This window comes from Adiantum capillus-veneris, chromosome 19 (assembly GCF_014529385.1).
Source record: "Adiantum capillus-veneris isolate H3 chromosome 19, ASM1452938v2, whole genome shotgun sequence".
Taxonomy (NCBI): domain Eukaryota; kingdom Viridiplantae; phylum Streptophyta; class Polypodiopsida; order Polypodiales; family Pteridaceae; genus Adiantum; species Adiantum capillus-veneris.
The window spans coordinates 76,505,614-76,577,702 of NC_140949.1; the positions used below are offsets into that span (position 1 = coordinate 76,505,614).

Below are 72,089 nucleotides of genomic sequence, written 5' to 3' on the forward strand. Positions count from 1 at the left end.
ACAAAAAAATGGAAAACTTCAAATGTCCAAAACGTGCATGCCAAAGTTTTGCATTTGAAATAGTCTTAGAATTTTAACTACATTTGAAAAATTCTACCACCACTTCTCATAAAACGAGAACTTATACAATCCACAACATAAAATGCTAGATGCAATAATTTCATCCACTGAAATTGAGATCATATACTATACATCTGTCATCCACAGATTTGACTACAAGTCCAAGTCTAGCACGTGCAGATACAGACAAAGGATTCTTCTTGATCCCAGGTACATACAATGCATCAAGAAGTGTGAAAGAACTGCCATTTGCAGCAGTAAATACAATATTTCCAACTCCCTAAACCAAATAAGAGGCATTGTTGGCACAAGTGACAGTATTCCCATGAGGGACAAACTCAAGAGAAGTAAACAAATCACGATGTGAGCTAATGTTCTTTGTAGCACCACAGTCAAAATACCACACATGTGAATTTGAAGCAACTAAAATGCATGCATCATGGAAAAATCCCACTTCGCATCTACATCAGTATTAAAATCTCCTTTCACAAAAGACTCTACAATAGCTACACTTGTATTGGACCCTGTAGTTGATCCAACCTCTTTCTTCTTAGACTCTTTTGCCTTTAATTTTGGACACTTCTTGATTAAGTGATCAATATTGGCAACGCATCTTCTTTTTGCCCTTATCACCAAAATTCCCAGATGAAGTGCTACCAGTAGAAGCATTGGGAACATAAGATTTTCCACTCGCAAAAGAACCATGAAAAGTGGCTACATTGGTGTTACCACCTTTTTTTTAGCAGCAATAACAACCTATTCAATTGCACGTTGTTTAGCGCTCTTTTTTCTAGAAAGTGACTCTTGCAACAAAAATGTGCATATTGCATCAAACTTGACAACTTTAGGATTTCCTTGGGTCATAAGTCTCCAAGTACTATCAAAAGTCTGGTAAGAATCTGGCAAAGCGTCAAGAACAGTCTACACAAGGGAACCGTCAAAAATGACTTTGCTTGCAAAATTAAGTTGTTCATTGATATCCTTGATACCAACAAGGAAAGTGTCCATCTCATCTTCATCATGCATAATCTTCGACTCTAGCTCTTTATGCAGCAATGCAATTTTAGCCTCATTGCGGCTTGCATAAAGACCATCCAGAATATCCCAAGCCTGTTTTGTAGATTTTTCTAAACGAATATGAGGAGTAATAGTGTGATTCACAGAAAACACAATCAATGCATTAGATTACGCATCTTTTACATCCCAACGAGCTTGCTCAGCCATAGCCAAAATAGCTCTGGTAGCAGCAATCTTGCCACCAACATCCTCAACATCGCCTGCATTCTCAAAACCAAGACGTACATCAATGCCATGCACAATATTCCAAATTCCCTTTGACACAAGGACGTGTTGCATCATATAAGCCCACATAGGGTAATTGTCCCCATCCAATCTACCCCCAGTAGCAAACATCTTGAACACATCTGTGTTGTTGTCAGCCATGGCAAATGTTGCACCTGATGTAAAAATTGCCCAAAAAGATGAGAAACGAAGCAACACGTGATATATAGCACAAACTATAGAAGATTGTAAGGGACTTGTTATGCAAAAAACGGCACAGGCAAAAATTTTGCACAAAATGATGAAATAGCATGTGCAGTACTACTTGTAGTGGAAACGGAGGCAGAAATGAGCCTGAATCAAAAATTTGAGCAGACTAATAACTCTACAAGCTATCTTGAAGTATAAGTCGACCTGTTGATGCTCGCCAAAGCTCACAGAAATTGGAGAAAGTGAGCAGGTGTGTGTTAGAGCTGCTGGCGACTAAGCCCAGGAGGACGTAACCTGCTCTGATACCAATTGTTGGAATTAGGGTTCCAGGGAAACACACACAGCTTAGAGAAGATGAAGGAAGCTCAAGGCCCACAATAGAGAGTGTATTACTTAGTGTGCAATGGAAAGATAGATAGCCCTAGAATGATGGGCGTATATACAATGCACGGCGGAAAAACCTCCTAGTGAGGGAAAAAATGCCAGTGGCTCAAAGAAAAACCTTGATGAGGAGTTTGCAAAACGTTATGTGAAGACTCTAATTGCAAGAAGGATGTAGGTAAAAAATAGGGCATCTACTAGTGATTTTGGACCCCATAGATCTAGAAGAAAAATAAATCACATGAAAATTTTGACTTATGACAGCTATGTGGCTTGTCATCTTGCACAAATGGTAAACATTTCACAAAATGTACCACTTTTTTGAGGATGCTATCTAGGAGATGCAAAGTGGGATCATACTTTGGATGATGAGATGACTGCCATTGATGCTAATCAAACAAGGGATTTGGCTCCATTGTGAAAAGGAAAGAGTATAATTGCTTGTAAATGGGTTTACAAGGAGAGACACAATTGCAAATGGCTCAATGAATCGATACAAAGCTAGATTAAGGGCTATGCACAAAATTATGACATTGTTTATGAGGAGACATTCAACCTCATGGATAAGATGGCTATCGTTTGTAACATTACTACCATGACTACTATAATGAAGGTTTGGATTTTTCATCAGATGAATGTGAAGATGGACTCTTGCATGGTGACTTGCAAGAAGAGGTGTATACAGAACAGCCATAGGGATATGCGAATGCAAGACATCCTGAATGTGTATCTAATTTGAAGAAAGCATTTTATGGGCTAAAGCAAACACCTAAAGCTTGGCATGAAAGAATTGCAGTGTATTTGATTATAATTGGGTTTCCTATGGCGGATGAATGGCTCAATGAATCGATACAAAGCTAGATTAAGGGCTATGCACAAAATTATGACATTGTTTATGAGGAGACATTCAACCTCATGGATAAGATGGCTATCGTTTGTAACATTACTACCATGACTACTATAATGAAGGTTTGGATTTTTCATCAGATGAATGTGAAGATGGACTCTTGCATGGTGACTTGCAAGAAGAGGTGTATACAGAACAGCCATAGGGATATGCGAATGCAAGACATCCTGAATGTGTATCTAATTTGAAGAAAGCATTTTATGGGCTAAAGTAAACACCTAAAGCTTGGCATGAAAGAATTGCAGTGTATTTGGTTATAATTGGGTTTCCTATGGCGGATGCCCATCACTCTTTTTGTGTCAGAACAGTAAGACAAGAACTATGATTGTATAATGCATCTATGTGGATGAATTTGCAATAGGCAAGGGTATATGGCCCTGCAAAAACACAAAAACATCACATACTAGAAAGGAAACCAATAAACATGCATACCTGGAGACTTGTGTGTACACACAATCAAGATACAATTCCACAAGAGAGACGATCGGAGAGAGGAAGATAGTGCCATGCATACCTCCACAAGTGGATTGCTATACATACATGCAAAGACAAAGATGGAAGTAGACTCAGGGAGAAGAATGACATGAAGCTGGGGGCAAAGGATACTCCCCCCACATGAGTCCCTCAATGAACCCATGTAAGCCTATTGATGACTATGAGAAGAGTTACAAGTGTTTGAAAAGAGAGATGTCTCCTTTATTAAGAGTAGAGGCGTATAGATCTTGAGAATGATCCAACAATATCTATCATTTCCACATGTCCATACAGTACATATATATTGGCCCACCACTACATAGTTGATTTTGATGAGGCAATCATGAGGGTAAATTTGATCATGTAAAGGATCTTTTAGCTCATAATTTTGACATGAGGGACCTTGGTACTTTCTCGGCATTGAAATAATATGCACAAAAGAGGACATGTGGCTATCACACAGGCAGTATGCATCAAACATATGATGTCAATATATGATAGAGGTAATTGTAAGACTATATCCAGGCCCTCATATTAGAATTTGAAGCTGAGAGGATAATATAGGCGAAGTGCTTGAGAATGAAACAATGCATAGGAAGATTCTGGGAAGCTTGATGTATTGACAATCTCACGATCAAATTTGAGACTCACATCTTGGTTGGAGAGCTAGTTTATGTTGCTTGGTAGGAAACCACATTTGGATGTAGTGAGATACACATTGCATGTTATTGAAATGGCTTATTAACTTTGAGAGTAGCGGAAATTAGAGATAATACTTTTGTCAAATTACTTTGTGAGCATAGAGGGTGAACTTAATTGATGGTAGCAACATAAACATAGTATTTAATTACCTTGGCATGTACAATACTTTTGCAAGAGAGAGAGTTTAGAGAACATGACAACAATTGATGAACGGTTTTACGTGGAGCCGGTCCCCCCTCCAATAGGCATTTGTATTATAGTTTCTCCCATCAAGACACTTGGTACAATACAACCTTTGGTGTTCCTTGTGACCTAGGTGATGCAATGAAGATGGAAATCTTCATGAATCAAGAGCATAATTTAAACTTTGCGGAAAGCATTAACTATCCCAAGCCTCAGTCGTCCCAAGGCCTCAAACATCTTCAAAGATCGACACAGCTAGCGGGGAATGAGGGTAGGGAGGACCAAGAAGAAACATTTCATAGGAGAAAGAATTAGTCCCTCGCTTATCATCACTCTTATTGCTAGCATACATAATAGCATAGTAATGAAGATGGAGAAGATCGCTAGCTTAAGCATTGAAGCATGGCTCTTGGTTGGATTTTCATTTCATAGCCAAGAGTGTTGGTGTAGGCTCTCAACTTCTCTACTTTCTTGGAGAAGGACATGGAGCTCTTGCACTTTGCACTTCACATTGTGTGTGTGTGTGTGTGTGTGTGTGTGGGGGGGGGGGGGGGGGGGGGGGGGGTGTAGAGTGTGCAGGTGATGGGGAAGGTAAGAAAGAAGATACACACACACACCAACACACATCGAGACACACACACACACACACACACAATCGTTACCCTGCAGCAGCCATTCAACGTGCTGCTCTCACTCTTCTTCTTCTTGAACTATTATCCAAAATATATTTACAACATAGTATAGTCAGTGTCTGGCCGCCCATAGCACAATGGACATATTCTTTAACATCATATTCTTTAACACTCCCCCTCAAGCTCAGAATGAGCTTGCATATAATGGATTCCCAATGCTTCACGAAAGTAGAAAAACTTCTCCTTTCCAAGAGCTTTTGTAAATATATCCGCAACTTGATCATTTGTCTTCACATACACCAAATCAATCTCACCTGCCAAAACGTTTTCTCTAATGAAGTGATAATGTACTTCAATGTGTTTAGTGCAAGCATGGTAAACTGGATTCTTTGCCAACATGATGCTGCTAATATTGTCACAATATATAATGACACTGTCAAGATTGTCAAAACCAAAGTCTACCATAAGTACTCTCAACCATGACTCTTCACCTGATGCCAAAGCTGCTCCACGATATTCAGCTTCTGTACTTGATAATGCTACAGTAATTGCTTCTTGCTACTCCAACTTATCATACCATTGCCAATGGAAAATGCATAACCACTTTTAGATCTTATATCCATAAAATCTCGTGCCCAATCTGCATCTGTGTAACCATAATGACAAAGCTTCCCATTATTTTCATTAAACATTCCATAACTGACAGTGGCTTTCACATATCTCATAATCCATCTCACTGCATCAAGATGACTTTTACATGGCTTTTGCATGAATTGACTCACAATACCCACTGCATAACTCAAATCTGGCCTTGTTATTGTCAAGTAAATAAGACTTCCAACCATCTTGTGATACATAGTGACATCCTCAATGTAATGTCCATCATCAATCAACTTCACATTTTGATCAAGAGGTGTATCAACCGGTTTGCGTGTTGTCATTCCATACTTCTCAAGCATATCCAACATGTATTGTCTTTGTATCATCCAAATTCCTAATAAAGTGTCGACAATTTCAATTCCCAAAAAACATCTCAACTCACCAAGGTCCCTCATGTTGAATTCTCTCAACAAACTCTTCTTGACATGCAAAATTTGATCATCATGACTTTCAGTGAGAATCAAGTCATCAACATAGATAACAATAACGACTATCTCTCCATCAACATGCTTCAAAAACAATGAGTGATCAGCGGTAGACTGTTTAAATCCAATCTTCTTCAAGAATCTGGTTATCTTTTCACACCAAGCTCTAGATGCTTGGTTCAAACCATACAATGCTTTCTTCAACTTACACACATAATATGGAAACTCTGGATGTTGATAACCCTCTGGATGTATCATATAAACTTCTTCTTCCAAGTCACCATTCAAGAATGCATTATCGACATCCATTTGCCGTAACTTCCAACCGAACATACTTGCCATTGCTATCACCAATCTGACTGTTGTCATCTTTGCAACTGGACTAAATGTCTCATCATAATCAAGACCTTTTGTTTGTGCATAACCTTTAGCAACAAGCCTCTCTTTGTATCTTTCCACACTACCATCTGACTTGCACTTGACTTTGTATACCCATTTTGAACCAATTGCTTCTTTCCACTTGGCAAGCAAACCAAATCCCAAGTGTCATTCTTCACAAGAGCATCCATCTCATCATCCATAGCTGACTCCCATTCTGATTTTCCAATTGCCTCTTGAAAACATGTAGGCTCTTTATGTTGCACACGTGAAACCATGTATGCATAATGTGTACGCATGTAACCGTTATACGTCAATCTTTCAACCCTCTCTGATCTTCTCAACTGTGGTGCACTCTTCTCTTCAACTCTTGCATATGGGGGTACATATTTCTCATTATTCTTACTACCAGGTGTCCTCAAATGTGGTAAACCATACTCTTCGTTGAGGTTTTCATCTCCAGAACTCTCCTCAACCACTTTCTTCTTGCCTTTCTCGTCTTGCTTCTTATCTCGCAAACGACCACTCCATGGGTTGACACTTGCTGTACTCTCCTCTGCCATATGTGGTCCTCAAATAGTTCTTGTTGATGGTCCTGGCTTATGAACAACATGAGGCACATTCTCTTGCTCTTCATACTCATCTTCTATCATCACTGGCTTTGGTTTATACCATGGTTCATGCTCACAAAATCTGACATCTCTACTGACATAAACTTGTCTTGTCATAGGATCATAGAACTTGTAACCTTTCTTTTCAATTGGATAGCCCAAGAATATACACTTCACTGCCTTTGGCTCCCTCTTCTTCCTTGCTTCATTTGGCACATGAACATAGCAAACATATCCAAAAACTTTCATGTAGGAAACTGTTGGCTTGATCCCATAAAGTCTCTCATAAGGTGAAATTTCATGAATGGCAGCTGTTGGTGTTCGATTCATAATGTGTACTGCTATATGAACTGCTTCAACCCAATATGTTAATGGCATATTCATCTCATTCATCATGGCTCTTGCAATCTCTGTTATAACTCTATTCTTTCTCTCAACAACTCCATTTTGTTGTGGTGTGTATCTGCAAGTAATCTGTCTTCTTATGCCTTGTTCACGTAAGTAATCATCAAAATTGTGTGACATGTACTCTCCCCCTCCATCTGTACGTAGGCATTTAATTTGACAACCATTCTCTTTCTCAACCATAACTTTGTTAAGTCCAAGAATACCTCAAATGCCTCTGACTTTGCCTTTAGAAAGTAAACCCATGTCATTCTGTTGTAATCATCTGTGAATGTGATAAAATATCGACAACATTCGGCGTAGCATGATCACAAGGTCCCCAAATATCTGAATGAACAATTTCCAAAGGACTTTGACTAATTCTCCCCCTCTTTGGAAATGGTAAACGAGATTGGTTTCCAAATTGACAAGCTTCACAAACATGATCAAAATTCAATCTGCCAAACTTTAGTAATCCATGTACAATTTGATTTGATTGCATATGCTTTAGTCTTCTAAAATTGACATGACCAATCCTCTTATGCCATAACTCTGCCCAATCATCTTGAGTGGCTGATTTTTTTGCATACATACTGCTGTGTAAACATGGATATCCAAATTCCAATGAGAACAAGCGACCTTTCTTTCTTCCATGTGTCAATATCTTGCCTGGTTTGCCTTTGTGAAACTCCTCTATGAAGCAGCCATAATGATTAAAACGGACTTGCAACCCTTGATCTGTCATTTGTCCAACTGATGCTAAATTCTTTGTGATTGAAGGCACGTATAGAACATCTCCAAATGTGTTGTATGTCCCGTCTTTTTCTAGCAATGGAATTAAACCAACATGCGTAATCCGATGCATAGTATCATCACCTGTAGCGACAAACTCATCCTCTTCTATCTTCTCTTTTCTGTCAAACCATTCACCATGATATGTCATATGATTTGTGGCACCACTACCTAGGCTCCACCATGCTTCCAACAACATGCTCCATAGGAAATAAATGTCCACTCGATCTATTGTCATATATATTTTGATCATAAGGATTATATCCAGCAAAGTTTCCTCCATGTCTACCATAACCTCGGCCTCTTCCACCACGATCACGATTTTGATTTAGCCTTGTGTAACATTCTCTTTCAAAGTGACCATAAATGCCACATCTGTTACAATATCCATCTCTTTGAGGATGTACAAATCGTCCACCTCCACGTCCATGAGGTCGGGCTCTCCCCCTACCTCTTTGGCTGTAATCATTGTAACTTTGACTTTGTTGGTTTTGCCATTGACCTCTTCCAGCATTGTTTCCACGACCATAGTTTCCTCTTCCACTTCTATTGTTTCCACGACCTCTAGAGGAAAAAACCTGATCTCTGGAATTGTTATTTGATGTAGAAGGACCTGACTTGCCTAACTTCACCTCTTCTTGAAAACTAAGGTTTACTAACTCTTTAAAATCAGGCATGTTGTTGGGGTATAGGCGCCTGTGCCTTGCCCGGCCGCCCAGAGTCTGGGCGCCCACTGACTTGTATACCTTATACATAGCATAAGTGTATAGGGGGCTGCTCACTCTTTGAGTCTCCCCACCCACATAGTGTGTGTCTCCTTCTCTCTCTCTCTCTCACTCTCAGTCTGTGGTGCTCCCCGATCCCCTTCAATTGGTATCAGAGCTATGGTGACCGCGGAGAGCACGACGGCTTTGAGAGCTTCGAGGCGATAGCTCGCTCGCTCTCGACGGTGGAGTTCGATCGCGAAGTTTCACGAAGAGCGATTTTAGCTTGAGGAGCATTGTCTTTGGAGCTTAGGAGCTTGGTGTGGTCAAGCTTGGTCGAGGAGGCGGTTGCAGCTTCCTTGGTGAGAGGAGCTTTTGAGCTCAGTGGAGCTCGTTAGAGAAGTGCTCGGCGGAGGAGAGCTTGACATTCGAGTGCTTGGATGCTGTTGTGGCAGAGCTCTTGTGTTGGAGCTTGCATTGAGAGGACATTGCATCACGCAGAGTGGAGCAGGAGCAGGTTCAAAACTGTGTGCAGCTCGTTTTTGCCATTTTTGGGCTCTAAAACGCAGTTTTTTGCGTAGCTCCGTCATACAGAGTCAGATCTACATGATCCAGGAGTTTAGGTCAGGGTTTTGGCACGCTCCGGACGCGATGGTGATGTCTATTTGCTGAAATTATGCTTTGAATTACAGCAGGTACAGCAGCAAGTTTATTTGTGCACTCTCGGGTCCCAAAAACACTGTTTTTGGCATAGCTTTCACACCCGGACTCGGATACATATGATCCAGGAGTCTACCTTGGGGTTTTGGCATGCTCCGGACACGCTCGTCATATCAGAATTTTAAAATTCTGAACGCTGAATTTTCTGCAGCAGCAGCAGTTGTTTATTGTGTCGAGGATTCCACACATGGTTTGCTCTCAGATGTGAGAGTGATATTTGCTGCAAGTTTCCTCACAGGTGGGAGGATACGATGTATGCCTTATGTGGTCTGATGCTCAGGGAGACTAATGTGATTGCATTTTGAGCTCGGCAATGTATGCCTCGAGCATGTTTTTTGGCAGTCACAGGTAGAGCAGATATTTGTGTACTAGATTTGCAGGTGTTTGCAATGATGTATGCAAAGTGTGGAGATTGGTGCATGCATTTGGAGTGCGGTTTGATGCGCTTTGGTTGCTCATGGTTTTGAGCGTGCAGTCAGTTTGGTTACTGGTTTTGTGGCCGTTTTACTAACGAAACTCTGGCGAAATTTTCCCAGGAGTTTTATGCGCATCATTTATGCGATCTAGGTAGAGATTGCGGGTTGCACTCAACATTTGCGTGCGGTGTTCTCTGCAGGTGGGAGATTTGTGCGTGTGTATGCATCGATACCACACATTGTGGGCTTGGTGATTAGCTCACAGATTGCAGTGTGATACTAGAGCAGGCGAGGCTTGTATTGACATTGCGAGAGCTCTATTTTGGAGTGTGTCTCACAGGTTTTACATTGTGTTTCTGGCCATATTGGTAGACAGTTTCCAGGTGTTGTTGGTGAGGTGGTTTTGCTTTCTAGTTTGCTACATTGTGCTCATGGCAGAGACAGGTGATCGATCAGATTGTGACCTCTCACAGATGCGCGTGTTTGATGGGTCAGACTTTGCGGCATGGAGAGAGTGTATGCTTGATGCATTGACACAGCGAGGGTTGCATCGACCATTGAGTGGTGATGTAGGTAGACCTTCAAACATGTCTGACGATCAGTGGCAGGAGCTAGAGGAGATGGCACTATCTACGCTCTCTTTACACCTTGCGGAATCTGTATATGCTCTTGTTATGTATGAGACTACTTCGAGAGCACTTTGGCGCAGATTACATGATATGTATGATAGATCTGAGTCATCACGGACTCGTGTGAGACATGTACATTCACGAGCACGCCGACAGATGACATGTTGGTATTGTGGTCATTCTGGACACGTTAGACGGCGCTGTTTTCGTCGTATGCGACATCGTAGGAGACATGGCAGTCTCAGAGATGTATGTAGTGATGCCATGGACTCAGTTGCTTTGACAGTTGAGGCACATGTAGTGTCGGAGTATACTAGTGACGGGGATGTCACTTTTACCTCGAGCTATGCACGAGATGCTATACATGTGGATAGTGCACTCCCTTCGCAGTGGTTGTTAGACGCAGATGCTATGTTTCATGTCACGCCGCATCGTGCATGGTTTTGTAGCTATTCTAGCGGGATGCTTGGCAGTGTACATTTGACCGATGGATCGGTGCATGCGATAGCAGGTGCAGGAGATGTGAGACTGTCATTACCGAGTGGTGCATCTTACTTGTTACGACATGTGCGCTATGTACCAGATTTGACAATGAGTTTGATCTCGATTGGTCAGCTAAGAGATTGTGGATGTCAGATTTCTCTACGAGAGCGAGATTTTGTGATGCATTTGGGTTCGCTAGTGATTGCGAGAGGTGCCAGGAGTGGTACACGTTACCCATTGCATGTGGATCACACGAGAGACGGTGTTGTCTCTGTGATCACGCAGCCAGGTAGAGAGCGAGAGAGCAGGCGAGTCTCTTTTGCTTGTGGGTTGCAGGATGCTTTGCATGGAGTGCAGAGCAGTGACCTTGTTGTGCAGGTTGCGTCTACGGATGCACAGTTAGAGCGGGACAGCTCTAGTGAGTCACAACAGGATGAGTCATCAGAGGTGATGACAGAGATGACTCACATGGATGTTGAGATGTCGACTATTGTGGAGTCATTTCTTGATATGCTTATGCCAGAGCTTGATGCAGATTCAGGACATATGGATACACTTGGTACACATGTGATATGTGGTGGGCACGAGGAGTCACTCCAGAGCTCGGAGTCAGAGTGCCATGGTCTCTATGATAGGGGACAGGATTGCCATGTGTTGAGTTCTGAGTTGGAGGTGACAGAGGTTGCCAGGGTTGCATCAACGTTCGGTGTCCTTATGTACGAGATGCTGATCTCGAGGCCCGACATAGCAGCTGCAGTGGGAGCATTTGCAGCAGGGTTGATCAGTCGTTCGATGACTGATCTCGGCATAGAGCATAGGGGAGGTTTGCAGGTATTGCGTACATACTTGCAGTACGTGTGCGGTACATCTGGTGGTGTATGGACTTACACAGGAGCAGGACAGCCGGATGCACACGATCACAGCCAGCCAGTGGGCATCGGTTGAGAGCGGTTTTCTCTCACCTTTTTTAGTCTTTAGACTAGGTTCCCTTGCTTAAAGGCACAGTCGCCTTTAAGTGGGAGGTTGTTGGGGTATAGGCGCCTGTGCCTTGCCCGGCCGCCCAGAGTCTGGGCGCCCACTGACTTGTATACCTTATACATAGCATAAGTGTATAAGGGGCTGCTCACTCTTTGAGTCTCCCCACCCACATAGTGTGTGTCTCCTTCTCTCTCTCTCTCTCACTCTCAGTCTGTGGTGCTCCCCGATCCCCTTCACATGTGTCCTCGAACAGATATAGATGTATCCAACGACTTGTATTCCGGTCCCAAACCATTCAATGTCACTGAAACTAAGTCATCATCTGGAACTTCAACATTAATGCTCACAAGATCTTCCTGTATTTGCTTTATCTCTGTCACATAATCTGATATGGATCTATTTCCTCGCCATACACAATGTAACCTTTGCCTCAAGTGAACTTTTCGTGGTTCTGTATTGGAGCTGTTCATTCTTGCTAGTATCTCCCATGCTTCCTTTGGAGATTGAGCCTTCTTCACATGTGGTATATAAAGAAGTCACTAATGCATAGTGAAATCCAATGCATCACTTTCCTTGAATTCTCGATCCACTTCTTGTAAGCTCTTACTCCTGCTTGCCATGTTTTATGTGCTTCAACATTCTCTCTGTTTGGTTCCAAACAAACCTCAGGACACTCTTGTTCACCTGTAATGTAATCCCATAAACCTTTGCCCATGATAAAGTTCTCCATCATGTAAGACCATATGTTGTAGTTCTCTCTGGTCAGCTTCTCTCCAACAATCTGTGTGACTTGAGTTGAACTTTTTGCCATCTTTACTCTCTCAATTTCTTCCAAAGGATTTTGACAAAATTTCGGCAGAGTTCTGTTTGTATTTGGACAATATCTTAGGTGACAATCTCAACCAAAGTGCTCATAAACACTGACAGAAAATCTCTCACTACCAAGGGAAAAATCCACTGACTCACTTTACCACAGACTGACTCAATACTATGCATAAATACTCTAAAACAATGTCCACATGGACCTGTATGCAAATGATATCCATACGCTGTACTATACCACATATCCATACATCCACCTTCTTCCCATAGTCGTATAAACGACATATGAGGTCTTTCGCGGGGCCAGTCGGGGGTTCGCTCCAGTACCTAATCCACCTTGCCAAGGTACCAAAGCTCCCAAGGCAAGGCTTCAAAAAACCTCACTCGACCCTCACAAAGGTTGCAGTTTTCTAAAATACATTAACCGCATATCCATACATAACCACAAAGTACTCAATCTGACAATATAACCGCCTCAACTTCTTTCCACAACTTTTCTTACATAGGCGGCTGTCCATAAGGGACCCACAACAACCAAACATAATCTTCGATAACGCAATGTCATGATGCAAAAGCTCTATGTCGCTCTCCAAAACCTGTGTAAATGCTGAATTCTTCACCTATAACCTGTAAATCTACTGCCGAGTGCAAAACTGGAAATCTCCTATGCTTGTGTAAGCTGGCTGTTTGCTGCAAAAAATTGTAGATTTTTAGCAAATCCGAGTATTTCAATGCGTTTGGAATGCCCAAAAACATAAAGATAGAATCCTGGATCACTGTATTCTGAGTTTGGGTGAGGGAGTTATGACCAAAAAAACTCTCTTTTTGGCTGTTTTCCAGAGCTGCGGAAATCTGTGTATTGACTGTAGCTTCTTAAACTGAGCTCTGATACCACTTTGTAGAGTGCGCAGGTGAACGGGAAGGTAGGAAAGAAGACTACACACACACACACACACACACACCAACACACATCGAGACACACACACACACACACACAATCGTTACCCTGCAGCCAGCCATTGAACGTGCTGCTCTCACTCTTTTTCTTCTTGAACTATTATCCAAAGTATAATTACAACATAGTATAGTCAGTGTCCGGTCGCCCATAGCACAATGGACATATTCTTTAACATCATATTCTTTAAGGGGGGGGGGCGAGGAGCCTGAGAGAACACCCCCCAAGAATGCCCCTAGCTTCCTTGGTCGACCCCCTCTTCTAGCATAAGCATGAAGCTCATTGGACCCCTGCAATTCTGACCGATCTCACAAGAAAGATGCGTATCAAGCAAGCATGCTAGCCTTGGGACAAGTGTCTCCCTTTCCCCTTTAAGAGAGAGGACTTGATATATGTAAAAACAACTAATTAAATTTACTAATTTATTATTGGACCCCTTGGGTGGCCAACCAATAGGCTTTAGGCACACCATGAGGGCAACATGAGGAGGAACTTGACAAGTGTCCCTTTTGCTTTCTTTGTACCAAGATTTCCTTGTGTGAATGTGTGTGTGTTCTCTCTCATCCCCCCTCTTGTAGGGCTCGCCCCCTCCTTGTATGGACATATGTTGACTTTTTCACACCTTACCCTCGAGTACCTTAGTCAGAAAGCATGACAAAGCACCTCAATCTTGGGTGGTGTTCCCCCCACAAGCACCTCAAGCACCTTAGTTAGCAAGCACGACAAGCACCTCAAGCACCTTAGTTATCAAGTACAACAAGCACCTCAAGCACCTTAGTCATCAAGCACGACAAGCATCTCAAGCACCTTAAGCTTGGACCGGGTTCCCACCTCAAGCTCAGCCCTAACTTACCTAAGGTCAAAGGACTTTTACACTAACCTTTGGAGGTATTTAATGAAGCTAACCCTAAGGTCTTTAAGCTCCATTTGCTCTTTGACATATCATCTCTCATTTGAGCCCCTTTACCATTGGCCCCGTGTCGACGAGATAGACCTAAAGCACATACTTATATTCTAACCCTTGTTCCTGTTTATTCTCCCACATTAAATGATCAGTGTAATATGAGAAAATAATGTGGGTTGGTTAGATATTAGTTTTTATGACATTACCTCCCTCTTGAAACCATAGTCGTCCTCGACTATGAGGTAGAAGAGATAAAGCCTTAGCCATTAGTCAATTTGCCTAGCAGGTAGAGGATCCCTTTTTACCCTACGACATCTTTCCAAGATGGATGACAAACCCCTTTGGTGCTTGGGAGACATAGCTTCCGCAAGCATGTCTGCTCGTTAATCCATTTCATTCTCCCAAAGTAGAGTGACAAGTTCTACTTGGTGTTTGAGAGACATCGTCATCACAAACATGATTCTAAGCATGCATACTACTTAAATTTGTGCACAATAAAAAGAGAATTAGTCTTATAAAACAAACGCATTGATCATTTAAAAGAAACTTGTACATTTGCTTACTCTAATGTAGCATTGTAAGAATTGACAAGGTTCATACTATCCTTAAGTTGTATTCCTTGCATCCATCTAGCATCTTCAAAAGGATAATTTTTTAACTTAATAAGATAACGTCGTATAATCTTACCATGTCGTAGTACCTTGTCTTCATGCCAAAGGATAGCTTTGGGTTGTAGCACCTCTTCTTGGTCTTCGATTTTGGGAGGGTCTACAATAATTGGTTCACTTGATGGCTCTCCTTTGTAGGGCTTAAGTAGGCTCACATGAAAAGCAGTGTGTATGAGCCAATGGTTGGGCAACTTGAGTTGATAAGCCATCTCATTGAAGGGCTTCAAGATTTAAAAAGGACCATAGTATCTTTTTGCTAGCTTAGCCTAATTCTGGCCCGTAGGATTTTTTCCCGTCGTTTGCTTCAACCGAGCCTTGGGAAACTGTGCACTCCTTGCCGTACTGTCAAAGCAAGGGCCTTGCCTAACACTGTGTGCGAGCCACAGACGGCTCCAAGCACACAACTAGCTTAACTAGTAAGCTCAAAAGAGGGCAATGGTGTGTCACTCACCGCTCTATGCTCCTGCAGTGGAGGATTCCTCGCCGCGAAGAAGAAGGAGACGCCACTACGTCGCGCTCAACCGCTTCACCGTCGTCGTGTCGCCGCAATGCTCGATCGCACTCTCTCTCTCTCTCTCTCTCTCTCTCTCTCTCTCTCTCTCTCTCTCTCTCTCTCTCACACACACACACACACACACACACACACACACACACACACACACATACACACACACACAAGGAGGTGAAGAAGAAGAAGATGGAGATGGAGATGGAGCAAGAGCACTCTTCTATTGCACAAATGAGAGAATGAGTGGATTTTAGGTTTAGTTGGCTTTTATATGAGCTCACCCCATTCACACTTGGGCGCCCATGCTTAGCCAACTAATCCCTTGAATGTACCAGTTAGAGTGCGCCTCTCATCGGCGATCACTCTTACCCTTTTCCTATTGGACCGACAAGCCCGGTACCTGACTCTACCAAATAAATAATACAATGTCCACCGTAGGTTACAACGTCCGTCTCATAGGTGATAGGGTGTCCGTGAGCCGTGAGGGTTAACATGCCCCCCTTCCTGATGTAGATTTCGTCCTCGGAAGCTATTGAGTTGAAGCTCGTTGGTCGAGGTGGAAGAGCATTTGAGATGAATGTCCTTAGCCTTCATTAGTCATTGCAAAATCAAACAACATTGCACAGTAATTGCATTTTCATAAGCGTTTAAAAAGCATATGTAATTTTAGGCAAACAATTGATTGGTGACAGAATTTTAAACAATTTGTCAACAATAAGCATTAAATTGCAATGTAATCAAATGCATAAACAAATTTAAAGGTAAAAAATTAAACAAGTATGGGGTCGCTAATTTAACGGTTGAAAGGCACCAGAGATCGACTATTAATACCATGGGTAAGCTTCTTAATTTTCTCTGGTTAATTAAGTTGTTTAATCGCGAGAGCCAAGTATTTCATGTTCAAGGGCTGACTAGAGGCTATACCTAGAGGACCTGGTAGTTAAGCTACGATAAAAGGAATTTCTCATGAAATCATCGCCTGACTGATTACCTTTTCTTTGACCCCCCAAAGTGTTTTCACAGTGATTCAATTTGATGTGTGTGCTTATTTTGTATGCCTTGGGTTTTTTGCTTTTCAAGGAAAAGCGCCCACACTGGGAACCTCTAGGGCTCTAGTACCATAGGCAATACATGTGAGTGAAGTACCAAATCAAGCTGAGATTTCTCTTCCAGCTTAAGATTTTACATTGTGGCACTTTGATTTTTTGTTTGTTCATTTTCAGCATTTTAATTTTGTAACTTTGGGGGGTCATATAACACTGATACACCTCCCCAGGCTCATCACACTAGTAAACTCCCTTTATAATACTTAAGCAAAAGGTCAATAGGGTCAAGCCCACTAGAAATCCCTAGTACATTTCACACAATGCTGCCTAAATCGGATTAAGAACCTAAGTAACCATTGATTATTAGGAAGGCATTCCCCATGGTATTAAGAGAAGATCTCTAACACCTAACTTGGTCAAACTAGCTTATTCAGACTGGTTGATTTTTAAACCTAGACAAGTGATTATGACAAAAAATTACATTGAATTAAATGTTTGTTACTAAGCAAATGTGTTGGATATTATCCTACCAATCACAATTAAAGCAGACAATCATAGATGCAAAAAAGATAAGGGGCAATGCTAATGGACAAGAAACACCTGTTTGTGTCGATGGTCGCGCTTGATTTGAAGAGTGAGTCGAGATAAAGATTTCATGAAGGTCCAAATCCTATCAATAGAAACACGCTCTTGTACACACTAGGAAACAAAAGGAATACCTCCAGGAGGCACATTAGTGGGAAAAGGTACCAACACTTATTGAACACAACAAAATACATAAGGAACCCTAACCTAATTATTTGCACTCCCCTAGAGAGTCAAGGGAATAGGATATTGTAGAGGTTGGGGGGAAACCCTAAGGCTAAACCCCTATCCTCGTCGTCGAGATAAACAAAGTCATCATCCATGAGACCATATGTGCCATCCGTGTAGTCCTGTAAATTTTCTTCTTCATCATAGGTGCCCATGTTTACTAAGAAGGTCACTAGACGCCTATAGTCATCTTGGTCAAAAGGGTAGGCTTGTGCAATGGGAGAAATGCTCTCTACTAAGTATGGATCAGACGTGGTCAAGAGACGTATCAGCCATTCTAACTCCTCAAAATTCCTCTCACATGCTAGCGTACCTATCAAATCCCATTCACATGAAAGCACTGGAAAGACCATGTGAAATATTTGTGAAAAGTAACGAGGGTACCTCTCACCCAAGGTAGGAGTGGATGACTCTAGCGTACTAGCCATATCTGTACACACAAATAGATGATGGTTAGAGTGCAAATATTACAAGGGTCGTGTTCTTGTGCATAATTTGTTTTTATGATTTGTGTTATGGCTCTTGCTCTTTTACTTTTTTATCTTGTTTTTGTGAGTATAAGGCTTTATATATACATTCCCTAAGATTGGAGATTAAGAGGTCAGGGAGAAAGGTTGAGAGGGAAGCAAGTGAATAATGGATGTCCACAAACACTCCCCCCTTCCTTGGGTAGATCGTATCGTTTGAAATGATGTCGTCACCCTTTGAAACTAGTTGTTCCAAGTTGTTATAGGTGAAGATTTTTGTCAGTAGTTTTCTATTACCTTAGGTGCCTCGTCGAGTTGCAAGGGTGGTAAGATACTCTCCCAGATTTTCTCATTTCCATCATAGTAGCCTTGGGCTTCTAATAGTCGTTTTGGAATCCATCGTGATTTGGTCTTGACCCTCCTAGAGTGCACTCTTGGTTTTCTAGGGAAATTTTTTCTTGGAATGGATGGGAGGGTTGAGGTAGTTGGAAGTAAGGCCTTGGGGACCCATTGATATGTACTCTTAGGTCGTGCAGGTTGAGTACTTGCAATATTACTGCTTGCTGCAACTACAAGTGTTGAAGTGCTAGGTTCATGTGTAGCCGGCAAAGACGAGTTAACCACCTTGGATTGTGAATGTTGGCTATCCTTCAACTTTGCTAGAGTTTGCAACGTAGGTGACTTTGCTTGAATGATAGGGGTAAGAGTCGGTGGTCGCGTCGTGACACTACCAGTATCCCAATCAATAGTGCATTTGGTTGCCAACATCCACGTGCGTCCCAGGTTTACGTTGCCTTCCATAGCTCCCGCGGGCATGACTAGAAACCTCTGCACTATGCTTCCATTGTCATAGACAACAGGGGTCTGAAGGACTCCAAGAATAGCAGTTTTCTTTTTATTAATGCCCTTGACTTGCATCGTACTCGGGGATAGGGTCGGTTTCCCTAATTGACACCAAACTCCATAGGATAACAAATTGTGTTTAGCTCCCGTATCTAATAAGGCATTGTATAGTACTTTCCCATAGGGGCTATTTAGCTCAATTGGGTATCGTAGGGGTGGCTCAGATTCTAATGAGTCGTCATCTGTGTCCTCGAAAAATGCTTGCATGATTCCCAGATTAGCCTCTCGTTGGCGTCTAAGACGTTGTTGTCGTTCTCGAGCCTCAACTCTTGGTTGGATTTTTTTAAGCTCTGCTTGTTCCTTGGCAGCCTTCTTTTGATGGATGGCTTGCAACTCTTCCTGGCTTAGAGGATCATAATATCTTTTGAATTTACTCCCATTAAGGAATCCAATGGTTTCAACTCCATCTAGAGTCCACGAATGGTACCTTGCGGGGTAATTTCACACACTCGATATGGTCCCTTACCAGCGTATTTCAATTTCTTCTTTTCATCACGTACCCCGTACATAAGAACTTTATCACCAACCTTGATGTCTTTATCCTTTAAATGGCTATCAAACCACTTCTTTCTCCTATCCTTCTCCACTAGAGCATTTCGCACAGCTAATTGCCTCTCTTCATCTAGCCTTTCCAGGATATATAATCGCTCCACTAAGGGGTTACCATCCCAACCTTCTTGAGAAGCTACTCGAAGACTAGGAATGACAAACTCCCATGGCATAACTGCTTCTTGGCCATACACCATCTTAAACGGTGTGCAATTAATAGCAACTTTATACGCAGTACGATAAGCCCATAAAGCTGATGTAAGCTTTAGGTCCCAATCAGTGCGATGAGCCTCAACTGTCTTTGTCAAAATGGAGATGAGAGTTTTGTTGGTACTCTCAGCTTGGCCATTTGCTTGGGGATAATAGGGTGTAGACTTGTGGTGAGATATCATGAAGTTTGATGTGAGTTATTTTATTACTTCATTTATAAAATGAGTTCCATTGTCACTCACAAGTTCAAAGGGGCATCCAAAACGTGTGATAATGTTCTCAAAGAGGAACTTAGCTGTTGTTTTTGCATCCGCCTTTCGTGTTGCTTTTGCTTCAGCCCATTTGGTTACATAGTCGGTAGCCACAATGATATATCGTGATTGCGTGTTACGTGCAGCCGGACTAATCGGTCCTACAAAGTCTAAGCCCCACTTTTCAAATGGTTGGGTTACCTTGATGGGATGTAGAGGCATCCTATCACTTCTTTGTGGCTTCTTGAAGCGTTGGCATTCATCACATCCCTTTGCAAAAAGTGATGCATCCTTAAACAGAGTGGGCCACCAATAGCCTGACTATAAGATCTTTCGGGCAGTCAACTTTCTTGAAACGTTACCACCAGCTACGCCCATGTGTGCCTCTTGTAGAATATATAAATACTCATCCTCGTGGGCACAGCGTCTAAGAACATCATCTTTTCCTCTCTTATAGAGAGTTCCAGCCAGTAAGCAATAGGGTTCGCATTCCTTGATTAATTTTCGAGCTATATCTTTTCGCAGCTCTTTGGGTGAAAAACCATTAACTAAGAAGTTAACAATCTTTTCACTCCATTCAGGCATTGTCTCAACAATGAACAAAGGAGTATCAGGCAATTCATCATCAACCCCCGTAGGAGCTTCGCCATTAGGGATACGAGATAAATGATCTGCCATGACATGTTTCCTCCCAGGCCTCACAACAACGGTGAAGTCAAACTCAAGAAGAATTAACAACCATCGTGTAATTCGACCTGTGGAACACGGCTTGTTTACCAAATATAGCAATGCTTGATGATCAACATAAAACACAAAATTGGTAGCAAGAAGGTAATAGCGAAATTTCTTTACTGCGTAAATCATAGCTAGACCTTCGCGCTCTGTAGTAGTGTAGTTCATCTCGGCATCATTTAATTGGCGACTTGCAAAGCTAATAGGGTAGTCCAATTTATGTTCTCCTGGTTGAGTTAGAACACACCCAAAAGCAAAATTTGATGCATCAATATGCACATGAAAAGGTACATTCCAATCAGGTGTTCGCAGGATTGGAGCGCTTGTTAGGGCCTTCTTTAATAACTCATAAGATTGATGACATTCTTCCGTCCAGTGAAACTCGATAAGAAGCTTGTACAATGGACGCGCTATCTCGGCAAAGTTTAAAATAAACCTTCGATAATAACCAACATGGCCCATAAATCTTTGAACTCCTTTATAGTTCGTAGGTGGTGGAAAATCGGCAATGGCTTTAATCTTACTCTCATCTGTGGATATCCCGTTCTTGGACACTATATGCCCTAGAATGACTCCATGCTTAACCCAAAATTGGCATTTGAAAGGGTTCAATGAGATGTGATAAAATCTGCACCTTTCAAATATTTTTCGTAGATATAACAAATGCTTCTCCCAAGAAGAATAAACACAAAGGTCGTCTAGGAAAGCTTCACAAAACTTCCTTAGAAATTCATTAAACGTAGTGTTTATTAATCGTTGGAATGTAGCAGGGGCATTTGTTAAGCCAAAAGCCATAACACGAAATGCAAACACTCCAAACTCTGTGATAAAATCAGCTTTAGCTTGGTCCTCTAATGCAATTGTGATTTGATTGTAACCAGAGTACCCATCTAAAAAGCTATAAGCTTCCTTGCCCGCAACTCTTTCAAGCACATGTTCTGAATATGGCAAGGGATAATGATCTCTCCTAGTAGCTGCATTAACTTTCTTGAGGTCCACGCACACTCTTAGTTTCCCATTCTTTTTTGGCACAATGACTATTGGAGAAACCCATTCTGAGTGCTCAATAGGGTATATGAATCCACATTGGATAAGTTTTTCAATCTCCTCTTGTACAATTTTGGCGTACTTAGGATTCATTGGATAGGGTCGTTACTGGACGGGTTTAGCAGTGTTGATCATGGGAATTGTATGTTGCACCACAGAAGGTGGAACGCCCTTCATGTCATGATATGTCCAAGCAAAGATATCCTTGTATTCCTTGAGGAGCTCCTTAAGTACAGCCTCTTCAGTTTCGGTAAGGTCTTGAGCAATAAAGAATGGTTTAGACTCCTCACCTGGTTCTGCTAATTCTATCTCTTTAACTACCGTTGGACCATCATAGACTCCACTGCTTCCATTGGTAGGTATTCGTTGGGCTTTGGCATACACAACCTTTTGCTCCCCCGTGGTATAAGATTTAAAATGTTCAGGAGCCGTATGTAAGTCAGCAGGCTCTTGTCCTGACAGAGACCTTTCTTTTAGTTCTGCCTCCTTTTGTTGTTGTGCTAACTCTCGGTTTTGACGTCTTCTTATAGTTCGACTCAATTTTGGCTCTGTAACCTCCAATTGAGCGAGGTCAATGGGTCGTGGGCTGCACCACATGACACTCCGGAGATGTTCACCCCAATTGTCTACTAGCTTTCGATGAGCATCACATGCCCCTAGATAGCTAAGCCATTATGCAGTAGATCTTTCCTTGTTTATCCTAGCTCTCACATTTGCTTGATATCGTCGACTCTTATATGACCTTTGTTTCTTGTTAAGGTTTTGATTTTGGTAAATGTTTGAACTCGACTCGCCTGATAGGTCTTCGCTTGTATCTTCTTCACTCTCATATAAATTACCATAGACGGTCGTACTAGGCCTTGAGTATTTATTTTCTATACTTGGTTCACTCGATGTTTCCTCAGGTTCTGAATCTATTTCTTCCTGAGATTCCGTTTCCGATGTGTATTGGCCTGAAGCCTTTGAGGAATCATCAGTTTCACTCTCAAGTAGGTGTGCCTCTTTCTTATCATCGGATGTTACATGCGCTACACCTAACATGTTTACTGGTGCAATGTGTGGTATCTCTTCCCCATTTGGTGTTACCCAAGTTGTTCCTCTAGCTCCCCATGTATCTATAGTTGCCGCTAGGTGTACCCAATCGACATTGTCTGGCTCAGCCATTCCGGGTAGGATATCCATATAAGGAGAGTTCTCCCCAATATCCGTTTCTTCGTTACACGTGTAACAATACTGTAATGGAGCTTAGTGAATTGTTGTGTCTGATCGATTATCAATGATGAATTTATTTCCTAGAGGATGCGTTCGACCACTTAAAAGATCAACTCGAATGACAGAGTCTTGGAACTGTAAGTAGACGTGGTTTTTGGACCAGTCATGCACCATTTTTTCTTCCCTCATGAATGGACGCCCTAAGATCATCTCAAATGACATAGGATGCTTGGAAAAATCCATAACAATGAGAGTCTGCCTTACCTTGTGTCCCAAGACCTTGATCCTGAGATCCTTTAGCATTCCAATAGGCGTAACAATAGATCCATTAGCCATTTTTACCACTACACTTGTGGCTTCAAGGTGAGGTCGCCCCATAGACTCCCAACAACTCTTTGTCACCATGTTGACTCCCGCACCACCGTCAAGGACCCCCTTTACAGTTAATCCTTTAGTAGTGATTGGTAGAGTAGCATTAGATTCATCACCTTCAAAGTATTGCCCCAACTTGTTAACGGGTACTTCAATTACAGATTCATGTCCCGCTAGGTCAGATGGTGGTGCTAAATGTTCCTCATCATTCATTACCGAGTCAGGTTTGTTCATATGTGCAAACTGTGGTAATCCGGCCTGTAATTCTCCATTGAGGAAGGCTCGAAGAGCTGAGACTAGCTCGGGGTCTTTATATAGTTTGGACATGATGGTGGTTCTAACTTCTGAAGACATGAAATCCATCAATTTGGCAACATTTAATGGCATCTTGTGGGATGTAGGACCCTGACAAGAGAATGGTGAAGATGGAATCTCCACTTCCTCAAGGGGGTCGGGCATTCCCTCACCAAACATTCTCTCTAGTAGGAAAGGTGTGTGTCCACTTTCAGATGTCCTACCCTCACTCTCTTCCCGAATGATACTGGGTATAGCTAACGGCCTGTAGTTCTTGTGAGGTTGAACTTGTGTGGGAAACACTGTGTCTGACATCTAGATATGTTTGGGTTCAGGTTCTAATGTTCGTTGAGTTTCTTTCACCAAACCCCTCAGTTGTTGGACTCGTTCAATTTCCACTGTTGGGTTTGGATAGGTTCCAATCTTTCTCTTGCAATCCTCATTTTTTGTCTCTCGTGGCTTATCTTGGGGGTTCGCAACTGGGTGGTTTAACTTTGAATACTCTTTTGGTGTTCGTCGTAATTCCCTCTCGTGATCCTCCTCACTGGCTTTTTCCTTTGTAGTAACAGTTTTGGTCTCCGTGGTCTCTATCGAATCTGAGTCATCCTCAGGGTCGTTCATATACACGGGATCCTCTCCTGTCCCTATGTTAGTCTTTGAACTAGGTTTTGAGCTAGAAGCATTAAGGGATTTCTTTCTTCGTGTTTTCTTCTTTCTCGCTTGGCCAATGGATCCAGCATCTCTCTCTTCGAGGCTTTTGGAGCTTTGGGTTCTAGGGACCATGTGCTGTAATGGCAACTGTTGCTCCATGGGTGGGGTAGGCATCAATGCAGGAACTTGAGGTGAGTCTGCCCAAGCTATAGGCGGTCTAATTTCCATGATGCGTTTAAGCATTAGGCAATCCTTCGCTTGATGGCCATACCTACCACACGCGTTACAAGTCCCGTTAAACTTTACTCTGAAAGTAGGGCATTCACTCGTAGTATGTGGGCCCAAGCAGATTGAGCACCATTGCTGCTCCCTTCTTGGATACATATGAGTGTTTTGTGGAGCACAATTACCCCTAAGGCTTTCTTGGATGGCCTTGGTGAGATCTGCCAAAGTCATCTCAGATATCGTTTGCTCTTTCACGATTGGCTTTATCTTCATTGGCTCATGCCCTGATGCTTGCGAGCTACTAGACTTCGGCTCGGCAGACACTCTTTCTCCTGCAATCATTAAATTATCCTCCAATTGGATTGCATTCATGGTGACCGCTTCCCAAGTAGTGATACCTCTAATGACTAGGCCATTATAAATACTTTCATGTCGTAGTCCCCTAATGAATCTATCGAGAAATTGGTTGTTGTTGAATAGCTCGTTTGGATTGCATCGAGAATTCAAATTCTTTAGGCGACTAATGAAGTCTCTCACGGATTCACCTTCTTCTCGTTGGGCTTTCTGGAGCTGAGAGGCTACACCCCAAAGCACTCCCTCTCGTATGTATTCTTTTAAGAACAGTCTCCTAAGAGTAGAGTAGATCGTTTTCTCTTCTACTCTTAAGGTTCTATACCAATCTCCAGCCTTTCCGCTTAGGGTCAAACTCAAAGCCTTACACTTATGTAGCTCATTGTGCTCTTCCAAGGAATCGCACACATGTTCAAAGACTTCCATATGCTTTCTAGCATCTCCGTCTCCACTGAATTTTTGTGTGAGCTTAGCTAATTGAACTGCCTTGCTCCTAGGCTCTCTATCAGTTGCACTATGCATGTTTTCCGCAATAGAGCGACCGATAGTTTGAGCAAATGATGCCGAATCTCCTATTTGAGCAGGTATAATGGGTGTATGTGCTCCTGGAACCACATGTGAGATGGGAGTTGGCCTTGGCCTTGGCATACGCGCGGCTCTTGGGTCCCATATTTCGTATGGTGGTGTGCCAGACGGTGGTCCAAAGTTTACAGGCGTGGCCCTAGGCATAGGGGGTGCCTGATATGGCATGTTATTATTAAATGGCATGGATCCACTTGTATAAGAGCTTGGATAATTCCATTGTGGACTGTAAGCTCTTGGAATAATTAGAGGTGTAGGAGCTACATGAGGCTGAGGTACGACAGGTGCACACGATTGATACATACATGTAGATATAGTTGGGGGCACTGTGCTACTAGGCATCGGCACAGTGTTAACAAATGAACTCCATGGTGTACTTCTTGTCATGCTCACCACTAGGATATGCATGGTAGCCGTAGTGTCATTAAGAGAAAGATGAGCTAGATCTGGGAAGGTAAAGCTGCCACTTGTGGTCTCAGATTGTACTGAGGGCTCCTGGCGAAACAACATATGGAGGATCAATGGGGCTCACTGAGGGAGTCTCCATTTGTGACAGGGTTGGTTGGTTGGCCTTTCCCGTATCCAAGAATCTCATTAGGCCTGTTGAAGGCATGTTGATCCCTGTGTTCTGTCTTTCTAACTCGACAATCCTATGGAGGACATCACAGACTTTCTGTTGTTGCTCATCTATGCTAGTAGCACCCGATGTGGATTGTAGAACATCTAACCAACCCACATGATAGGTGTGTCCTGTGTACCGATTAGTTAAAGCTTCTGCTTGTAGATCATACTCCCAATTTTCGTTTAGGAATATCCCATCTAGGCCTGGCGTGCTGGAGGTTTACCTCGAAGTGGAAGCATTATTGCTCCCCATCGCTTGCCCCTCCGTGACTGCTACCTTGGGAGCACTCGGTTGCTCGGCTGGCATGATTGTTGTCATAGGAGCCTTTGCTTTCAGGGCTCGACTTTGTTCTAGCCTTCGTAGGTTCTCAATTTCCCTCTCCCTTGTTGCTTGCATATAGCGTTCGATCTCTTGCACTTCGGCAAGACTCCTACCATCGGGTAGTAGAACCTCAGAGGGAGATAGTCCTAAAGGATCAGGAGGTGCAGTGGATGGAACATTCACATGCACACTCTCAAGAAGCATAGGGTCTATTTTAGGCATGAATGACGAATTTACTTCCCCATTCCCTTCATTTATTTCATTAACCGCATGTTCGGAGCGAGTAGCTCTACTAAGGGTCTCTTTTAAGCGGCTAAACACGCTGGACCCGGGCCGTGGGCCCATGGAATGCATGTCTTGACTTGAACTATCAGGGTTTGGTGTAGGATACCCCTCCATGACTTCGTAGTCAGAGGAAGAATCACTAGACGCGATATGAGGATCTTGGGTCGCGCTACCTTGAGTCCTAGCCGAAGGTCCAGAACCTAGGGTGGAGGAATAATGGGTGCCCGCGTAAATGGAGGCACTACCAATATGCTCGTGCTCTAACACTCGTCCAGAGCGTAGGTTCATATGACTTGGATCCCCTAGAAGTGTCAGTGAGTGCCCGTGAAGGCTACTCACCTAGTAATTTTGGGTGTTTTGCAACCCAAGTCTTTTCTTATTTATTTATTTTTTGATTTTTTGGTCCTTTTTTTCTGACCCAGCTATAGAATAGAACGTATGATAGCTCAAAACGAGCATCTCGGTCAGAGGGACGTGCCGTGCTTTACAGCCCTCCGTTTGGTCACTTTATGCCCTCGGAATCCCTAAAACCGTCAATTTCTAGTAGGGAACTAGGCCCAAATTAGAAAGTCTAAGGGTGTAAGTGGGAAGAGAAGTGAGGAGAGTGGAGGACTTGCCCCACATGCTCTCATTCCCTCTTGAGGGGGTAGGGTATATATATAAGAGTGAGTCTAGTATATATCATAGGACTGAGGCCTGGGCCTGGGCCTGGGCATGGGCTTGGGGAAATGATCCCGATCCCGATCAAAATTTTAGTGTAGCCCCCCAGTCACTCACGCTTAAATATTTTCGGTTTGGGCTTGGGGAAATGATCCCGATCCCGATCAAAATTTTAGTGTAGCCCCCCAGTCACTCACGCTTAAATATTTTCGGTTTGGGATTGGGGAAATGATCCCGATCCCGATCAAAATTTTAGTGTAGCCCCCCAGTCACTCACGCTTGAATATTTTTGGTTTTTTTTTTTTTTGAGGCGACGACCACACGTGGTTAGGTGACCCTTTCTTGGCCACACACACTGTCAACACCTACCTAACCTCTCTGTCAACAGCTCATAGCTCACAGACAGCTCACTACCTTATCTACTTACTAACAGTGCTGCTAACCACTAACTAATCTACTAACTAATCTGTTAACTGCTTACTGACAGTGAGCTAACTGTCCACCTACTTCCTCTCTCACTACCTTACTGTGCAAAGACTGTGTGCAGGAAAACCTTGACAGAAAACTGTGTACAGACTGTGTGCAAACAGAAATTGCTAGCTGCCTTCCTACTTATTCATTCACTGCAAACAAGCTAACGACTACTAATTGTGCAAAGACTGTGTGCAAACAGAAAACACAACATTATGCAGAAATCACAGAACTTGTAGACAATACAGAAATTAACAACTTGCAGAAAAACAACTCATTCCTATTCCTCTTCCTCTTCTTTCCTACTACAAACAACTCATAGGAGAAGCACAAAGTGCCTCTTGGGCTTAGTGCAGGGCGATTCCCCGGCGACGGCGCCAAAAATGTGCGCTCCTTCCGCACTTTCGAAGCAAGGGCCTTGCCTAACACTGTGTATGAGCCACAGACGGCTCCAAGCACACAACTAGCTTAACTAGTAAGCTCAAAAGAGGGCAATGGTGTGTCACTCACCGCTCTATGCTCTTGCCGTGGAGGATTCCTCGCCGCGAAGAAGAAGGAGACGCCGCTACGTCGCGCTCAACCGCTTCACCGCCGTCGTGCCGCCGCAATTCTCGATCGCACTCTTTCTCTCTCTCTCTCTCTCTCTCCCTCTCTCTCTCTCTCACATACACACACACACACACACAAGGAGGTGAAGAAGAAGAAGATGGAGATGGAGATGGAGCAAGAGCACTCTTCTATTGCACAAATGAGAGAATGAGTGAATTTTAGGTTTAGTTGGCTTTTATATGAGCTCACCCCATTCACACTTGGGCGCCCATGCTTAGCCAACTAATCCCTTGAATGTACCAGTTAGAGTGCGCCTCTCATCGGTGATCACTCTTACCCTTTTCCTATTGGACCGACAAGCCCGGTACCTGACTCTACCAAATAAATAATACAATGTCCACCGTAGATTACAACGTCCGTCTCGTAGGTGATAGGGTGTCCGTGAGCCGTGAGGGTTAACAGAAACTTAAGTAAGACCCAATCATTTTCTTTGAATGTTAAGGCCCTTTTGTGCTTGTCTCAGCATCAGATTTTTGCCTTTGTTGAGAGATGGATATAGCCTCCTTAATCTTTTGAAAAAGATTCTTGTAGGTTGCGGCTATACTCATCGGCAACGAAGATCTTCCCATGTACTTTAAGTAGCAAGGGACTTTTAGGTCTTCCCTCAATTATTTCAAAAGGTGCTTTTCCCATAGAAGTATGTACAGTATTATTGTAGGTGTACTCTACAAGAGGTAAGTACTTTTTCCGTTGTGAGTGTTGATCTACTTCTGTAACATAAGTCTTTAGTAGATCGAGTATCATAAGATTGGCTATCTCACTTTGGCCATCCGTTTGTTGGTGATAGGCTGAAGAGAAATTCAATCTTATACCTAGATTTTCAAAGATACTTTTCAGAAATTACTGGTCATTCTAGGATCTCTATCCGACACGATGGATGTTGGTAATCCATGGTGTTTGAAAATCTGTGATATGAAGAGAGTTGCCATTTGGTGTGCCTTAATAGTCTTTTTGACATGAATAAAGTGTGCTTGCTTGCTAAACCTATCAACTATTGTCCATATTCCCGTATTCCCATGGATAGACTTGGGTAATCCAAAGATGAAATCCATGGATATACTCTCCCATGGTGAATTTGGGATAGGCAATGGCTGGAGTAATCCAGGTTGCTTCCCTCTATCATACTTGGTCTCTTGGCATACTACACATTTTGAAACATACTCTTGTATGTCCACTTTCCAGGTAGGCCAATAGAAATACGTCTCTACTCTTCGGAGAGTAGGTTGAATGCCTTTATGCCCCGCATAGGCCGGAGCATGGAATTCATACATGACTTTCTCAAGAAGGAAGTGTGTAACACATAGCCTATTTCCGCGGAGAAGATAACCATCCTCCAAGGTGAATGGTTCCTCTTTCTTCCCCAACGCAAGGGCTGACATTATGTCTCTATAGTCAAGGTCAGTAGCATACTCATCATCATAGAAGATAGATCATTGTAAGTAGCTATAGACACCACATTAGCTTTTGGTCATCGTGAAAGTGCATTGGCCACTTGATTGTGCTTACCCGCAATGTGAGCAATATGAAAATTAAATTACAAAAGAAAATTTGCCCACCTCATTTGTTTGTCGAAAAGCTTGGTTTGCGTCATGAAGTAATTGAGACTTTGGTGGTCAACTAGTAGAATAAATGGAGTCCCCAATAAATAGTGCTTCCATGTGTCTAGGGCATGTAGAACAGCTAAAAGCTCTTTCTCATAAATGCCTAAGACTCGTTCATCTGTATTGAGCGTTCGGCTCTCATATGCTATGGCATATCCTTCTTGAAGCAAGATTTCTCCAAAGCAATCACCACAAGCATCACATTGGACCTCAAATGGCTTTGAGAGATCCAGAAGCATGAGGACTGGTTGGGAGGTAAGCTTCTCTTTGAACTTGTCAAAAGAATTTTGCTCCTTAGCAGTCCATGAATACTTAACGTTCTTCTTTGTTAAGTCATGTAATGGCCTTGCTATTTGAGAGAATTTTGCTATGAAGCGTCTATAGTATGCACACATACCAATAAAGCCTTTTAGCTCATGTAGATTCCTTGGATTAGGCCATGATTTTATTACCTCTAACTTCGATGGATCCATCCGGAAACCATCTTGAGAGATAATATGACATAAGTATTGAATCTCTTGAAGGAAAAATTCGCTTTTCTTTTGGTTGAGAAAAAGCTTGTTCTCCCTCAATGCTAAAAAAATCACTTGGAGATGTTGCTTGTGTTCCTCCAAAGACTTGGAGTAGATGATGATATCATCAAAGAACACTCCAGTGAATTTTTGGTAGGGTCTAAAGATTTTCTCCATTAGACGATTGAAAGTGGCTGATGCATTAGTCAAGCCAAAAGGCATGACTAGATATTCATAAAGGCCAAACATTGTATGAAACACGGTCTTTAGAATAACTTCACCTTATTTGATGATAGCCACTTTTAAGGTCAATCCTACTGAAGTAGGTAGAGCCTTGTAGCTTATCAAATAGATCTTCTACACGAGGCACGGGAAATTTGTTTTTGATAGTGATATGGTTTAGTGCTCGATAGTCCACACACATATGATATGTACCATCTTTCTTTTGCACTAAAAGGACTGGAGAACAAAAGGGAGAGGAGCTAGGCTTCACCATCCCTTTGTCAACCATTTCTTGTACTTTCCTCATGATCTCCTCTTATTGAGCTTGGGAAACTCGATAAGGAGGCTTGTTAGGTGGTGAGCTTCCTGGTGGTAGGAGCTCAATTCGATGGTCATCATCCCCTCGTTTTGGAGGTAAATCCATAGGGATATCATCGATAAACGCATCTTGGAATCCTTGTCTAACTCTTCTTGATTCCTACCATTTGTATTTGATGAAACATTAAGATATTTTAGAGACTCTTTGACAAAAATCATGTACGCAGAACTGAGCTCTTCATTGATTTATCAAAAGCATGAGTATTTACAAGTGGTATTGTGCGACCAAACTCACTAGCATCTATATACATGTTCTTTCCCTGTAGGTGAAGTAGATTCTCCTTTCAGGGAACTTCATATTGGTAGCCATGCGGTTGAACCATGGTGCCCCTAGGATAGCATCCTCATGTTGGAGAGATGAAAAAGTCTTCTTTGTCAACATAGCTTTGTACATGGAGCATCAACTTCCAATCAAGGGAGTAACAGAGGCTCGCTGTCCCTTGAAAGCAGTGTCGGCCGTTACATCATCTCCCATCTCGAAAGCTTGAATGCCCAACTTGGTGGCCAACTCAATTGATATGAAGTTGTGAATAGAACTAGGATCAAACAAGATGAAGGCACCATGCTTCCTTACCTTTCCCCAAGCATAGGAGAGAGGTGCACCTTTGCAATGAGCATCCTCTTTTGGAGCGTCGATTGTGGAAGATCTAGGAGTCTCATTGCGAGCATTATTCTTGGGGCAAGAACGATAGTCATGTCCTTGCTCCCCACACTTAAAGCACTTATGGTCCTTGCAAAAAGCTTCAAGCTCTTCAAGAGAGAGTTTGTTTTTACTTTGAAAACTCCCTTCTCCTTGGACCGATTGTTATTGTTGTTGTTGTTGGAATTGCCTTGGGAAGAAATTTGGGCATTGGTTTACCCCTTGGCATCACTTTTGTCTTTATTTTCCATGGTCTTGACATTCCATCTAGCCCCTTGTTGGAAATTGATGCGCGAAGAAACCATGGTGTGGTGGATTACTTCAGTGATAGAACCAGGCTATTGAGAGTTGACATACTCGGCCATCTCTTCAGGTAATTCCGCACAAAACTGTTGCTTTTGCTCGGCAAATTCTATCTTTTGGAAGACAGTAGCCTTGAGATGTAAATCCCACACTTGTCTATATATTAGTGGATAGACTCATGAGAGAGAAGCTTCAAACTCCGCCATTTGGTAAGCATTTTGTTCTTTGCATCACTTGCAAGGAATTGCTTCATGATGGAAACTAGTAGAGTTTTCCATGTCTTTGGGGCTTCGCCATTTCTACGAAGGCTAGCCCACCCTTGATGAGCCAATTTTTGGAAGTGCATAGCTACATGGCATAGCTTGGAGGACTCCGTGAAGCCCTCGTCTCCAAAGGCCACATCAAATTGTTGGATGAAGGACAATACTTTGTCGGTGGCACCAAAGGTGCCATCATAGGTGAGAAAAGAGATACTCTTTCCTCCCTCTATGAACTTCTTTAGCTTTTGTGACCTTCGCAGGGTATGATTTACGCTGTCTTCCCCTCTTGTATTATCTAGGAGAATAGCCATAGCTTTCGTCGGAAGAGGAGGAAGGTGAAGAAGAAGGAGACCTCTTTCTTGCCCTTTTCTTCCTTTGTTTCCTCTCTTTCCTTTCGGAGTGACGAGGAGAAGGACTGTGGGTTGGATGTTTCCTCTTGGGAGGAGTTGGCGATCGTCTAGCCCGCCGTCTTTGTGGAGCCACATCTTCAAAGGAACTTAAAGTTTCATTGCTTTCTTGCTCTTTGGATTCCTCCTCTCGTATGGGAGAGAGTTTTCTTTTGGGGGTCTCTTTAAGAGGCCTCCTAATCTCTCTCTCCTCTTGGAAAGGAAGGGTAATCCTATAAGTGCGAAGTTGTTGAGTAACTTCGGCTTGCAAAGCAGGGTTGCCCATGGCTTGGTGCAACCTAGTAACAAGATAGTTGACAAACATAGGGGCATCATCATTAGCACCTTCATGTGCAAAATAAAAGTTCTCAATGTTCATTCTACTCTCTTGGTTATTGTCAGCCATGTTAATTAAACTTATGTGTTTACTTAGTGTATGCTTTAGCAATTCAAAACCTTAGAAGCTACTCCTCTTAGCCTTTGAAAATCGGCGCTTAAGTATCTACACCCACGGCTTGAAGTGGTTAATTATAAAGAGTAGTAGTGGAGTGGGTCTAATGTTGCAGAATTGTCGAGGGCTAGCTCCTCTCGGACTTCTTATGGCTCACTAATGGTAAAGCCGTAGGAAAGTCTAAAAAGACCCCATTATTAAGTCCAAAGCTCCCGAGGTGGGCACCATATCCCACATAGTGGGCTCAACAAAATCGATAATAGATCCCAGACCCACTTACCCTAATTTAATTAACAAAATCAACCATTATAGGCTACATAAGGATCTCTTTTCTTAAGAAAGAAAAGAGAAACCAAATGCTCTAATACCAATGTAATTGAAATGGCCTATTAACTTTGAGAGTAGCGGAAACTAGAGATAGTACTTTTGTGAAATTACTTTGTGAGCATAGAGGGTGAACTGTGACTGATGGTAGCAACATAAACATAGCATTTAGTTGACTTGGCATGAACAATACTTTTGCAAGAGAGAGAGTTTAGAGAACATGAAAACATTTGAGGACCGGATTTATGTGGAGCCGGTCCCGCCTCCAATAGGCATTTGTATTATAGTTTCTCCCATCAAGAGAGACTTGGTACAATACAATCTTTGTGTTCCTTGTGACCTAGGTGATGCAATGAAGATGGAAAGCTTCATGCATCACGAGCATAACCTAAACTTTGTGGAAAGCATTAACTATCCCCAGCCTCAATCCCAAGGCCTCAAACACCTTCGAAGATGGAGAGAGCTAGCGAGGAATGAGGGTAGGGAAGAGGAAGAAGAAACATTTCATAGGAGAAAGAACTAGCTCCTCACTTATCATCACTCTTCTTGCTAGCATACATAATAGCATAGTAATGAAGATGGCGAAGATGGCTAGCTTAAGCATTGAAGCATGGCTCTTGGTTGGATTTGCATTCCATAGCCAAGAGTGTTGGTGTAGGCTGTCAACTTCTCTACTTGCTTGGAGAAGGAGATGGAGCTCTTGCACTTTGCACTTCACACAGTGAGGGTGTGTGTGTGTGTGTGGGAGAGTATACCCCCCAAGCATGTCCCTAGCTTCCTTGGTCGACCCCCTCTTCTAGTACAAGCCTGAAGCTCATTGGACCCCTGCAAGTCTGGCCAATCACAAGCAAGATGCGTATCAAGCAAGAATGCTAGCCTTGGGACAAGTGTCCCCCTTTCCCCTTTGAGAGAGAGGACTTGATAAATGCAAAAACAGTTATTTACATTTACTAATTTATCATCGGACCCCTTGGGTGGCCAACCAATAGGCTTTAGGCACACCATGAGGGCAACATGAGGAGGAACTTGACAAGTGTCCCTTTTGCTTTCTTTGTACCAAGATTGCCTTGTGTGAGTGTGTGTGTGTGTCTTCTCTCTCATCCCCCCTCTTGTAGGGCTCACCCCCTCCTTGTAGGGACATATGTTGACTTAGTCAGCAAGCATGACAAAGCACCTCAAGCTTGGGTGGTGTTCCCCACAAGCACCTCAAGCTCCATAGTCAACAAGCACAACAAGCACCTTAGTGAGCAAGCACCTCAAGCACCTTAGTTATCAAGTACGACAAGCACCTCAAGCACCTTAGTCATCAAGCACGACAAGCACCTCAAGCAAAGCTTAGGCCGAGTTCCCACCTCAAGCTCAATCCTAGCTTACCTAAGGTCAAAGGAATTTTACACTAACCTTTAGAGGTCTTTAATGAAGCTAACCCTAAGGTCTTTACGTTCCACTAGTTAACTTGCTCTTTGACAGATCATCTCTCATTTGGGCCCCTTTACCATTGGCCCCGTGTCCATATAGATCTGAAAGCACATACCTATATTCTAACCATTGTTCCTCTTTATTCTCCCACATTAAATGATCAGTTTAATATGAGAAAATCATTTGAGTTGGTTAGATATTAGTTTTTATGACGTTGTGTCATGTGAGTGCCACCTTTCCTTATGCACTCTTTTATGAGGTTGGCATAGAGTTGCAGCTATGGAAGCACATTGGGCATGTAGTCTATCTGATCCACTATCTAGCAACGGATTCATGTTCTCACTTTGGAGTGTTTGTTATCACATGGAGTAGCAAGAAGACAACCATGATCGCTTTTTTGAGTACAGAGGCTTAATATAGAAACACAGTGCCAACATGTGAAGTAGCATGCCTATAGATACAACTTGGAGAGTTGGGCATAATAGTGATCACTGCGACAACCTTATCACACCACATTTGGCATAGAACCCACTACTCCATGCGATTAAAAAGACGTTAAGGTGCACTACCACTTCATTAAAGCTAAGGTCTTAGCTGACGACATCAACATTAGGTACATAAGCATTGATGAGGAGATTGCGGGCATCTTCATGAAGGACATGTGAAGTAGCATGCCTATAGATGCAACTTGGAGAGTGGATCATTGCAAAAACCTTATCACACTATATTTGGCTACTCCATGCAATGAAAAATACGTTGAGGTGCACTACCACTTCATCAGAGCTAAGGTATTGGCTGGCGACATCAACCTTAGGTACATAAGCATATATGAGGAGATTGCGAGCATCTTCATGGAGGACATGGGAGCAAAGCAGAGAGGCATTGGTTCCCATGTAGACAAGGTGAAGACTCATATGGGCCTCTAAAACAAGAAAATCTCATATGTTATCAAGTAATGTTCATTCTATCTAGAGGAAAATAGTAGAACAAGGTTTGCTTCATGGTGGCATGAGCCTATTTCTACAAAAGATGAGAGGGAAGTTTTTGGATCCACCTCAAATTGGGCACACTTCCCCTCCAAGTCAACCCTCAGTGCCCACATAGATGGCCTTTACAGAAGTACCCATATGGGCAAAAGCCTTCAGGACTTGTTCTTTTAGTGGACCAAAAATGAAAAGGAAGTCCTCTGTTCCCAAATGGGAGGATCCATTTATACAAACTAGAAAATCATAGAAGATTTCAATGCTTCACAAGCAAAGGTCATTGATGCCTCAAAGATCAGGTTTGAGCTCAAGACGGGCAAAAGTGAAGGGGCGATGTTGCAGGCAGAGAGCAGAGACCCGTGACTCGTGAATGCGAAAAGGAGACCCGTGAATGCAGCTCACAATCATCATCTTCTTCTTTACTCATACACCATACGCAAACAGACTCTCAAGGTATGACTCTCTCTCTCTCTCTCTCTCTCTCTCTCTCTCTCACACACACACACACACACACACACACACACACACACTTGGAATTGCTCTCGCTTTTCCTGCAACAGTGAAAGTGAGCAGTCTAGGTTTACTAGTCCGCATCACTTTTGCAGGACATTCTTGCATTACAGCTTTGTACACGAGGATATACACAGAATGCCTGTTTCATAATACTTGCACTTGTATGTAACTTGTATGTCAAATGCCAGAATATCTCACTTTCTTACAGAGGCGTGCTATCCATATTTCGTAGCCATTCTAGTGGGTAGCAGCGTGCGTGGGTGTCAAAACATCTGCATGATATGGATTAAAGACTTGTGAAGGCAGCATGCATGCCTATTTGCAAAAACCTAGTTTCTTACATACACACATATATGTGTCCCTACTCGTGTGTACATGCACACACACCGCATTCATATGCACACACACCGCATTCATATGCAACATTAGTTGAGGGCGTGCAGCATGTATGGCTATGTGATAAAGCCTAGAAACGTATGCATGCAAGTGGGGCATCGTACATACACACTTACAATCATTCGCAATCTCTTTCACAATATATTCTTCAAAAGCAACACTTAATACATTCGTTTTACAACCCTCTGCAGAGAAAGACAACTGGTTTTACTTCGTATTGTAGTGTTGATGGTGATGAGCACTACCCTTTTTGAAAGTGTTACCTGCATTTTAACAAATAATTGTTGGTAAGGTCATGGCAGAATGATGCAAGTACTCATTTATTGCATAAGAGAGGTATGGGTTATCACACAAAGAAATACGACACCTATTAGGGCCGGAGCGTGGGAGTGTGCAACTACTTTGGCCTAACGCATGGCAACCCATCCTACCAGCCCACACCCTAGCTTGGGTGTCCAGGCAAGCATTGCCAGGGGTCTATAGCTCAAGTGTTGTGATCACATTACACAAGATAGCTCACCAATAAGCCCATGTATCCTATTTATAGGCCTTCATAACCGCCCTAACCTAAGGTCCTGTTTTAAACTAGCAAATTACTGCTCGGACGCCCGTCTTGATGTCCAGGGACTTACTTATCAACTGTCTTGAACCACCAATCTCATTAGTGTAGATCTGAGTATGAGGCACTTGCGGCAGCTATACAGTGGCTTGAGCCCACTTGAATTGGTGAAATTGCGTTTAGTAGGTTTTGACTAGGCCAGTTGTGACCCCATCCAACCCAGAAAGCTACCTTTGCTACTTTGGCGATCCCTTCTATGGTTTTGATTGTATCCCTATCACAAGAAATCTCACTCTCCTTTATCCCACTCGAGGGATTTGGTTTTGAGAGCTCTCCACCTCTTAAGTGTTCGTTAGGCATGCCAACTTCCAAGGCACCCATATTTGTGCCATTTTGAATACCTGAGTTGTTAGGTTAGTGTTGGTGAATGTGGCTTCAGCTATTTAGCATCCATGCACTGTTGCACGCGCACATGCACACATGCTCGTACACATGCATGTGTGTGCATAACACACATGAATTTGTGCTTGTGCACATGTGTGTGCATGTGTGCAGGCATGTATGCACACATATTTGTACACGTATATGTGTGCACAAGCAATACTTATCTTCACATGAAAGACGCTTTAGTATACAAGACAAAGTGAGTTTCACATCATGAAACACTCCTCATTCTGGACAAAGATTGCTCCACTTTAGTCTTTTACAAACTGGATGCCCGTGATCCTTTCTGCAAAAGTTTATGCGTCAGAGGTATTGCCAAGAAGGCGGTGATAGTGTAGCTTCCATGCAAGCCACTGACTTGCAAACGTCCATTAAAAGCAGCATTGTCTTGCACTCACAACTTCAGGAGATTGAGCCCTCTTTCTCTCTCTCTTTACACACACACACACACACACAGCTTATGGCACACATTCGCCTCCATCTTTTGCTTCTCTCCTTGGCTTTGCTCCTCTTTGCATATTGGGTTGTGGCAGATGAGGTGGATGACACTGATGGAGGCACTTCAGAGGAAGAATTCAAGGGATGGCTCGACCACATACGAAACAGCGAGGAAAATCAGCCACACTTCCGACAATTCTTTCATAGGAGCAAGAACTCGTCGACGATAGTGGTGGACGTAAATGGGTATGGAAACTTCACATCCATCCAGAAGGCAGTCGACTCCATCCCTTCGGGCAAAAACCCCGTTTACATCATAGTGAATCCAGGCATCTACAGGTGATAAAATCTATGTTTACTTCATTTTATTCAAGCATTTTCTAATTCAATGATTCTGGTGAAAGTTGAGGATTGCATTGACGGTCATTGATTGCATTTTGTGTGCACGTTTTTTTTAAGTACATAGTAGCATGTAAATCCTCTTGCTTTGAAGGGAAAAAGTGGTGATACCCATGACCAAAGATTTCATCACTCTGCAAGGACATGGCCGTAATACGACCATGGTTGTATGGAATGACACAGCAACCGTCGCAAACTCAACATATAGGAGTGCATCCATTTCTGTGGACGCACAATATTTTGCAGCCATGAACATCAGCTTCCAGGTATATTGGGTGTACAAAGTAACAAAAGCTCGTCTATTGGCATGTGTGTGTGTGTTTTTCCCTACGTGTACGTCCACAAGTCTGTGAGTAAAGTGTCACATTGAGCTCATGTGGGAGATTAGCCGCAACCTATGGCTTATTCTCTTCTTTAGCAACTCTCCATCACAAATACGTTAGTGTGTTTGATTTTATTGTGTGCGCATTTGCATGTGAGCATATGAGTGCTTGAATGTGTGCTAGGTGCCAGCGGATGTAGCATGACTTCATAGATGTGAGTGCATGCGTGCATGTGCAAATATGAGCATGAGTGTGTAATTGCGTGTGCATCTTTGCTTACTCATCAGAGGGCTTTTTCCCCATGTGCAGAACTCAGCTCCAGCACAGCTCCCTGGGGTTGAAAGACAGCAGGCAGTGGCGTTACGAGTATCAGGAGACAATGCAGTGTTTTATGGGTGTGGGTTTATGGGGCATCAGGATACTCTTTATGATCACAAGGGCGAGCACTACTTCCGTGATTGTTACATTGAGGGCTCCATAGATTTTGTCTTTGGCAATGGCCGCTCTGTGTACCAGGTGGGGGCCTTTGCTTGTGTGTAAAGAAATGGTGCCATTAGTGGCAGAATAAGACTTGAACCAACTCAAATTTGTGAGACGTTCAGTTCGAGGCCAAGTGGATTGAGAGAGATAATGAGAGAAAAGGAGTAGTTTTAACATCATAGGAACAATCCCAAGAGACCTCTGCATCTGTCAAGTCTTGGATGACAGTAACAATTCCAAGAGCCCTCAAAGTCCGACAAGTCTTGAGCTGGGATAACCGATTTTTCACACGGGTGATAGAAAGGTTATTCTGGTTTTCCTCTTCTTACACTTGCACTCACACTCACTCACACACGCATACGCCCCCATGAGAAGAATGGTTATGACGCCGTAGGAACAATCCTGAGAGAGAGAGAGAGAGAGAGATTAGTTAGCTTTTGTGCGCTTGAAGTAGGTTATAGAACGGGTTTAGGAATTTAGGGTTTAAGCCTAATGGTAACGTATTTGCACCAGTGTTTAGAGGCCAAGGCTTGATTCCTAGGTGCACTCAAGGTAATTCAAACATGAGGTGATTCATTGCACTATGTAAGCAATCTGAGCAAAGGCTTGTATAATACGAGCATGCATCTCGAGTTTCAGCAGATTTGTAGGTCAAGCTTCGGATGGACACAAACGTAGTCTACATGCGTATTCGAGGACAAAGTGATCCCAAACTCATCACCTAGAAACTGTGGACAGATTTTCGGCAGTAGTAGTAGCTATAGTTATGCATCCATCATAAAACAAATTAATTTTACTTGATTACAGGAGAATTACACCTTGGTTGGAGCATACTCAAATATTATTAAAAATCACGACCCATCTAAGGAAGGTTGTTTGTTTCATGAATGCTTCTGCCTTGCCTTTGTCCTTTTGATTTTCTTAATGAGGCGAGCATTTTCCGTGACTGTAATGGACATAAATGAACTATAACACAATGACTAAAGATCTTAAGTAACTAGAAAATCTAAATCATGTAAACTTGAAGAAAACATAACACAATGAAACATTGACGAAGAAGTATGTGTCTCTACATGCTATTTAAATCATATTTTGATGTCTTCTGATTCAAATGTGTTGCTTCATAGGGATGTGAGTTGCATGTGGTGCCTATTACACCAGGGTCATTAACAGCCCAAAAAAGAGCAAGAAACACATCCGACTCGGGCTTTGTGTTTCTTAATTGTACCATACGTGGAACTGGTGTTGTATACCTTGGAAGAGCATGGGGGCGCTATTCTCGTGTGGTGTTCCTTTATACATACATGGAGAACATCATAAGGCCCCAAGGATGGAACAATTGGGGTGATACAAGAAGAAACGGGTATGAAGTTCTTGCTTTCTAATGTCCACTTAGTGATCACATGTTGAAGCACTTCTCTAGCTGGGTTTTAGAAATGAGTTATTAGTATTCACTAATGGGTTGCTTTGAAAAGATTGATAGATTTCTTCTATGTTTATTGTAGGACGGTGTATTATGGTCAATATAAGTGCACAGGTGCTGGTGCTGGGCAAAATGGAAGGGAACCATGGGTGCATGAACTCACTGATCAAGAAGCAAAACCATTCCTCAATTTGGACTTTATAGAAGGAAACTTGTGGGTTCCACTAGTGATGCCAACCTTGAATCTTTGACACTTTCTTTTCAAGAATCCCCCCCCTTCCCCCCCGCCCCCCGACGTCTTTGTTTTCCCTCACATGACTTGTTTTATCCATCACTCTCCAATGCATCAAATAGGTTTCCAACTCTACAGTGACTCTTCAACGAAGGTGTCTGGTTCTTGTACTTTTCTGTTTGCCATTTGGGCCTATTTAAGGTTTGACTACATCATCTTCTTTGCATACACTTTTCGTGCTTCCTCATCATACTAATAGTTGTTGTGATTGAAACTGGGCAAGGCATCTTTCTTCATTGAGTCACTTGTTCTTTAAAGGCCATGAAAACATTAGGTTAGCATTTAAGTCGCAAACAAGCAATGACTAAGAAGCTTAGCAACATGCATGCTTTTGATGCTAGTAGCTTCTTGTCATAAATCCAAGGCATCTAAAGGTCATTTGTCTTAGTTTTTTTTTCATTTAACTATTAAGTACCTTGATCTAAACCAATGAGGTGGCTTGTTTATGGGTTTATTGTCTGGAATGATATCTGTGGCATGTAGGACATGCCATAGATATCATATGTTGAGATGTAGCACATATCAACATATGCAATCTCTATGATGAACAGTATATAAGTAATGGGCTAGCCATTAGGGATGTGAAGTAATATATGCCAGGCCTTGATCAGAGAGTGTTTCTACAAAAAACAAATTAAACCATGCCAATCTTGCAAGTAATCATGGATTTTAATGTTTAAACTTGTACTTTTTTGATGAGGACTCCTAAAAATGATGTGGTAGGATACTTAAGCTACTCAAGGACAATTTCAGCCCTAGTGTAATCATGGCTTGGAAGTCTGAGGTAGATTTAGCCTATAGAAAAATATATTTTTCCTAACCAAAGAAATAAGGACAAACTTAAAATTCTCTCGGTTTTCAGGTCAAAATTTGAAGCTTTGCTGGTAATCACTAAAACTTGTGAAAATTTCTCGACTTTCTTCAAAACAAGCTCAAAATCTAATTAGAATTTTAGGATTTCAGCCGGTTAAAATACATTGGACGTTGTTTTTTTTCTAACACCAGTTAGATTAATTTTCATTATATTCTACAGCTCCTCATTTAAGGTCAACCTTGCTACATCAACATATTGAAGGAGATATGCCAACAAATATTTGTAGTAAAGATGCATAAATCTATCTCTTATAAGTCCTTTAATTAGATATTGGACGTTCCTTGCACGTGAATAATGAAAGAGACCATTTCTAACCCTATTTAGAGATCATCTTATTGTCTAGTGCATGAAAGCAATAACATAGTCAATATGCATGCTTCTTGAGATGTCTTTCATAACTTCAATAATTGTGTAATAAATTTCACAATCGGTTCTTTCACGTTTCGGGGGGGGGGGGGGGGGGGGGGGGGGGGGGGGGGGGTGGATCACTTATATATATGTAAACATAGGAGGTGAGTAAAATAGAATGAGTTATTTACCACCATCTTTAATGCATTCTTTTAACCTGCAGAAGGGTGCCAATGAAATCGGGACACAAATCTACGGGCAGGAAAAGGGTGTGTTGTATTCATGAAATATATAAAAACTAGGCATTTCTTAACTAGACCTTGATTGCATGTGATTTGGGGATTTACATAGAGTCAAAAATTACAAACAAACACAAATGCCAAAATGCAACCTTAAGGTAGAATGTCTTCTACCTTACGTTTCTTTGCCTCAAGCTTCATGGACCGCTCTCAATCAACACTTGCCTAGATCAAATGTAATACACAGTGGAAATTCTCAATTGGTTGTTTGTTACCTTTCAACTTGGTTGCCACAAACAAAAAACTACCAAGAGAGAATAATCACCATGACTTTTGCAGATAGAGACAGTAGAGAGCTTGAGCTCTTGGAAGCACACCCACACACACAATCAAGAGAGTACACAATAGAGATGGAGGCACAAAGCTACTTCTTGATCTTAACTACTCAAAGTGATAATAAAGTTTACAAAACATAAGTGAAAAATACAACATAATAAGACTATGTACGACAGGCAATGTGAACTCGCTAGCCAATGAGCTGGCAAGCTAACTAGCTATCACTCTCGATAGGTAGACCAAGTTGGTGAAATTTTTACCACTCGTGATGATCCGTGTGTCCACTACCTCGTGGCACTAATAAACATCAACGACGAGAAGTTGTGCACGCATGCCATATGTTGAGCTTGATATCTTAACACTCTCCCTCAAACTCAACCCCATCTCTCATACTCCAAGCAAAGCTTAGAATTTCCTCAGCTTCTCTATTGCCAAGGGTTTTGTGCAAACTTCTACAACCTGCTCATCTGTCCTCATGTATCTATGGTCAATGTCACTAGTCAAGACCCTATCTCTTGTACTCCAAGCATAGCTAGATATCACCTTGGCTTCTTTGCCCCCAAGGCCTTCGTAAAAATGTTTGCAACATCTCTCCGTATGTACCTAAGTGATTGTCGCCAGCCAAGACCGTGTTTTTTAATGTTCCAACATAAAATCTTTCATAAACACTTGGCTTGAGAAAGGGGAAATAAAGAAATAATGCTTTTCAGAGAGCAAACAAGAGAGAAAGATCACCAAATTATATTAAATGAGTCTAAAAAGCCTTTGACAAAGATAGATTCCCTTTCAAGCAAAGAAGAGAAAATGTTCCTTATGCGACTATGAATGACACAAAGAAGGTTTAAAGTCTTCATACTTGCATGAAAGAGGTAAAGGGATGGAGATTGACCTAAGTGGAACTCTCTTACCCAAAACTAGTAAGCAATACGAAAATTCGATGAAGATCGGGGACAATCAAAGCATATTGTAAGCATACCCAAGAGGGTCTTTGGTCACAATATGTGTGGCTATGTGAAGAGTACTACCATGAATTATAGCTTTTCCATTGGATCTTTTTTATCTCCACAGAAGGGGAAAACCAAAAAATGATATGCTATGTGATAACAGTAAAAGCATGCAACTAGGATATGATGAAGGGAGAAACATTCTATAAGTGGCTCAAGCTTCCCTACCCAAGGCTACTAAATGGATTTAGCCATTCTATTGTATTTAACTCTAGGTTGAGTCAAAGGAATAAGTACCCAAGGCTACTAAATGGATTTAGGCATTCTATTGTATTTAACTCTAGGTTGAGTCAAAGGAATAAGTACAAGACCACACAACAAGTTTACTTTGTAAAGTTGGAATTAGTTCAATTTATCTAGGTAATTGACTAATAGCTCCTAAAATCTTACTGAACATTTTAAAATTCTACTTTGACAAGTTACATCTTTGTAATTTCTATTTGGCCAGTATGGAGTACCAACTGGAGAAAATTCAAAAAATGATGGTATTAGTTTAAGAAGGAAAGAGGAAGGGTTTACAACCCAAAGGAAAAGGGGAGGGAAGGCCATGTTACTTGCCTTTTTCATCTGTATGCAGGCGTCTCTCTCTCTCTCTCTCTCTCTCTCACTCACTCACACACACACACACACACACACACAATGTTTGCAGGGGCGTCTCTCTCTCAGCTATTGACGCAGCCATGTTACTTGCCTTTTCATATGTATGCAGGTATTGATGCAGAGGTCTCTCTCTCTCTCTCTCTCTCTCTCCCCTGCTGTCACAGAGATGCGCGGCCTCTGAGAGGAGAGAATCCTCTCTCGTGAGGGCTGCAGCTTACTAATGTAGCTTAGATTAGGCAGCTTCAGCAGAGCTCGCGAGAACAGAGGCTCAGCCTTCTTAATTCGTCTCAGGGCATTGCTATGCGCACGAGGCAAGTCCTCCTCTTTGTCTAGATGTGTGCAAGGTAGGGACAGAATGACGAAAGGTTCTGCTCAGCCCTGTAGGCGCCTTTGTCGCCATCCTCGCAAGGTAGGGGCGGGACAAGAAGGGGTGCAGAGACAGGAGCAAGAGGAGGGCCCGTTTTGGGGGGGGGGGGGGGGGGGGGGGGGGGGGGGGGGGGGGGGCGGGGCGCGCGCGCGCGTTCAGGAGACGGAAACACAGGCAAAAGGCTGAGGAAAGGGAAAGCGAAGGAACAGGGAATATTCCGATGTAACATATTTTCTTTTTTGTCTTCCCAGTAGTAGAGTGTGTGGGTGAGCAACGCCAATTGAAAATTGAGTGGGTTTTCCATGAATTGCGACAAGAGTTTGGAGCTAAGAAGGCTGTCGACAAGGTCCTTGAAATAGACCTTACTTGCCGACGGTTGGTTTACATGTACGACCATACAAGCTCGCCCAACCACTAATCTTTTTTTAGTGACAATTAATCCTTGAATCCATTTTTATTTGCATTGAAGATGGGTTAGAAAGCTCATTAGAGATAGAATGATAGAGGAAATGCCACTACCCATGAGGTCATGGACTATGATGGGTGGAGACCATATGTTCCCTTCATCATGGAAGGACTGTGAAGTCACAAAGTGGGAATGGTGGCTTGATTATCTACTAAGGAAGCTATAGAGTGCTTCGAAGGCCGAAATCGACCTGCCCAAAATAGGTTGTTTATCTTACGCGTAATTTTGCACGAGTGTCAAAAATGACATTTGAGCATATGGGGACACTGAGGATACTCTACACATTTTAGGTAGTAAGTTTCATTACTTTCGGAGCTCCATAGCTATACCAAATCATCGAATAAAGTTTGTAGCAAGGAAAGTTGCTTTTGATGTTTGACACACATCTGAGACCGATTTAGGCAAGAGCACATAGGACTTGGGTTTTTTGAGGGATTAGCTATCTCTTGTAGCTTCCATACACTAGTTGGGTCAGCTACGTCCCACGGATTGACATTTTATGTTTGTGGTTCTCGCTTTGCTAGCATCGATATGGTGAGGCTTGGCAGTCGGACGACATTTTGGCGCCGTTACCGGCGACGAGGCAATCTAGACTAGAGAAAGACCCAAAGCATTCACTTGAAATTCCATTATTTACTCTAGTTTCGGCTAGAGTAACATATTTTCTGACTTTATCACGACTGAGAGGTACTTGAGAGTAGGGATACTCGATAAGGACCTCAAAAGCTTTAATTAGTAGGATGGATTAGGTGAAGGATCCTTGAGACTAGTTAATGGTCGGTAAGAGTGTACCTAAGTAGAAAGTAGAGATTTGAAATTGAAAGTTGAAATTTCCACTTTTTGCACTCTTTTTCATGTTCAATAGAAGTAGGGTAAGTAGAAAACCATTAGGATTGCATCTAATCCAAGGTGCTTTAAAGAAAACCCAAAAAATTGCCGAGTCTATCTTAGACGTGCCTAAGATAGATAGATGGTTTTTGGGATCGACACTGACAAACTAAAATGGCAAGATGGTAGACCAACTTGAGTAGACCACTCCCTTTGAATTTGGAAACATTTGAATCACTAAGAGGCTTGGTCAAACCCAAAATTGAAAAAATTGCCCACTTCAAAGAAAATTAACAAGAAAAAGTCAATTCTGACTAAAACTTGAAACCAGGGTATGGATAAATTCTAAAACTTGTAGTAAAGTCAATCTGTGAAATAAAAGTTGCAAATGTCAAAATATGGTAGAGTTTTATCTTAGGCACACCGAAGATAGAATTCCAATCAGAGAGGGTATTTTGCCAAACTTTCAACTCACAGGGTTTCATTAGGCCATAATACATCACTTAAGCAAGTTTTATCACGTTTGGAGCTGTGTAAGGGTAAAGACACCAAGAAAACTAGAAACCTTGCCTATGGGGTCAAAAGGGGTGACAAAACACTTGTAAATTGTCCAAATTTTCTAAAGCTCATTGTACAAGCTTGAAATCACATATCGAAACCTACACAAGTCACATTGGGCAAAAAATGATGAAATAGAGAAAATTTATCTTAGGCGCACCGAAAATGAATTTCTCACTAGGAGATTATTTGTGAAATTGAGACTAGGGTTATCTTTGTCATGCTTTGTAGACCCCATCCTTGTGATAAAAGTTGAATTTACCTCCACATATAGGTGCAACCATCTTAGGCGCGCCTAAGATGGCCTGAGCAAAATTTCAGAGCTGGGGCATATTGGGTGTGTCTAGTGCTTGGAGAAATGAATTCTTAGATATTTTGTGACTTCAGATTGACAAATTGTGGAATCACATATGATTTGAAATGTTGGTGTGCAGGGAATTATGACCTTGCAAAAAAGGGTGAGACAAGGAGTAAACGCACTGTGTCTGAAACCAAGGACAACCTTCCAGGTTTGAACTATTTTCCAATTAAGTTGTGTGAGCCTATATATGAACTTAAGATCTAGTAGAGTTTTGGGAAACTTGGGTACCTTTGGAGAGAATAGTAGCAAAGAGTCCATAGAAGAGAGTGTAAACCAAGGAAGACCATTAGAAACTATTGCAGAAGAAGTGTCATACACTTATTTTGACTCAAGATCCGAGATGTCTTCTTTTTCAACTTAATCAGGAGATGGACCTCTCTCAAGTTCAAACATATCTTGACCTTCTTCAAAACCAACAAGTACAAAGCCCATATTTACTTGGATCCTAACGAGGAGTTTGTAGTAAGGATAGATGACCATACCATTGAGTTTGAAGAGGATGTTAGGGAAAACAAATAAAAAACCTATACATGGACCAAAATGGTGCAATACCTCAAGATAGAGGATCTTAATTCAGAAGACAAATAGGGATTGGAGGTTGATACTTTGATTCCTAATAAGGTTGTGAAAGAAGGACCTCCTATGCTTGAATTAGAAGGATATGAGCTAATAGATACCAAAACTTTGAAACGCATACCCACATGGACAACCCTACGCTTGGAGTCTATTGTTGGGAGGCCAACAATGTTACGGATTTGATATGGACTACCCATGCCAAACCAGGACAATTGACACCCTTGAAGATAGTGTATATTTTCAATATCAAGGAGAAGGGCTTAGCAAAACTACCGATCCATCTCTTTAGGGATTGTTATAACAATGATTTTGTTATGATGACTTAGAAGGAGATTGTACATACGAAATACCAAGGACATTCAATCCGAGAGGTGATTGAAGTGCGCGGGTGAGAGCCTGTGTGTGTGAGGGGCAATGGAGAAGAGAGAAGAAGAGATGAGACACAGGTTTGGGTGGACTCCAAACACAATAGTGTTAGGGTTATAAGTCCTTATTGTTTTATGTAGAATGAATGGTCAGTGTTAGTTCCCGGTTAGTCTCCGGCCGCCCAACACTCAGGCGTGGCACATTGGGCTTTAACACCCCAAAAACCTCTCACTTAAAGGACAATGTGACTTTAAGCTGGGGGGGGCAATGTATATATACATACAATACAGGTAGACAATGACCATGATCATCTACCCAATGTCCATGAGTGCCCGACAATGTGAAAACCGCTCTGAAGGTAAGCCCTTTGTTAGAAGATAAGCATGATTCTCAGTGGTGCGAATCTTGGCAAGCTGCAATCGCTTGTCCTCAAGCACCTCATGAATGAAGTGATACTTCACATCCACATGCTTTGTCTTTGCATGAACCACTGGATTCTTTGCCAATTGTATAGCACTTTGGCTATCACAATGTAACACATGCACCTTAACATTGATTCCCAAGTCTCCCACCAGCCGACCAAGCCATATAGCTTCCTTGCAAGCTTCTGAAGTTGCAACATATTCAGCCTCTGTAGTAGACAAGGTAACACAATCTTGCAAACGAGATCGGCGTGAAACTGCACCTCTAGTGAGTTCAAAAACATAGCCTGAAGTGGACCTTCTCTTGTCCAAGTCTCCTACATAATCTGCATCCGTGTAACCCATTACACATGCTTCCTTTCTTCCAAAGAAAATGCACATGTCTTTTGTACCATTCAAATATCACATAACCCCTTTCATTGCCTCCCAATGTTTCTTGCTTGGATTTGACATATATTTGCTAACAACCATTATGCAAAATTTGGACTCACAAAGGGGCCCTTTAAGGAGTTTGACTTTACCTCTCTCTACCAAAACGGGCGCATGGATAAATTTTTGCAAACAAACCCCAAAGTTGGCTGAGGTTTGGCAGTTAGAATGTCCTCTTCAAGCTCTATCTACTGATATATAGCACGCCATGAGATTCCTCATATTTTAGAAGATTCTTTTTTTGATTCACTTAGATTCTTTTTTTTTTATTCACATCATAGGTGAATAAAAAAAATAATCTTCTAAAATATGAGGAATCTCATGACGTGCTATATATCAGTAGATAGAGCTTGAAGAGGACATTCTAATTGTCAAACCTCCGCCAACTTTGGAGTTTGTTTGCAAAAATTTATCCATGTGCCCGTTTTGGTAGAGAGAGGTAAAGTCAAACTCCTTAAAGGGCCCCTTTGTGAGTCCAAATTTTGCGTAATGTCCCAATGCAAAAGCAATATCAGGACGTGTAGCGATCATAGCATACATCAAACTCCCAACTGCAGATGAATAGGACACTTGTGCCATTTCAACCTTTTCCTCTTTAGACTTAGGGCAATCATTTTTAGAAAGTTTCACATATGGAGGTAATGGAGTACTCAATGCCTTCCCCCTCTCCATATTGAAATGCTTGAGCACTTTAGCAATGTACTCAGATAGAGACAAATAGACCAATTTCTTGTATCTGTCTTGCCTAATGCGCATGCCAAGGATATGGCTTGCTTCACCCATGTCTTTCATTTCAAAGTTTGCATATAACTCTGACTTCAAGGCTGAAATCTCTTCCCTGCATTTCCCAAAAATTAACATATCATCCACATAAAGGACAAAAATCAGCAAACTACCATCTTTAGCTCGCTCAATGTAGATACAATGGTCCATATTGCTATGTTTGTAGCCTAGAGGGATCATGAACGAGTACAATTTACGATACCACTCCCTTGATGACTGTTTTAGACCATAAAGAGTCTTTTCTAACTGACACACCAAGTCTTCATTGCCCTTCTCAAAACAAAACCTTCTGCCTGCTGCATATAAACTTCTTCTTGAAGATCACCATGCAAGAATGCCGTCTTGACATCCATCTGGTCAAGTTCCATTTCCTCTTTAGCAACCAATACAAGTACACACCACAGAGTAGTTGTCTTGACAACCGGAGAAAAGATCTCATCAAAGTCAATACCCTACTGCTGCTTAAATCCTTTAGTCACAAGTCATGCATTGTACTTGGGTTTATTATCATAAGGTGTAATTTTTTGCTTATACACCCATTTGCATGGTAATGCCTTTTTACCTTTAGGCAACTGAACCAACTTCCAAGTTTGATTCTTATGCAACGAGTCCATTTCTGATTGCATAGCTTTCTCCCACTTTGCCTTGTCATCCATTGACATCGCTTCCTTATAGCAGGAAGCCTCTTCACAATCTGTCAACATAATGTAGTCCAATGAGGGAGTAAATCTATCTGGAGGCCTTCAAACTCTTGTAGACCTTCTAATAAGTGCTTGAGCCAGTTCCCTCAACAACATCTTGTACTACAGGAGGATTTTGTACTTGTTATCTAACATTAGGCACTTCAATCCTATTGTGGACAACTCCATCTTCCTGGAAGATAACTCTCCTGACCTCCACTGTATGCAGAGGCTTCTTATGCATCTTTTCTTCATTGAAGTATACGTCATTGCTGCGCACTATCTTTTTAGCTTCAGGATCCCATAACCAAAATCCCATCTTGCTAAGATTGCCATAGCCAAGAAATATGCATTTCTTTGACTTAGGAGGCAACTTGCTTTGTAACTCCTTTAGAACATGGCAATACGCTTCACAGTGAAAGACTCTAAGATGCTTGTAAGAAGGTGGCTTCCCAGACCAAATTTCTTCATGTACCTTCTCATCTAAAGGAGATCTATTAATAAGATGGAGAGAAGTTTCTAATGCTTCCGCCCAAAATCCATTAGGCAACTCTGCATTGGACAACATGCTACATAACTTCTCTTGTATGGTATGGTTCATCCTCTCAGCAACACCATTTTGTGGAGGGTTATATGGAACAGGCCTTATCAAGAGATCTATTAATAAGATGGACAGTAGTTGCTAACGCTTCCGCCCAAAATCCATTAGGCAACTCCACATTAGACAACATGCTACGTAACTTCTCTTGGATGATACGGTTCATCCTCTCAGAAACACCATTTTGTGGAGGGTTATATGGAGCAGCCAACTCTCTTTTGATGCCTTTGGAATCACATAAATTTTGAAAGGCTTTAGTGACATTTTTACCACCATTGTCTGACCTTCAGCACTTGACTTTCTTGCTAGACTGATTTTTCGCTAATTCCACAAAATTCTAAAATTTTTAAAGAATTGCATCCTCCTTCTTGAGAGGATATACCCACACTTTCCTTGAGAATTCATCAATGAATGTAACAAAGTACAATGAACCTCCCATGGATATGTTACGCATAGGTCCACACACATCACTATGCACTAACTCTAATGGCTCATTTTTTCAAGTGCTTCCTCTTTTGTGCGGTGAATGTGTTTGTTTACCATAAAGACAATTCTCACAAACTAAAAAATCTAAGAAATTGAAGCCAAGAACATAACCAAAATGAGACAATATTTTCATTCCCTTTTGAGACATATGTCCTAACCGACGATGCCACAAAGAAACACTTGGCTGCACGATTCCACAAATTACATGGCTTGTAACATTGGATACATGTAGCATGTACAAAGTCCCAGACTTTGAACCATGTGCTACCACTAAAGAACCTTTAGTGATCTTCCATGAACTATCACCAAATGTGTAGTAATATCCCGTGTCATCCAATTGTCTTGTACTAATCAAGCTTTTGGTAAGCTTCGGCACATGTCTCACATTCTTGAGCATGAATGAAGAACCATTTTGAAATTTCAGCTACACATCGCCGACACCAACTATGTTGCAAGCAAAATCATTGCCAAGACGAACATGACCTTTACAGGCTACATCATATGTACTGAACCACTCTCTGTGAGGAGTCACATGAAACGATGCACCTGAGTCAAGAACCCAATCCTATAAAGCATGGTCATGAGTGGAAACAAAAATGTTGAATCCATGGCAGATGTGAGATAAATGTCTCCATCAGAATCTTCAACAAAAACATTGTTGATCTCTTCAATCTTTCTACTGCTTTCCTTAGTCTTGCCTTCTTCCTGCTTCTTGTCTTTACCTTTCTCTTGTTTCCACTTTCAACAGTCTTTCTTCGTATGACCCTTTTTGTGACAATGATAGCACTCCAATGTCTTTTCGGCCACGAGATTTGCTACAAGATTTTCTCTCTCTGATTCTGTTTGTCCTTTTCTTGTCAGTGACCACGAACAACGATAGCACTGCTAGTACCACGAGAAGCATCAAGATTCTTCCTTCTAACTTCTTCAGTAAGCAAACTGCCCTCAACATCAGCACATGTTAAACCATCAGGAGGTGCTAAGTTACTTATGGATGTGCGAAAAGTATCCCAACTTTCTGGCAACGTAACTAGCAAGAACATTGCTTTGACCCAATCGTCGAAATTGACTCCTTGTGCAGAAAGCTGACTAAAAATGGTGTTGAACTCATTGAGATGGTTGAAACATGGGTGTGCCCTCATCCATCTTCAAATCAACTAACTTTTTCAGCCAATAAACCTATGATGTTGCACTTTGCTTCTCATACATTTCACATAACTTCTTCCACAACTCATAGCTAGGCTTTTCCATGTTCACATTGAAGTACACATTCTTTGACAAAGTCAGCATGATGGTGGACTTGGCAAGCTCATCCAAGTCCTGCCAATCATACTCATCCATATCCTCAGGCTTTATCCCCTTCATCTTTATCAGTCGGATCTACTTCTTCTGTACTAAGACATTGTAAATTTGTTCCTTCCAAAATGGGAAGTTAGTGCCATCTAACTTCTCAATGTTGAACAAAGAGTTCTCCGATGATGAAGCCATCACTTGACAAGGAACAAAAGTGATAGATCCACTGCACTAAAGAAGATGATAGAAAACCTGAAAAATTTCAGTAGAGTCTCCCCTTCAAAACTGACTTCTGAACCCAAAACAAATGTGTACAATTACTGAAACGTTGATCAAAGTGGCTAAGCTGGCAAGATAAAATCTCAAAGAACTATCATTGTCAGTGCCTCCAACTCTAGAAGAGTTTTGCTGACCAACTGAACACTGTCAAATGCATATACATAAAGATGACAGCAATGCCAACAATGGCAGGTCAGCAGATGCACACCAATATTGCACTAACCACATAAACATACATCCTTTGTCAATGCCAAAACTATGGGGATGTCGGGGGCTCACTCCAAAACCTGTATCACCAAAAGGATCTCCACATTTGAGAATCCCCCAACTTAATAAAACCTTACCACGGCCCTCAACAATAGGCTTTGCAGATTTTCATCACAATACATAAACCGCATAAGATCTTACATCAACCACAGAAACCCTTTTCTGTAACCGCTGTGGCGGTTTGTCTGATTTAACAGACCCTCGAGATCTTACATCAAATATGCAATGTGACAAAGATTGCAGAAAGAGTCTGCAACAAAAACCTGTACGCAGAAGAACCGATGAAGGTAGACCACCCTGCTGTCTGAACTAAATATCTCTCAAACCGTGCAAAATTTGCAGAAACTTTCTTCTACAAAGTTGTAGACCACAAAAAAATGGCTGGGAAGAGAGGGAATGGACATGAAATAAGCTATTTTTATAGGTGAAAAAAAATCTGTAAAAATCTGCAGCTTGTACTTCACGACCTACCGGCAGTCTGAGTGACGTATCTCAAGATTGGTCAATATTTTGAGAAAACTTTCTTCTGCAAAGTTGAAGAGGATAAAAATTTGGTAAACAAGTGTGGAAATTGGCTTGAATGAAGACGTTTTGATAGGCCAAAATAGATCTGCAAAAACATGCTACAGTTTTTGCTGCTTCTCCGTCTGCTTCCCCGCCGTCAGAGATAGTGTGAGTTGATGAGACAATATATAAGACAGATTTTCAAGTTGGAAATCCCAATCAAGGAAAGACTTGTCTCACTATTTTTGGAGGGACTATTAAACAAATATTCGTATGCTATTTTGTATAGCAAAAAACACATTACATGGGAAGCATGCAGTCTGGACGCGATTGACTTGAGTGGTCATTACGAGATTTTCAATGAGGAGAGCATTGCTAAAGATACACAAGGCAAGTGAACTACATCCATTGTGCCATCACAAGTAGGACCAGCTATTGTAGCTCTTGTCAATGCTATAGAAGACATGCTTAAACGCATGAACGATATAATGACCAACATACAAAATATACCTATGAGAGGCCCAAGACAGGGACCTATTTAGGGACAACCTATGGGAAAAAACAAGCCATTGAAATGGTGTGCCATTGAAAGAAAATGGATAAATCATGAGACAATTGAGTGTTATTACAAGCTCAAATATGATGGAAATGTCCAGTATGTGCTAATGAGGCCACAAGGACAACCCATATATAGATACCTACCAAATGGTGCACCAATGCAAAGATCACCCGTGAATATGGAGAGACCACAACCAGTGTTAGGCCAACATACACCACTCCTAGGGAATAATGCTATACCAGTCAAGTATATGTTGCTTGAGGGACATGTGGATGAACATGCTCTAGTACACGTTACTCCATATCCTGAAACAAGTTCGGTAGCAATGGGGGTAGAAGAAGAGTGGTATAATCAACCGACCTTATTATCCATAGAGCCAATGTATCAAGCATCTGCAAATACAACACCTATTTACTTTATTGCAAACCAAGGAGCTAGATTACCTATGATCAAACTTATGCCCAAACCAAAAATTGGAAATTGCCATATTTGTGGGGCAAATGACCATTGGAAAAATGATTGTCCTAAACCAGATAAGAATGTGAGATCTATAGAGGCATAATGTGGAGCGTGTGGCCACAGGGGTGGAAACTCTTCTGAAGACTACCCTAAGAACCCAACGAACAAAGGAAAAACCGCTATAAATGTAGTTCAAGTTGTGCCAAGTAGTTTGTCAGAAGGGGAACTTACAATTCCAGTTCGAGTAGTGACTAGAGCACAAGAAAAGGGGAATAAACAGAAAAGTGTAAGTGGGCTAGATGTAACAAGCAATTCCTCCAAAAACTCTAGAAAAGAAAGACACAAATGGTACGAACTCAAGAGATAGAAACTACGAAAGGGGGTTGAAGAAAAGATATGGAAAGAGGTAGAAGAAAAGATTCAAACTCTTTCATCGGTGTTTAAGGAACCAGAACCAAAATTAGCTGGATCAATATTGATCGATAAAATTTACAAACCAATCAACACAGCCTTGGAAGCTTTCCAAGCTGGGTTGAGGACCGATCAAACATTGAAAACCAAATGGAAAAACTATCCATCACCTGATATGGAAGCATCTAAATTAGAATCTTATAAAAACTTGGTGCAAATCACGCAATCCATGCTAAGAAAAATAGAAACCTTAGTAAAAAATGATAGGGAAACCAATAGAATTTGAGACTAAGCCCATCAGAGAAGGAACACAAGAGAAGGGTGAGTTGGAAAATTTGAAGAAACATTAAAACACAATCACCTAAACTGATAGTTCTTGATAGTGAGGAAAGATGGGGCGAAGTGCCCATAGTGGAAGAAGATTGGCCAAACCACCTGTGGGAACGAGTTAGGGAATCAAAAGACGAGAGTTTGAATCTAAAATCAGATCCAATTGAAGAGGTACGACTAGATAGACCACCCATGGAATTGGATAAACAATCTTTGTATGAAGATTGGGTATCAAAGCAATCAAGCTCTACAAAAGTTGGAACAATGTGGACAATACCTTCATACCTAGATGAGAATGAAGAGAAATCGATGGTCTGCAAAATGACAAAACTAAATAGGCCAAAACAAACCTTAGATGTGGCTAATTTACAATCCATTATGACAACTCCAATTCAGTGCACAATCACTTTGGGTAAGCTATTGAAGTTACGACCACACCTCTGGGGAGATTTGCAAACTACCATGGAAAAGATGGAATTAAAGGGAGCATCTCAAACGAACCTTGGAAAATTGCAAAACAAGGAGACAAAATAAACTTTTCAACTCTGTGCCCATGAACAAAGTAGGAGACTACTATGAAGGGAATGAAGGAAACATTACCCTTCCAGTAAAATACAATGATGTAACAACCATGGCTATTTTGGACAGTGGAGTTGGGATTTACATAGAAACCAATGTTATCTAGGAAGCCTGGGAAAAGCCATCAATCAAGCAAACAAGGATGACACTATAATTGGTAGATAGACACATAGAGAAACCGATGGTCTTACTAGAGAATCTTATAGTCAAATGGTAATCTATTCTTGTGGAATTGACTACCAATACACTTTTGCCATTGTAGATTTCGGAAAGAAACTCAATTATGAAATTATCTTGGGAAGACCGTTCATGAGACATATATAATTAATCAAAGATTGGGGAAATGATTATCTCTACCTGAAATAAGTAGGAGCGATTACTTGAGTGAACTTGAAAGACCACTCCTACAAGAATATCTTGAGGATACCTATACAAGAATTGGACTCTGAAACCTCAACAGAGACTAAACTGCCATCATGGATACACAAAGACACTCCAATTTGGATGTATGGGGCTTTTAAATTGGGTAGGTTATGACGGGAAGACTGCATTTTAGATAGAGAAGTGAATGATGTAGATTACATATCTAAACCATTCTCTGAACATTTGTTCGAACCTTTTGAGTGGACCCAAATTCTGACCACCATGGATGTGTGTGTTAATGAATGTACACCTTACACACTTTTGTGAGGAGGACTATGATATAGTCCCGGTGTAGATGGTATTTATCAAAATGATCAAGGAGCAACAGGTCTTCTCTAATCACTACTATGATTCCACAGATGAGTTGGAAGAAGAAACAATTACAAGAGAAGAATTAGATCGAGCACATAAGAGAAAAACTTCTACTTAAGAGAGGAGAGGATTTTTTTTTTTGAATTTCCAAACCAACATCAAAGACACCAACACAGGTTTTGTAGGAAATGAGACAATAACGTGAAAAGAAAAACACCAAAACATGCACAGAAAAACAAAACTCAATTCTTGATGAAAGTAGATGAAGCGGATTTCATAAAAGACAAGATAACGGAAGATATCAAGACACAAAACATTCAGAGCTCAAAACAAAATAAAACAAAAGTCACACAAGCCTGATAAGACCAAAGAAAAATAATCATTGATGAAAAAAACTAAATGCAAAGCAAAGTACACAAGCTTAAACGGACTTTGAAAGAAGTCTGGACCACGGAGATGGAGTCGGATAGTGACAAACTAGGAGAAATCAATGTTGTATCCCATTATTAAAAATACACTTTGCAAGATCAAAGGATCATTGTAGAGGAATCCTTGCAACAACCAAAAGAACCAAGGAAATCCTTTGAAGGGCCCAAGAATGCCAAGAAAATTAACCTTGCAGAGCCTGGAGAAGAGTCAAGACCCGCATATATAGCTACAAATCTGTCGCAAGAAGAGGAAGAGATTCTCATTACAACGTTAAAGGAGTATAAGGATTCCGTTGTATGGTCTTACAAATATCTCAAGGGGGTGGATCCTGCCATCTGCTAGCACACTATCCCTATGAGACATGATGCTAAGATGAGCATACAAAAATCATATACCTATAACGAGACATTTGCCAATAAGATCAAGGAAGAGATCGAGAAACTCAAGGAGGCCGATGTCATCTACAAAATAGAACACACTAATTGGATATCACGAATTGTCATGGTGCCTAAAAAGAATGGCAAACTCAAAGTGTGTGTAAATCTCAAGATGGTGAACGCTGCCACTATACGAGATAAAATATCCTCTTCCTATCATAGACCATGTGCTACAACGAGTAGCGGGCAAAGAGGCTTATAACTTTTTGGATGGCTTCTCTGGTTACAACCAATTGATTATAGATCCAAAAGGTCAACATAAAATGGCTTTCACCATGAAATGGGAAATGTTTTCTTATCGGGTCATGCCTTTTGGTTTGACCATTGCACCAACAACATTTCAAATGCCTAGAGCCATGATTTTAAGGAATATCTGCGGAATTATTTGGAACTATACATGGATGATCTTTGTGTGTACTCCACAAAAAAAGAGAGTCATTTCAAACATCTACGATGTGTCTTTGAGAAATGCCGTCTATATTGGATTTTCTTAAATCCTAAAAAATATATTTTTTATGGTTAGACAAGGCAAAATTCTTAGACATATTGTGTCACAAAATGGTATAGCCACATACATGGATAAGGTGGTAGTGATTGCTTAAATGGCTAGACCAATATTAGTCAAGAAAGTTCAAGCATTTATAGGACATTGTGGTTATTATCATAGATGTATCTACATGTATGCATGCAGTTATAGCTAAACCCATTTATCCCATTTATAGCCTTATCACTCATTTTGAATGGACCAAAAAATGTGAGGAATCACTCCAAAAGCTTAAACAATCTTTGACCACAACACAAATATTAAAAACTCCAAATTGGACCAAAGTGTTTCATGTGCATGTGGATGCTTTAAGTTTTTCTATTGGTTGCATCTTAGCTCAGCCAAGAGAGTGAACCATGGATTTTCATATCTCCTATGCTAATCAACAATAAAACCTAGCAGGAAATAACTACAAAACCAATGAAAGAGAGGTCTTGGTATGGTGTATTCAATCAAGAAATTCTGACACTACTTGTTGTTAGCATATGCTACCATATTGATGGCAAGCCCATGAGGAAGCGCGCCTTCAAGTTTTGAGGGGAAAAGAGGTAAGGAAACCTATTTCACAAGCTCTACCCCTCAATAGCCTCCAGATTCAACTCCTAGTAGATACAGAGGTCGAAACTGATGACGAATGGCTGGATGGTCTTGATATGCAAATTATCACCGTGAATTTGAAAGAGAACTATATGGTCAAAGCCTTAGCAAATACATGTGTTAGAGTCAATGCGGTCATCTATTCTACTTAGTAAATCAACTACTCAACCACTTGAGTATTGTCAAAGGATGCAACAAAAACGTCACTCCAATCTTAGGGAAAATTAACTTGAGTATCATGGTTCATGGATTCTTTTGCTTGCATACTTTCATATGTATAGCAGATGAGCACATCAATGAAGGCTTAATATTGTGAGTTCCATGGATGTAGACATATAAAGCAATCCAAGATTGGGATGCCAAAATTTTTGAGCTTACACTTAAAGGAGGATAGCTGAAATTACAAAGAAGAATGGAAATAAGCTCTCGCTAATTCCAAGTTGACAAAGCAGGAGTCATTGGATACCCTTACAACTGCTTGTGGAGAATTGGGGTGCATTGGAATCCAAATCATCAGGATCGTACAAAATGACCATATCTTCACTGCAAAGTGACAATTTGCACCTCAGTGCCAAATATTGATCCGTTTGACCTCAAACTCAAGGGGGGCACTCTATACATTACACTTGACCCTTACTAACCTTCAGTGGGCACACAATTATTGGCTAGTGACTCCATGTCAAGCTCGGCTCAAAAGAGGACCATCAACTTCTTCGTTGGCAATACCAAGTGCAAGATACACAACCAAGACCATCACCCATCATAATTAATATAGTAGAAGCTAGATAGGGCAAGTTAGAGGCATAAATAACAATAAAATGCAATTTTTATCTTAGGTGCACCGAAGGTGGTCTGCCATGTTGTAAGCACTTTTTGCACAATTTTTCACATGAGCATGATTCCCATACCTGGCACATAGCCTACATCACCTTGAAGCTACAACACTCTCAAAAACACACTCGCTAGTGAAAAATAGGCCTGTCACACACACACACACACACACACACACACACACATATGGAGACTCACTCACTCACTCTCTCTTGCTCTCGTGCGGACGTGCAACTCATCATCTCTCTCTCTCTCTCTCTCTCTCTCTCTCTCTCTCTCTCTCCTCTTGCCTTGGGTGCCAACAAACAAGCCTTGATGAGTCTCTCTCTCTCTCTCTCTCTCTCTCTCTCTCTCTCTCTCTCTCTCTCTCTCTCTCTCTTCCCCTACACGCTTTTACTCCAGAGATCGCTACAAGCCTCTCTCTTCCTCACGTCGCGACTTACTGCTGACAAGAGTCAAGGCCGCCATCGCCAAGTATAGGTAAGTTTTTTTTTATTAATTGCATTATGAATTTGTTTTTTAGTTTATTTTTAGGTTTTATTTTATTTCCACCTAAGGAGCTTCGTAAAGATTTAGCTCGAAAGCTAACCAAAGAGTGTGAACCATATTGCCTAATGGCTGGAACTCTCTACAAGAGAGGTAAGGATGACATACTGAGACGTTGGAGAGGGGGAATGGGGAACACACCCGACACACATGCAACTGCCTCTATATAGCTCAAGGTATTCACAGCACCCCTGTCCTCTCGAAAACACCTTCAAAAAAGACGATTCACACTAACAGGGCCTCGCCTGCGCTTCGCCCAACGCAAAAACACTCTGCACAATCCTCGGAAAGCAATCACAGCGATCTTGCCCGCTTCCAGCCATTCGACAACTCAACACCTCTCTCTCTTTCTCTCTCACACACACAGGGGGCCCGAGGGAGCGCACACGCTCACACACACCGGCACCACACACCCTGGAGACGAGCAAAGAAGAAAGGGGGGAAGGGGAAAGACAACTCCAAAATCGCCAGTGACAACTTCTCCTTCAAACAAGAAACTATGTACAAACCCCATGAACCGTGCTCCAAGCTACACCATGGCCATCGCCACTTTATACAGAGGGGCACACACCTCCCTCGACAAAACCGAAACCCATCGGCACACGCCTCAACGGGGAAATTCACCACCCGCTTCGCATCGGCAAAATCTTCTCTTCTTGGCAGCCCTCGCTGGCCCCTTCTCTTGCAAATCCTTCGCTCTTTCGAGCCGCCTCACAGACCATGTGTGTGGGCTTCGACTCCTTGAGCGCACAAAGCCTATTTCTTTTTTTTCCTTCCTCAATTCTCCTTTCTCACCCCCAAGCCCTCACGCTTCCGGGCCGCTTCCACGACAAACCACGTGCCGGCCTCGACCATTGAGCGCACGAAGCTTCTCCTCCTTCCCAAGCCTAAGGAGCCCAAGAGCAAAACCCTCCTCCTGGCCTCGAAAAAAATGTCGCCCCTTTCTTTTCTTCACTCTCCCCCCCTTTTTTTTTTCTCAATGCAAAGTAACTCTTTTTAGCAATGGCGCCAGGCGCCACTCCCTCTTTGAGTGCCTTTTCCAACTAAGCCTTGAACTTTTTTTTTTCTTCAAACTCACTTGAGTCCAGCCACCCTTTTCTTTTACTTTACAATTCACAACCAAAGGCTTTTTAGCCCTCATTTCCCATGCAATGGGTGCTCCATGAGTTCTCGTTCACTGAACCCCCTTCTCCCCCAGTCACACCAAGGCCAGCTCCAAACCTCAAAAACTTTGCCTCCTTCGATCAATTCAAACCCTAGAACATCAAGTCGCAAAAGTGTGGGAAAAAAACTGATCCGCCTCCGTTACGATTGTTCGCCAAGTTAAATTGGGCGTACCATGATGCGTTCGCCTTCGATCGACGAGCCATAAGTCGGCTGACTCCCCATGTCGTATGCTACTTTCCAAAACCTTGGCGAGTTCAAAAGGATCCTTGCCAGCACGCTTATCAGTGCGTCCCGGTGAGCACATATTCGACCCCTGGCAAATATTCCACAGGTCATAACTTGCTCGTCTAAGCTCCGAATGGCAATCCGAAAAGATCGGCATGGTCCACAGCTCGAGCTTTACACGCGTATACACTCGTCCCGGTTTTTGCCACCTATTTGTACCTGCCTTGTCCGTCGGGGATCTGCGAAGCCTTCTAACTTCAGACAATCATAACTTTCACACCCGGACTTCGTTTGAGGAGCCGTCTGGACCAACTTGCAAAGCATCTCGAAGACCATATTCTAGAGCATCAAATCAGCATCTCGGGCACCTTTACCTATCACCCCAATTGGACCAGTCTGGGGCCTTTTTGGCCTAAAAAATTGCATCGCGTATATATCTGCGCTGCCACTTTCCTGCCCAGGGTCTTCATACCTGCTTTAGCCCTCTACCATGCACCTATCAGCATACATGGCGCTGCACTGCACACTTCCTAGCACGGACCACCTTTGGCCGCACCAACGTTGTGCTCGTGAAGATGACTACTTGTACATTTTGCAAAAAGCACATATGGGCATAGCTGGCGGTAATTTTTCAGGAGAATTGACTCTTAGGAAGGTGTTGCAATCAGGCCATTGGTGGCCCAATTTGTTTAAGCATGCGTCACTTTTTGTGAAAGGGTGTGACAAATTCCAATGGTACAAGAAACTATAGTAGAGGATAAGATGCCCCTGCATCATCAAAAAGTAGCTCAACCATTTGAAAAGTGGCGCTTAGACTTTGTAGGTCCAATTAGTCTAACTGCACGTAACACGCAATCACAATACATTATAGTGGCCACATTTTATGTAACCAAATGAACAGAAGCTAGGGCTACACACAAGGGTGATGCAAAGGCAATAGGTAAGTTCCTCTTTGAGAACATTATTATATGGTTTGGGTGCCCATTTGAGCTTGTAAGTGACAATGGCTCTCATTTCATAAATGACGTGATCAAAGAGCTCACAATGAACTTCATGATATCCCACCACGAGTCTACACCTTATTACCCCCAAGTGAATGGCCTAAAGCTTACGTTATCTTTATGGGCCTATCGAACTCTGTATAAAGTAGCCATCAATTGTACACCATTTAAAATGGTATATGGCCAAGAAACAATGATGCCCCACGAATTTGTCATCCCTAGTCTTTGTGTGGCTAGTCAAGAAGACTGGGACGGTAATCCTTTGGTTGAGTGATTGTATATTCTTGAGCATCTAAAGGAAGAAAGGCAATTCGCTGTGTACAATGCCCTAATGAAGAAAGATAGAAGGGAAAAATGGTTTGAATGCCATTAAAATACAAAGATATAAAAGTGGGAGACAAAGTTTTTATGTATGGTGTATGTGATGGGAATGGGATTGTGATAGCTAGGGTGGATGAAAGAGAAACATCGTGCACACAAGAGAGTGTGTGTGGCTAGATTATCACTCAAGCAAATTAGGTTTCAAGATCAATTAACTTGGACGCATAAACACAATCTTGAGTATTTGCTAAACCATCACAGGCTCACCATAAACAAGGAAGATGTAATGCAAAATAGAGCTGTTTTTATTTATTCATGAAATGAGCTTTAAGTAGCTCTACAGCCGTGCACCACAACATGTGGGATAATTCCACTCTTCTCTCCTTGACTCACACTTTAGGACAAAGCTCACACTTTACAATCCTCCCCTTGAGGTTTGGATCCCATATAAAAACACTTATTGTTTTTTATAAATATGGAATATTGTAACTCTTATTTTTCGAGTAAACCTTGTAATAGTTGAGTCATGGCTACAAGATTCCAGATTGTATCAACCTGTCATTACTCTTTAGTTAGAGCTCCCAAATTATTAGTTTGGCCCACTAAAAACCTTGGCTAAGGTATAATAGCCAATTTTTGTAAGTTATTTGTAAGTTTTGGATAATGAAATACACAGCGTGAGCTAACGGTGCTCACTTCTCTCCTTCTCGTGCTTCCTACTCCCTCTCAGGTTGTCACATTGCTGTCTTGTTTGTTGCATTGCAACCGCAGGTAAGATCTCTACGCATTGATGTAAACACATCACAGTATTTCGTATCTTTTGGGGTCGCCGACCCGCGGCCTAATTTCATCATAAGTAGGAATTTACACTTCAAAATAAAAAACTAAGCATAAGTGGGGTATTGGGGCATCATTGCTAAGCATTTAGGTGCATTTTGGGTCAAAATGACTAGGTCAAAAATCCACTACTGTTAATAATCACGATTTTGGCACTTAACCTAAATTGGGGTTTGAAACCACAAGTATGTGTGCTTAGGTCTTATAAACATGTCCTAGAAGTTTCATTACGTTTGGATGTCATTTAATGCTGTAACGGATGTGATTTGTTTGTCGATGGAGCGATTGGCTTTTGGTGATTTCAATCACTTGAGTGTAGCTTGAGTTAGATGCGAGCTGTTAGTTGTTTTCCAAGAGATTGACAACCTCTTGTAGCCTTTATGCACTAGTCGAGTCAGCTTCGTCCCATGGATTGACAATTTAATCGTGGTTCTCGCTAAATCTGTAGTAAGATAGGAGTGAGATTAGACACCTGTCCCACATTTGGCACCATTGCCAAGGTTCGAAGAGACCTAAACTAGGAAAAAACACGAGCGTCTTTTGAAGTTATCCTTTAACTTCCTCTAAGAGCTCCTAGAGTAAACACTTTTATAAAAAAAAACGCATAGCTTAAGATTGTCGTCTTCTGCTGTGTAGAGGTAGCTTGGAAGTAATCATACTTGTTGAGTGCCTTTAGGAATTTAGGATTGTAGAATTAGATTATGATTTTGAGAATGATTGATAGATGGGACATGTCTTAAGGTCAATGCTCAGGAAAAAGTTGCCAGTTGTACATAATCACGATTATTTACATTTGCCTCATTTTTCAACTTTTTTGACTAAGTTAGCATATCACTAGTTTTACCATGTTGTAATAAGCCCACAAACCAAATTTGGTAAGATTTGGATCATTGGATTAAAAATTGTGACCAAATTTACAAAGTCAATCTGCGGACAAAAAACTGATGACCATTTGACAAAAAATAGTCCAAACTTGATGAAACTTGGCTAGAGACCTTAAGTTGACGTGCTTAACAGATCTGTGTCAAGATTGGGGCAAAAAGTTACAAAAAAATAGCAAGAGTAAATAATGGCAATTATGTACATCTGCTTAAAAAATTGACAATCTTGCATATTTGGGCATATCACAAGGTCAAGCATATCAAGTACACCACACAAATCAATTTTGGTGAAATTTGGATCACGAAGAAATTAACAACAAGTCAATTCAAAGGTAAGTACTCTATCCAGGGCTTCAGAAGTCTTTATGAACCTTAGATCTGGTCGTGTACTAAGAAATCATGGCATACTTGGAGAAACCTCCAGTAGAGTATCCACTGAACAAAGCGTGAATTAAGGCAATTCCTTGCACACTATTCTTGAAGAAGTCTCAGACACTTTTTCAGATTCAACATCTGAAATGTCTTCCTATTCTCGACTCACTTGGAAATCGGAATGACAATGCGCTATAAGCATATACTCTCTTTTTATAAGACTAATCGCCATGGAGCTCAGGTTTACTTGGATCCTAACGAGGAGTATGCTATTCGCATTGATGACCATGGTATTGAGTTTAAAGAGGAGACCAGGGCAAACAAACAAGGAAAAATGTACAAGGATTAAAACGGAACTCAGTATTTACAAGTCGAAGACCCTGACGTGATAGACAAATGGGGTTTAGAAGTAAACACCATAATTCCAGATCTGGCCGCAAAAGAAGGACCACCAATTTTAGAATTTGAGGGATAAGATCAAGTTGATTTGAAGCCTTTGAAACAGCTTAGTACTGATAATCCTAGGATCGGAGTCTATTGTTGGAAGCATAGAAACGACAAAGATCTTCTGTGGACTTTGCATGCCAAACTGACGGCCATGAAGATCATCTATATCTTCAAGATCAAAGATAAGGGATCAACAGATCTACCAACCTACCTGTTTAGGGATTGTTATGACAACAACTTTGTTATGATGACTCCTGAGGAGGTAGAACAAATCAAATACCAAGGGTATTCCATTAGGGATTGGATATTGGGACAAGGACCAAAAACTATTCCAAGAGATGAACACCATGAGAGATATTCTGAGAGTAATGTTAAGAAACCAGAAACCACCTCATTATGAAGAAAACCGGGTGACACTTGTTGGGGTATAAAGCCCAATGTGGTCGCCCAGGTAAGTGGGCGGGCCGCCAGGTATGTACACATATTCTTTTGTAAAAACCTAATAAGAACTCACTATGCTCTACACATTACAATAGAGCGAGTTCACCATATCGTCGTGCTCTTCTTATCGCACTCTCTCTCGCGTCACACTTCCGCTCGTACTCCTTCAACTGGTATTAGAGCTCAGATCGAGGCTCGGGGCAGCATTTGCAGGTAGCTAGCGTTACCTGCTCCGATTGGAGTGAGATTTGACAGGCGAAGACACGGCCCCAAATCTTGTGGGAGAACTCGAAGGGGTTGGTGTTCTCAGAATTTCATTCTGAGGTCATCTCGGCCACCGTTCGGCTTCGACAAAGTTCTGCGCAGGCCATTTTCGACTACGTGGTCTCAACGAGTGCAGATCCGACTCTGCAAATTTGGGGTTTCGGCCTACGACTGCAGGTGCTGAGGATATCGGCACTCCCAGAGTGTTGATTTGTGGCTGTCTACACATCGAAGGATGGCTCACAGTTCTTGGAGGTGTGTCACATACGACACGGGCGCATCTACACACAGACTGTAGTAGGCGACATCCACTAGTTCATCAGGTAGCTTGTGTTTGCTGCTTGATATTCCAGATTTCATCCTGACATTTCAGGTCCTTCCACATGGGATGTATTGTCAGAGATGATGTATGTCTGTTGAGGGTTTGCTGGCTGTGAGTCACGCAGCAAACAACCGCCGCAACGGTTACAGCATATAGTGGGAAATTTGTGGATGTATGATTTTGTGGGAAGTCTATGTATTGTCAGATTTACTGCAGCCTTTGTTGAGGGACGAGTGAGGTTTTATTGAGCTGGAGGATTCTCGAATGTTGAGATCCTTTTGGTGATACAGGTCTTGGAGCGATCCCTCGAGCACCCTTAGATAGGCAGTTAGGATGTATTGACTGTGAGTTAGACAGTTTGGATTGCATCTTTGCTTTACTACCGTTGAGGCATTGTCGCAGTCTATGCTTACAGGACAGTGAGAGACAGTACAGGTTTACCCACAGCTTACAGTGTCAGAGAGACAATGGTTTTTGAGCTGTTTTTTGGTCTGTTTTTTAGTACACTAGAGCCATTTTACAAAGGAGACTCTGCCGAAATTTCTGCAGAATCTGAAGCTTTCTTGGTTCATTTGACAGGTTGATATTGGTTCAGAGGTCAGTTTACAGGGGAAACTTTGCTGAATTTTTCCCAGGAAAGTAAACTACTGTGAAGCGTAGCTATGGCTGGATCACAGGACACTGCTCTTTACAATATCAAGAAGCTGGATGGAACCAATTTCCCATTGTGGAAGAAGAAGATTTGGCACGTGTTGGTACAAAAGAAGCAGATAAAACCTATAAAGCTCAAGGGGATAAAACCACAAGATATTGACGAAGATGAATGGAGCGAAATGGATGAATTGGCACTTTCTACCATTATGCTGACTTTGGCAGAAAGCGTTTACTTCAATGTAGCAAACGAGATGTCGGCTTATGAAGCATGGACAAAGCTGAGTGATCTTTATGAGAAGCAGACTGCAGGTTCACAGGTATACTGGCTTAAGAAGCTTGTTGACTTGAAGATGAAAGAAGGGACACCTATGTCCAATCATCTGAATGAATTCAACACCATCTACAGTCAGTTGTCAGCTCAAGGTGTCAAGTTTGATGAACCTGTTAGAGCTATGTTCCTGTTGATCACATTGCCAGAAAGTTGGGACACTTTTCGCACAGCTTTGAGTAATTCTGCACCTCCAGATCGTTTGAACATAGCAGGTGTAGAAGGAAGTCTGCTTACTGAAGAAACCAATAGAAAGACAATGGACAAAGGCAAAGGAACAGCCTTAGTTGTCAGGGGAAGGACCAAAGAAAAGTACAAAGGTGGAAAGAGGAATCAGTCTCGTAGCAAGTCCCTCAGTGCTAAAGGCAAGAGTGACATAGAATGCTACCATTGTGGCAAGAAGGGTCACATGAAAAGAGATTGCAGAGAATGGAAAGCAGAAAAAGGCAAAGAGAAAGCTGAAGACCATGGTGAGAAGAACAAGTCCTCAGTGAAGATTCAAGAAATAAATGTGACAATCACTGTTGCAGAGGATGACAGTCTAGTGTCAAGAGACATCTACTTCTTGAAGAATACAATGGACTCAGCTCTTCTTACAGCATTTGATGGAAATGCGCTGAGTGATTGGATTATAGACTCAGGGGCATCACTTCATGTGTCTCCAAACAAGGAGTGGTTTACCTCTTATGTGACCACTAAAGATCATGTTCGGCTAGGCAATGGGCAGACATGTGAGATCTTAGGTATTGGAGATGTTCAATTGAAGTTTCAGAATGGCTCTTCTTTCACGGTGAAGAATGTGAGACATGTTCCCGCAATTACAAAGAGCTTGATCAGCACAGGTTTACTTGATGATGCTGGCTACGTCACCACTTTTGGACAAAACATGTGGAAGATATCCAAGGGTTCTATGACAGTAGCACATGGAGTAAAGTCTGGAGGACTTTACATGATTTATGTATCAAATGTCTCTAAAAATGTAATCAATGTAACCGAGCAGCCGAACGTTTCTTTGTGGCATAGCCGGTTAGGACATATGTCCAAGAAGGGAATGGAAATCTTGTCTCGTTCTGGTTATTTTCCTGGCTTTTCATTTAATGATTTTGAATTCTGTGAACATTGTCTGTATGGTAAGCAAACACAGCAACCACATAAGCATAGAAGCAGTAGAAGAGATACACAGTTGGCACTTGTTCATAGTGATTTGTGTGGACCTATGCCTAACCTATCTCTAGGGGGAGCTTCTTACTTTATGACATTTATAGATGATTACTCGAGGAAAGTATGGGTTTACTTTCTCAAGCACAAGGATGAAGCGTTTAGTGTTTTCAAAACGTTTGTGACACTTGTGGAGAATCAGAGTGGCAAGAAGCTTAAATGCTTACGCATTGACAATGGTGGAGAGTATGTTTCAAAGGCCTTTCAGGACTTTTGTGAGTCAAAAGGTATAAAACGTGAACTTACTGATCCTTACAATCCTCCTCAAAATGGTGTTGCTAAGAGGATGAATAGGACCATACAAGAGAAGGTCAGAAGTATGTTGTCTAATGCACAGCTGCCAAATGGGTTTTGGGCTGAAGCTGTATCAACAGCTGTTCATCTTGTAAATAGATCTCCTAGCAAGGTTTTTCAGAAGGATTCAGTGCCAGAGATGGTATGGTCAGGCAAAATGCCCTCATACAAGCATCTCAAAGTCTTTGGCTGTGAGGCATATACTCACGTTCCAAAGGAATTTAGGAACAAACTTGAGCCAAAGAGTAGAAAGTGCATCTTTCTAGGCTATGGTAATTCTGGTGAGATGGGGTATAGACTTTGGGATCCTAAATCCAGAAAGGTTATCCGCAGCAATGATGTTCACTTTAATGAATCCAAATATCATTCTAAACCAGAGAGGGTTGAGGAGATTAGAAGAGTTGTCTTCCAAGAAGATGGACCTGCACGTGCAAGACAAAATGTCAAGGCTCAAGAGGAGCAAGGACATGATAGATTGGAACCACAGGTTGTGGCTAAACCTGAGCCACGTATTGTGCATAGATCTGGACATATCACGTGACCTCCTGATAGGTTTGTTCCATCTATGAACTATGTCATGTTGACTGATTGCAATGAGCCTTCATGTTACAAGGAAGCAGTGCAAATGAAGGACTCCGGGAATTGGCAATCGGCCATGCAGTCAGAGATGATAGCTCTGCATAAAAACCAGACATGGAAGCGAGTTAAATTACCACAGGGCAAAAAGGCTCCACCTTGTAAATGGGTTTACAGGTATAAGATCACCGCTCATGATGGTCAGCCAAAGTACAAAGCAAGGCTTGTTGCCAAGGGCTTTAAGCAAGAACAAGGCATTGACTTTGATGAAGTGTTCTCTCCGGTGGTCAAGATGACTACATTGAGATTCTTTCTTGCATTGGTTGCCATATTAGATTTGGTGTTGCACCAAATGGATGTCAAGATAGCGTTCTTGCATGGTGATTTAGATGTGGAAATTTACATGCAGCAGCCAGAAGGGTTTGTTGAGAAAGGCAAGGAAGATTTCGTATGCCAGTTGTTAAAGAGTCTTTATGGCTTAAAACAATCACCGAGGGCATGGTACCATAAGTTCCACAAGTTTATGCTTTCTCAAGGCTACAAACGTAGTGAGTTCAATCACTGTCTATATACAAAGAAGGCTAAGGATGGCAGTTGGCTGATCCTTATTTTGTATGTAGATGACATGTTTATTGCTGGCAAGCACTTGGAAGAAATTTCAGCTTTGAAGTCAAAGATGGCAAAATCGTTTGACATGAAAGACATGGGTGAGGCAAGTCATATACTTGGTATGCGCATTGAGAGAGACAGATCAAAGAAGTTGATTTGGTTATCTCAAACAAAGTATATTGACAAGGTTTTGCAACGTTTCAATATGGAGAAGGGAAAGGCATTGAGTGTTCCATTGCCACCATATGTGAAACTTAGCAAACAAGATTGTCCTGTGTTTGAGGAAGAACATGCTGAAATGGATAAGATTCCATATGCGTCTGCAGTGGGTAGTTTAATGTATGCAATGATTACTACTCGCCCAGACATTGCATTTGCAGTGGGAGTAGTAAGTCAATACATGTCAAACCCAGGCAAGAAACATTGGGAGGCAGTGAAAGGAATATTGAGATACCTGAAAGCTACAAAGAGTATGCGTATATGCTATGGGAGTCAGGAGCTAAGTGTAAAGGGTTTTACAGACTTAGATTATGCAGGTGACTTAGACAACCGCAGGTCTACGTCAGGGTATGTCTTTACATTGGCTGGTGGAGCAGTATCATGGCGTTCTAGATTACAAGATTGTGTTACTCAGTCTACTACAGAGGCTGAATATGTTGCAGCATCAGAGGCATGCAAAGAATCAATTTGGCTTAATCGACTAGTAACAGATTTGGGAATCAAAGAAGAGATGCCTGTGTTATATTGTGATAGTCAAAGTGCTATACAATTGGCTCGCAATCCAGTTTATCACTCAAAGACAAAGCATGTGGATGTGAAGTATCATTTCATCAGGGAAATGCTCGAGGATAAGCAACTTCAGCTTGTCAAAGTTCACACCACAAAAAATCTTGCTGATCTACTTACAAAAGGACTTCCCTCAGAGAGCTTTGCGCATTTTCGCAAGCAGTTAGGTGTAGGGTAGTACATCACTTCTCTACATCTCTTGTATATTAGCTTGTATAGTAGCTTCTCTCACACTTAAAGTACCACATTAGACTTTAAGTGGGAGGTTGTTGGGGTATAAAGCCCAATGTGGTCGCCCAGGTAAGTGGGCGGGCCGCCAGGTATGTACACATATTCTTTTGTAAAAACCTAATAAGAACTCACTATGCTCTACACATTACAGTAGAGCGAGTTCACCATATCGTCGTGCTCTTCTTCTCGCACTCTCTCTCGCGTCACACTTCCGCTCGTACTCCTTCAACACTAAGGCCAGCCCAGGTCTACAGGAGTAGAAACAAGACCAACTACCAGGAGACCGGGAGTTGAACCAAATAGACACGTCAGACCAGCCAATTTTCAAAAATGGGTCAAAAATTACAGTGGATTAGGGGATCCATACGACCACTTAGCAAGCTTTAAGCAAGTGCTAAGAGCAGAGCATATTCGATTTCCATACTCAATTCGATGGGTTTGGAATGACAATATATAACATGCAAAAAGCACCTATGAGAGGACCAGGACAAGGGATACCTCAACAGGGACAACCAATTAGACCGCAAAAATGGTGTGCAATCGAGGGTAAATGGACCAACCATGAGACCAATGAGTGCTACTACCGACCAAAATATGATGGGAATGTTCAGTACGTGCCCATGAGGCCACAAGGACAACCCGTGTATAGATACCAACCTAACATGGCACCAGCTCAAAGACCACCGATGGGTATGAAAAGACCTCAAC

General features: G+C 41.9%; 1 protein-coding gene across 2 annotated transcripts; it reads left to right on the forward strand.

The window, feature by feature from the left end:
* The first annotated feature begins 36,323 nt into the window (after positions 1-36,323).
* On the forward strand, positions 36,324-41,441 carry LOC147434255 (putative pectinesterase 53). 2 transcript variants are annotated; one of them, XM_086490817.1, is made up of 6 exons: positions 36,324-36,472; positions 38,465-38,708; positions 38,863-39,034; positions 39,401-39,607; positions 40,699-40,934; positions 41,077-41,441. In XM_086490817.1, exons 3-6 carry the CDS (start codon positions 38,882-38,884, stop codon positions 41,243-41,245), a joined length of 765 nt encoding a protein of 254 aa, XP_086346943.1. In that variant the 5' UTR covers positions 36,324-36,472; positions 38,465-38,708; positions 38,863-38,881; the 3' UTR covers positions 41,246-41,441. The 2 variants fall into 2 exon arrangements, with proteins under 2 accessions (XP_086346943.1, XP_086346942.1); XM_086490816.1 differs by lacking the exon at positions 36,324-36,472 and having other exon boundaries at positions 36,498-38,708.
* The last annotated feature ends 30,648 nt before the right edge of the window (positions 41,442-72,089 follow it).

Bases quoted from the DNA above. Each gene is read 5' to 3' on its own strand.
- LOC147434255 (XM_086490816.1), top strand. From the start codon at position 38,230: ATGCGTCAGAGGTATTGCCAAGAAGGCGGTGATAGTGTAGCTTCCATG. The intron at 39,035-39,400 runs GTATATTGGGTG...CCCCATGTGCAG, and splicing joins CCATGAACATCAGCTTCCAG to AACTCAGCTCCAGCACAGCT. The intron at 39,608-40,698 runs GTGGGGGCCTTT...GTTGCTTCATAG, and splicing joins ATGGCCGCTCTGTGTACCAG to GGATGTGAGTTGCATGTGGT.